This window comes from Haliotis rufescens, unplaced genomic scaffold, assembly GCF_023055435.1.
Source record: "Haliotis rufescens isolate VD_foot unplaced genomic scaffold, xgHalRufe1.0.p SCAF_3, whole genome shotgun sequence".
Classification (NCBI taxonomy): domain Eukaryota; kingdom Metazoa; phylum Mollusca; class Gastropoda; order Lepetellida; family Haliotidae; genus Haliotis; species Haliotis rufescens.
This window is the reverse complement of record NW_025964001.1, coordinates 29,011,691-29,083,779: the sequence shown is the minus strand read 5'-3', so window position 1 is coordinate 29,083,779 and position 72,089 is coordinate 29,011,691. Positions and strand designations below refer to the sequence as shown.

Below are 72,089 nucleotides of genomic sequence, written 5' to 3'. Positions count from 1 at the left end.
ACGAGGGACTTATTTGTTCAACTGGAAATGTCAAATATAAAGTTACAAGAAACTATATTTCTTGTTATAAACAATATGTAACATGTTCAGAGTAACAGAGGCATGAGCATATTGGTTTGAATAAAGTGGGTGAAAAATCTTCATTCCGAACTTAAAGAACAGATAACATAACTATTAACATGTCTCTGATCCAAGATGATTTTGTTAAACATATAGTGTTCTTCCTTCAACACCATCCAAAGAAAATCAACCTGCTCATGTCGAAATGTTAAAAGGATCGTTCACAGAGAACATTTAAAATTAACAGTTTAGACTGACATGTATTTAGGGTTACCTATCTCAAACATGCACCAAAATGTGATGCCACACAAAAGACTTACCAGCGGTACACTTAATGCTGTTTGATTGGCATTCTAGTTCTAGCGTGATCTACATACAACCGTCGCTATATGCAATAAACCAGAAGATGTTATCCATAAAGTTGTACGTTTCCTTATTCACTTAATACAAGTACAATAAGTTCACTTTGTGCAGATTGTTTTCCTTACGAGCACACACCGAAGAACACACGAAACACGCGTAACATTTAACGAAAACCCGTCATAAACAAATACGAACTGTTGTGAGCATTGATATAAAACGATTGGCATTAAGCTGTATTGTCGGACCACAATTACAATATGGAATACACATCCCTTTGCAAATTCCCCTCCACATTGCTGAGAAATTTTGTATCCCTGTGTGCGCTGGTTCGTATTTGTATTAAATATGTTACTGAGTCGGTTTTATTCACCCTCTCTCTCTCTCTCTCTCTCTCTCTCTCTCTCTCTCTCTCTCTCTCTCTCTCTCTCTCTCTCTCTCTCTCTCACACACACACACACACACACATTTATGTGATATAAAGAAATATATGTACCATATTCACCAGGATAAAGGGCGGTTCCTCTTCATTACGTGTAAATAGTATTTGTCATGGGGGAGTGAGTCCTGGACTTCCTCATTGATACCATCTATATGAAAGGGATGAGACATTTAGACCAGAGATAGGCATCCCCAGGGCACCAATTGTGCTTCACTTTTTGTTGATGATGATGTTGGAGATTTAACGAGCGCTTCCGGAAGACCCGTACTCTTGCTGATCTATTTCTACTTATGAATAAGAATTTCTGCTAGGATGGGCAAAATAAAAAAAATTAATTTGGCCAAGAAGTTTAACTTTAAGCTTCAGCTATATCCATAATCCTATATCGTTCATAAATGGTCCAATAGCCAATTGCCTTCTACTGATTTACCCACCTGAGCTCGAAATAAAAGAGGCCAGTGATACCGCCTCATCTTCCTCATATACAGATCTGTGCATTTAGATTCAGAGTGACAAACATTTCTCCACACGGCTGTAAGACAAGGGGGTTGACTTCAAGTTTCCAATAACCCTATCCCTTTATGTCGATCATATTCCAGCAGATCAAGCCTTTGGTGTCTACATCTCACATTTTGTTAGGTTCAATTGAGAATGTTTTTTTACGAAGATTTGAAAGAGCGTCATATCGTGGGGCCACTCTCACACAAAAGTTGTTTGATCACGGATACAACGTTCAAGCCATCAAAGCAGTTTTATGGTAGATACGTATGGGCATTTCATAATTTGAAGCATGACTGACAAAAGTTTTGTCCAATGCAATACTCCGAGATTTCAAACATTCAAGGCCTCAGTAAAGCTGTCAAAGAGTTTTATGGCAGACATATGGAGGACGTTTCCAAATTTGACGCGTCAGTGATAAAAATTATGGCCGATGCAATTCCTTGTTTTGACATGTGGTACATGTGTCCCATGGTACAATTGACTTGTCTTCGCATGTGTTTGTGACGGGAGCACTCGGTGAGGCAGGAAATGCTCACCTTTTCACGAACACCTGGTATCATTAAAATTTGATTGTGATTCATTTACACCTGTTCATGATATAATGGAAATGCGGACAATGATTTCTTATGATTTTGGAAACGGTCCCTTTTTGTCTAACAATAACATGAAGGAAGACGACAGCAATAGGCTTCACACATAGTCTTCGGTGACAGGAGTGTCAGTTTTGATATCAAGACTTCCCCGTCGCCTCTTGGGATTGTCAGGATGATTTGACTTACATTTGTTCCTTCTTGAGAGGCATTTAGAAGTTGAGTACTTAGTATGGGATAAGATATATGTTTGAACAACTTGTTTATAACAATTAGAGGGCGATGTCTCGGTGTAGGTTACTTGCTTGATAACTGTGTTAGAACCTTCATCGAAACGTTGTTCCTAATTGCAGTAAAAACGTTGTTCATCCCTACATCTTATCCTTACTTAAAGGGCAAGTTCACACGGAAATGAACCAATTTTTCTTGTACTTTTTCCACATTAAAAGTGTTAACATAGAAGTGTCATAGACAAAAATATAAAAACATCATATTTAATTAACATATTTTTTGCAATAAAACGATTTATATTTTTCACATTTACCAAGTGTTCTATTTCCATCACAAAAACACCATGGCTTATGCCCCTTGCAATATGACGTCATTGGTGCCAATTGATAAACATTATGACGTCATCATGCTTTGTTAGAGCCGCTTCACGTGGTGTAGGTACAGTTTTGTGATTCTAGCATCTCAGATGCCAGCCAGAATTGTGTTATGCTGAGTCACTACTGCGCCGGAGTGTGTCGTAGACCATGTTGTTTTACCGCAAACTGGTCCTTGATATCTTTTGCGTTGAGAATAGACAGGGACCCAGTTGAATTGGCACCAATTACGTCATAATCAAAGGGGGATAACTCAGGCCTGTTTCGCTCGTAAAACGAAGGCCTCATAACGGCATATCATTTTAACACTATTGTGAGCTTCCTACTTTCACTGTGAAAAAAAATGAGTGTATATTTTCAAACACAGATACTAATTCATTCTAAAATTGCGTTTTGTTTAGAAAAAGAAAGAAAGTGATTTTTGCGTGTACACTTCCCCTTTAAGATGAACTGAGATTTATTAAATTTTGCTTCCTATACGCGGTAAAGATTCACACCCTCAAGTATTTTTCTGGTGTTGTTAAGATGCATGGAATGCAGCTGAGGTTTGAAACATGGGCTGGACACCATGTATATGCGTTCAATTGGTCGAAGTTTGCAGGCTTCTTACAAGAAGTGAGTGAGTGTCGTTTTATGCCGCTTTTACAAATATTCCAGCATTATGAAGGCGGTGATACCAGAAATGGGCCTCACGCATTGTACCGATGTGTGGAATCGAACCCGGGTCTTCGGCGTGACGAGTTCGCGCTTCAAGCACAAGACTCCCTCATCGACCCTTTCCTACAAGAGGTAGCAGTACGACAGAAAAGTATGACAATCCAATGCTAAATATCTGCATGCGAGAGGGTATCAAATCAAAAACTAGTGGTTGATCCTTTTCAGTTTGTCTTCCCTTCATCAACACGCTAAGCGCACTGAAAAAAATATTTTTATTTATTGTATTTTAAAATGATCATGATAATGTAACATATGATGTGTGACACAAAAAAATGTTCTTCTTCTGTATATATTTTCGACAAAACAATGACATACAATGACAACAATGACAATGATGTATATATTTAATGTCACATCCTTAAACATATGATCCATCATGCAGTGCTACATCATAAACTCATAAATTAATTTGTTTTATGTATGGCGGGCAGATGTTTGTTGGTATGTTTTGCAATTGTGATTAGTAAAATATATTACAGTGGCAACATTCTACGTTTAATATTGGAATATATTTATACAAATGAAAGGACACTTACAATGTAAATTCTATCAAATACATTATAGAACAAATACATATATACCACCTTTTTAAGTCTAAATGAAGTGATGATAGCAACAGCGTTGTCAAATGATTCACATTTCACTAACTTCCAGTGCTCGTATCCAGTTTGCTTTGACAACGATCAGAATATTACAATAGATAAATCTCATTTGAATTTCACTCGACCTAAACCGTCTGTATTATCTATATCACTTTTTCATAATTCCCACATAAACATAACTACAATAATATTTATTTTTTTCGATGTACTCCAGTGGACACATGCATTGGACAATGTAATTTTCTATTGATATCTTCTTATATATTTGTGCGAATTTATTACATGAAAGTCCATGGTAGCATGAAAAAGAATTGTGTGTAGACATGTGACAGTAGTTATCGAAGTATAACGGGCCGTGGTGATACAAAATAGTTTATGGAGTTTTGCCCGTTACCTTCCATCGTGTCAGTTCTTGTTCTAGTGGCTCACTGAACTAACGTTTCTAAGAATCAATACGAAACATGTGCTAGTGTATTATAGTCAGCAGTAAATCAATAATGTTGAGTATTGGGAAAGCGGGAAATCGTTTAAGCTTGGCTCCGTCTCGACATTTCACAAGTTGTCGGAGCGTTCATCAAACTGGGATCCAGCGTCCGAGTTTAAGTTTGGGTCTTCCATAATACCATTATAGAAAAGAGTTTGAGACGAAAAGATCGAATATTCCTTTATGCGTTGATAAAACTGCACGTCTTCATTCATACATATTCAAAACAATCTACATCTAAATGTACTGCCTCATATATATTAAACGATTTAGTGCTGCACTTCACATTATCCTATCGAGATGAAAGTACACTTGATGCATTTGGTATGAATAATAAATACATAATATCATGTTAAGAATACATTATTGGGATAATTTACAAGCGTACATTGTTCAGACAAGAAGGGAATATTGCTCAAAATAACAACACGGATCCATTTATTGCCCCTTGAAGTAGTATACACCACCCATTAAATTACATCACGGATTACAGTTCTTGCCCATCGAACAAAAACATTTGCATAATGTCCCTTAGTGTGCCGCGGGAGGAGTTGTGTAGACATGGCGATTAAACTGATGAGGGTTAAGTGCAGGTGAATGAAGGGGGCTTGTCCACCGCTGTCTATCTACACTCAATCCACCCGTGACTAATCCCCGCCACATGTTACAATTCAGCCGTAAATAGCAGCATTAGCGTGCACCTAACTGACGTAATTTGTTATCATAACTCACTCCAGCCCGCTACTCAATGAGACATCTGTTCTGATTGGCTTAGCCCTGATGGTGAAGGTACAGGCGTGTAACTTGATTGGTCCAGCGAAGATGATGTACAGCTGAAACATGTTATGATATCATTGTCCATTCCACATCCACAAGCATGAGGAGATATACTGAAATGGAGGTTGGTGTTCCTGTGCCCCTGCGACTGCAACAGCCTCTGTTCATCGAAACCGACATCACCTACAATCTGGATATGACAAAGTTTCCAGGTCTGGATGACCCACAACAAATGTACGAGCCGGCTCTTCTAATTGTATCCCAAGAGAACCCATGGAGTTGTCCAGACTACAGTGGAACCCTACCGGCGGCAAGCAACACCAGATATAGTTCCCAGCCTTGCAGAAACCACCCTCTAACACAAACCCAATGCAGATTTGTGCCTATGAATAATGTTCCAAGCATCCTGAACAATACCTCAAGCGACAAGATGTTTCATGCGGCAGAAGAATCTTCACCACAAAATCTCCTAGAAGACGTACTTGACATGATAGGTAACCTATTTTAAACTAACTTTAACTCTTTTATAGAAATATATCGGTAAAAAGCGTCCTTTGTTGAAGTAGTGACCATTGAATCTGTGACATGTGTTCAATTTTTATTATTTAACATAATATACACCTTATATCCGCTCATAGGAATTCATTCTATAGGGCTCCGCTGCAGTAGACTCTTCATAGAATATATTTAGTTAATACTAATTCTCAGTTAAAGCAAAAAACTGTATCCATATTCATACGAAATCTTTAAGAGCAGTTTCCATTGTAGGCTTTCGACTAAATGAGCTAGTGTTTAAACCATTGTAAAAAAAACCTGCTTATGAAAGCGACTGAAGGTGTGGTGTGAATTTTTTTAAAAATTGTAATATATTCAAATAGTTATATTATTTCTTTTAATGAAATTGTTTATATTACAGATTCCTGTCCTAACGGATTACTTGACAAGCTTGTGGACACTAATATGAGTTCAACCAGTTCTTGTGACTACACAGCCAGCCGGATACCTCATTGTCCCTCTTATCTGGCAAACGGACCGTGTCGGCCACCAACGTACCTGGACAATGCACAACCCTTGCACATGCACAATGGCGTGGATGGCACCAGGCATTGGGAGTACAATACTCGCGTGTTTCCTTCAAGAGACGGATTAACTCACATCCCGGATTATGTTCGTAATCTCTCTGCTTTGTCATGTGTTAAGACCAACGCTTGTTCCAAACGAAAACGGAGCAATGATGAAATTGAATCTGATTCTGTGAAGCGACGCTGTAAAGCTCCTCAATCTATGGGTGCAATGTATCACTATGGTTACAGTGTACCTTACTCAGGACAATATCAATCATTTCATGAGACAATGTTCGGTAGAAGCGTCATGACATGATGACGTATTGAACTCTATTTATTGATGAACGGTGCTATGAACATTCCTCCCCAAGTGTTTGCTGCAATCACCCACCCCGCCACATGTTACCGCCATGAGGTGCTGGTTTACTTTAATGGCAGTACTTCCAAATAAAAGTTTACAACATATTTGGTGTTCCGAGAGTCTTGATTTATAAGTCGAGCATGTCTGTTTCACAATGCTAACAATAGTACTAATGGCTTTCGGACTTTGGTGTCTGTTTTCTCATGTCTTAGTGTGCGATAACGAAACCTGAGGAATATAACAGATTTGTATCCTCTAGTTCTCAATCAAGTTGATAATTTTTGTTAATAATCTGATTATCTGACCAATATTGGGACTGTAATATATAGAGATTACTTATTTTAAAGCCGTTAAAATTTGGTGTCAGAAAGTCATCACGAAAGATGGAGTGGATGTGACGCAGCTTTTACCAGTACAGTAAACTACGGTTATAACGAACTCAAAGGGACCACTATTTTTAGTTCGTTATAACCGTAGTTCGTTATAAGCATATATACAGCATATACACAACAAATGGCCGGGACTAAAACTAAGTTCGTTATATCGATCAGTTCGTTATAAGCGTGTTCGTTATAAACGTAGTTTACTGTATGTTAGTTACAACAAGACGTGTCAGCTCAATGTTCAAAGCTATACAAACAGACAGATTTTCTCACTATAAGTACAGTTAATACATTTCAAACACAGGTAATATCGACAAGCCGTGGAACTACGGGGGACTTTGTATATACATCAAAACATCAAAAATTTACTTGCACAGGCATTAAGTATATTACAATGCCCGCCGTCGAGTTACATGATAAAGGATTCTGTCCCTGTTGGAAATAAACAAAGCCAGAACTTTTGTACATCAGACAGAACACCATATTTGTCCTTAAAATATATTGCTAAAAAGTCTAAGTTCAAAAGTAGTTCTTATACATAGGACAGTTGAGTAAAACGTGAAGCTCATCTTTAATACAATTATTGCAGCACAATTATCTTTTCAACTGGTAGGTTCTCATAGCGCCCTGTTTCTGGTTGTGGCAACTTCACTTTTGATCTTGTCCAGAGGGCTTCAATAACCCATGTCGTTGACTGCACTCCTTGAGTACCATGTGAATGAGATGACAGACCAAGAGGATAATGGGTCATTTTGATATTAGTCACGTACTTCCATCCTGGAAACTAAGGGACACAGCTATCTATAATGAATTATTTCCCCTAAAAAAATGGCTCAAAACGGCTGGCCATTCAGGGCCGGTGTTACCACGGACGTACATATGGACGTCTTTGGTGATACCGATGCGTATGAAATACCCTAATGCTTGAAATGAGTGTGACGGATTTGAAATTAAGCAGCATACGAATGTTGGCATTGTAGAATACATTTTGTAGTGATAACTGAAGACATATCCTGCTGTTTGGTGAGGGTCAACTTTATATTTTATGTCACGGGTATGATGGATTTGGCTCGGATTGGCAAAGTCAAAACAAGGCAATTTGGCCAAGAAGTTTAGATTAAGCTTCAGGTATATTGATGATCTGATATCTTTCAAAAACCATCAAATAGCCAATTCCCTTCACCGATTTAACAACCTGATCTAGAAATAAGGGAGACCAGTGAGATCGCTTCATCTGTTTTATATACATTAAGATTCAGATTGACAACATACTCTCCACCAGACTGTATGATAAGAGGGATGACATCTACTTTCCAATGGTCAACTTTCCCTTTATGTCGAGCAATATTCCAGCAGCTCCAACCTTTGGTGTCTACATTTCACTACTTTTGTTGTAAAATCGAGCTCTTTCTACGAATATTTCAAGGGTGTCTTATGACTCTTACTCAGGAGTTGTTTGATCAAGGCTACAACATTTTGTATGGTAAACATATTGAGGCCATTTTAACTGACGCGTCAGTGATAAAAATAATGTCCGATGCGATTCCTACCTTGACTTGTACCATATGTTCCCGTGTCTGAGCAATTGATATGTCTTGCGTGTGTTTGTGATGGGTGCCATTGGTGGGACAGGATACGCTCACCTCTTCGCGAACACCTTATATCATTACTATTTGATAGTAGACCGCCTCCGTGGTCTAGTGGGAGAGTGGAAGGTCCGGGATTCGAACCCCGGCCGCGTCATACCAAAAGACGTTAAAAGATGGTACTTGTTGTTACCCTGTCTGGCGCTCGGCATTAAGGGGCTAAAACAAGGACTGGTCGGCTCGGAGTCAGTATACTGTGTCTGAGTGAGGTATTCATGTTAAACTGCGGCATGGTATTTCATTGAGCTAGTACTATAAATCGGCATCAATCCGGACTAGTACAAGCAGCCACACAAACACACACACACACAGAGATTGGGCAGAGATTATCTATGAATATGGAGAGTTATTTAAAAAGGCGTTGGTTCTCAGGAAGATTTCATGTTTGTTGTGGTGACAAGTGTATTCGAAAATCGAAGTAAATTTCCGTTTCCGGGTCTCCCAGATCATCGTAAACCTATGCAGTCTTTATTTATGATATATGTATCATATTTAGCGCCCGTTATTATCGATTCAACAGGTATGGTTTGTACCACTGTCTTTGACACGTCGTCCTCTACGAATAGTATTCACCATAGTCTGTCTTACACACCCTGATACAAATATATATCAAATACAGCCCATGCAAGTCTATAATATAATGTTTGGCAAGTCTAGATCACTGCAGTATCAGTATCTGAAAATGAAGAGAGTCACTGGGCTCCTTTGTATTATATTTTTATTAAGATAACTGAACAACTGTTTTTTTTTATGAAAGATGTGTTCATTTCAGAGACTAGATGTTAATCTATAGTCAACACTCAATCACCGGTAAGGTGACCCTGCTATTTTATAAATTGGGATTTGTCGAACTCTGGTTGTGCGAGAGAGCACACCTCTATCCAGGGAGTCTATATAGTCTTTGTATAGTCTCCCTGCTCTAACTAAGCTACCCAACAATCCATCATTTACAACAAAGAAACTCTTTCAACATCCCTTTGATCTGTAGACCTACATGTTGATGAAGCGTGAATGATAATACTGATATACGACTGACGTTTATGATAATTGCTCTTATTTTCACCTTGGTCCAAACCGAATTATGCAATAGTTTGTGACGTAACGTAGGGAAACGTTGCTGTCCATCATCTAATCATGCTGTTAGCAAGTGGCCAATTACCAAGTCACGTCAAATCAGATATGCCAAAACCTGCCAAACCGTGACAGTGAGATGTACCACAACCCCTGGCTGTTAATTTCAATAGACAGAGTATCAATTAGAACCGAGAAAAGAGTCAAACTGATATACAAGCAGCTCATTCCCTTATCAACCAGACAACACAAGGCCTAATCTTACCATACTCCCTAGGGGTAGTGCGTGAAACAAATTGCATAATATATTTACTGATTGAAAATATTGAGATGACACATTTTCTTGAAAAGGACATCCGGTTAACAGGTGGAAATGGGAACACACAGGATGTTTTTTGTTTTTAAAAAAATGCTTGACTTTTGCACGTTGCTTTATTTCTGTTCATAAGTATACTAAAATGAATGTACGTTCAGAGTTCAAACTCTGGGTTTCAATACTCACTATACGCAATTAAACACAAGGTATAGTTCCCTCAAGCGATTTGTATGTGGTGTATTAGGGCCAAAACGTGACAGATGGATATTTAATGTCCCATTTGTTTTTGAATAGAATAATACAACTCTTATTAATCATTCTAATATATGCTGTATCATACATATTAGGTTACATGTTGCAAATGCAATCGTTTGGAATATGCATATCGAATGGATTTGAAGTTGATCATATTTCATGTCTGGTTTCAGTTTTCAGAGTCTATTGTTTTCATTATAGCTTGACGGTTTTTATAATGATTATTATAACTTTAACAATACAATGTCGCTTGGTTTGCAGGATATATTGACCAACGTGGTAATGTAAATATCTTAAGGATACAGTTTGGCATAACTCCATCGTGAATTATTTAGTTTGTTTGTTTGTTGTTTAACGCCGCACTCAGCAATATTCCAGCTATATGACGACAGTCTGTAAATCACCGAGTCTAGACAAGACAAACCAGTGATTGATATCATGAGCATCCATCCACGCAATTGGGATCGATGACATGTATCAACCAAGCCTGACCACTCGACCCCGTTAGTCGCCTCTTACGACAAGCATAGTCACCTTTAACGGCAAGCATGGGTTGCTGAAGACCTATTCTAACCCGGATCTTCACGGGTCGAATTATTTAGTAACCATATGATATAATGGGGTAGAGGAGGAGGGGATATATATTTTTTTAAATCTGATTCCTAATATGGTTGACAAAGACAATTTCCAGATCAAACCTGATCTCTTGACATACTGGATGGCCTGAAATAATGTGATAAAAATATGTTTGGTTCTCCTTCATGGAGAATAATATTGTTTTGAGGCATTAACTGAAAGAAAACTTACTGTCTCAAACAAACATTCCCACCCAGAGTGGTCAATGGTCGATCCGTCAGCATAAGTGACGGATGTTAACCCGTAACGCAGGACGTGCTTACATTTCTTTCACGCGCACACACACGCACATGCGAGCACGTCGCAATATATGTGCAAAGATCTAGGTGAATTCACCCTACTTACGCTGTAACGTTAGGTCATGTATTTTAAATGCACGTCGATATCACAGCTAATACAAATGTTAATTCAGAATGACATATATATGAAACCCAAGATAAACGAATATTAAATATTTGTTATCTACATACATCATTGTGTCTACAGCTGTGCGCGCGCTTATCTATTGTAATATACATTTGACAAAGGTTTTTGTTGGAATTTGTCTTTCATGCATGTAAAATGTATTTCTATGGTGATCGTGTCAATGAGTAGAAAAATGTAATTACTATTAGTTGACTATTATTTTGCAATAAATTATAATATCTCACCGTGCGTAACTCAAACCGTCACAACATTTTAGCGCTATTTCTTCAGCCTTTTATAATGCTCTAATGGTCAGGTCCATATATATAATTAAATGACTATGGGATATGGCTGATCCACATCCACACAACAAGAGGAGATTTTGAAAGATGTTTACAACGTACAAGTGTAATTTGTTGTAAAATTTGTTTTACATTAATATATAGTCGGCCAGACGAAGAGATATCAAGAACAAAATTCATAAATATAAATATAAATCACGAAGCTTCGCACATACACACAGAAGACATATTTTCAGTTGCGTTTAAACTGCATATTTTACATAGTCTCTCGCTCCTATGGCCAATAACGTATCGCCTTTTTCACAACAGAGTGGACCCGTGAAGATCCGGGTTAGAATAGGTCTTCAACAACCCATGCTTGCCGTAAAAGTGGACAATGCCTGTCGTATGAGGCGGCTAACGGGATCGGGTGGTCAGGCTTGCTGACTTGGTTGATGCATGTCATCGATCCCAATTGCGTAGGTCGATGCTCAAGATCACTGGAATGTCTGGTTCAGACTCGATTATTAATAGACCGCCGTCATATAGATGGCATATTGCTGAGTGCGCCGTTAAAAAAAACAACAATTCAGTGTACAATGGTTTGAATAAAGGTTTCAGATTCGTGAACACCACATACCAGTGTTTTCGTATGTTTTGTCACCCTAATGATGGATACATCTTAATACTTCATTCTTATTTGGTATCATTAATACTGTAGACACAATACAAGGAACAACTTTCCCTTTCACTTGATGCTAAGTATGATACGGAATAAAGAATATTTGTTGTTCACTGGACTGTACAGTCATACAGTACATATGTATTTGGGGCGGTCGGGTAGCCTAGTGGTTAAAGCGTTCGCTCGTCATGCTGAAGACCCGGGTTCGAATCCCGACATGGGTACAATGTGTGAAGCCAATTTCTGGTGTCCCCCGCCGTGATATTGCTGGAATATTGCTAAAAGCGGCGTAAAACCATACTCACTCACTCACTCACTCACTCACTCACTCTTCATGTATTCCTGAAGTGAGTGAATAATTTCATAGGCGCACCAGCAATGGCTCAGCGATACGCGGTACAAACTATCATTTCCCGAGAATATCGTAGAAGTACACAAGTAGAAATGTGTGTAGGTTTACGATGATTCACATGCAGATCTGTCTCCACCAAAACAGCCAATTTACTAAATACGTCTGCTTCTTAAAGATCCTATTTAACATGTATTTTACCCATTTATGCACTGTCAGAAGTATATTTGTCAATGGATATCGATCCCAGGATTATTGTCCGGTCCAGGCTCCATGTTCCACAGACCGCCGTCATATAGCTGGAATATTGCTGAGTGCAGCGTTAAAAAACAAAGAAACAATACAAACAATACAGAGTGCCATGGTTTGAATTAATGTTTCCGGTTCGTGAACACTATATTCCAGGGGGTATTTTCATGTTTTGGCACCCATATGTTGAATACATCTTATTTGATATTGACTAATTAATATATTCTCTTCCTTATTAATACTGTAGACACAATACAATGCAATACATAGGTTCAACTTCCCCTTCACTTCATTTATATAAATTTCGTTATATTATCAATAAAGGTATTCGCAATGCTAAATTATGGCGATGTCAGTAGTAAAATGACTAACAAAGACTTGCAACTAACAAAACACCAAACTGGACTTAAAATTGTTTACAATGACAGAGAAAATAATAAATCCTGTTTCCATCAAATATTAACAAAGACAAGCATCCCACCGCCTGATCCTTAGCCAAAGACGCTCTACCAGAAGGAACGGCGAGAAAGATAGTTGGGCGCAGAGATTACATCAGTTCGCCCTCAGACTCATGCTGCAATTTACCACTATGCTGTCAGCATGTGGGGAGTATTAGTCACAGATGAGCCGCAGAGAGTGGAAGATAGACAGCTATTGACAAGAACACACCCCCACCCCACCCCGAGGTTGGAGACCACTCGTCCGTTAGTGTCTAATCACCTTATGTATACAAGCCTACCCTCAGGTTATCGTGTAAGACGCCATTACAGGCTTCAGAAAGGACGATGACGTAATGAGATGACCGCATGATGAGCCCCACTGCATGTTTATCATCACGGCTTTGTGATGACATTGTTATCTGGTGTTGTGTTGTTGTGACTGGTAGCACTGTGGGTGTATCATTGTGTCTTTGTCTCCGTAAGAGACACATTGGATTTATGACATCATTGCCCTTGGTCTGCTGATACATATCCATTTGTGTAATGTAAATGACGAAATAACATTGACGTGGGTGATCACATAGCTGGAAACTGAATGTTTAAACGGGTAGGATTCAATTCTGTGTCAAATGGGTAGCGTTGGGGAAGTGCATCTTACAATCCGATATGCGATGATTTAAAACCAATGACTTAATTGCTGATAAGAGTATGAAAGAAAAAGAATACACAGGGGTTTATGTGGATACGATCTAGAAGTCAATGGTCACCGCTGAGGCACTCTCTGTTTGCCTCTTGGTGCTTTGGCTGAGGGGCGCCATAGAGTCACAATAATGACATTATGACAAATACAATCTTCTGTTGTTCTTTAGACTCATTTACAGACCTCTACAATACATGCATTTACTTAATATATACTATAATGTACACATATGCGCTGGTTATAACTTAGGGTTCTATATTTCCATGAATCTTGAACACATTATGCACAATTTTAGCAAGCATTGATATTATTTTCTTATTATTTTATAAACAAATGGATCTTTTATCATGACAATTCATAATATTTGAGGAAAAAAACACGACGAGCGTATATAATTGCATAGGGGGCAGTGCAAGGGTACATGTTCCTTATCTTCTAAATCTGAAATTTAATACAAAGAATATCCTTATCGTGTACGGGACATAAGCCTTTCCTAAGTTTGGGAATACCTAATGCATTATACCCACTTCGAAATTTAAGCAGGACCTGCTTATGATTGATTACTTCTATGCAATATATATTTTATTCTCTTTTCAAATCACTTTCAAAGTACAATAGAATGCTAAAGATGTACTATGAGCTTGTAATGCCGGCTTTGTGTATAACAACCAATCAATCCATCTTTGTTTGAAGACAAGAAATAGAGACATGTTACCGACATCTTCAGCAATCCATACCTCGCCAAAACCACACAGATAAAGCGGATTTCTAATATGTGGAGTCAAATTTGGGAATGTTCTGTTACAGGATTGTTGGAGCATATCTTAGCATTGCAATGGATAGCTGTCATGTGACATTGAAATCAGACGGAGCCAATATCGGATGCAATTCACTTAAAGGTGATATCTATAAAGGGACGCCCACAATCACTTAAGGTTTTTCTTGAGATGAGAGCTTTGCTGACCTGTGATGTACGAGTTTGCCTCTGTCCAAACCATTTTTGGGTGTTATCCTTAATCCCAAATATTTACATGCGTTATCTTTAATCTCCCTCCGTTTTATAACCACTTCTCATATTTTGATAAATAGCCCCCATTCCTAAATACCATTTTATGTGTTTTATCATCATTGATTTCCTTTCGCCACTCAATACACTGTTGGTGCTAACTGTCTAGTCTTCTCTGTAATCTTTATGTAGGATCTGCTATAAGTATCAGGTCATCGGCAAATAGTTGAGCAATAACGTTACACACTTCCTCAGATACACATCAGGCCCTATTATTGAGAAGAATTCACAATGTATAGTTACCGTTATAAGGAGAGAATAAAACAACTTTCTTCTGTCAACCATATCGAACGCTTTTTTTAAACCAACAAAGGCACAGTAAAACCTCCCCTGTCTTCTGGTCGTATGTTTTTGTACCAGAGCTTTGAATATAAAAACTATCAATTGTTAAGTGGTCCTTTCTGAAACACCTTTGATTTCCCAATAACTTGGTTTTTTTCCACAAAGGTGTCTAGTCTTTTATTTAGGATGTATAAAAAAATCCTCCTCGTTGTTTTCAATATTGAGACCACCCTGTAATTATTGCGATCCTCTACATCACCTTTCTTTCATATGTCCATGCCTGGTAATAACCTTTTGTGTAGAATTTCATTGCATAATATCTTTTAATATGTTGTTATAAAGTCATTTATATTTGGAAATATTCTAAAAGCAATCCATCATCTCCAGGATATTTATTACTTTTAGAATTCACGAGCTTCTTTAATGTCATCATAACCATTAATGTTCGACACCGAATCACATGAATCTGGGTTATGATCATGCAGAAACTCGTCAATATGCATTGAAAATGTATTATCCTTTTCATCCTCTCTTGTATGATTAAGGGGATGGTAATAGTACGCCTGCCATTCCATAGCAGTAATATTATTTGTAACGGATCTTTTACTGCAATGTTGTTTAATCAAATTCCAAAAACCTTCATAAGATATCTCTCCAAAAGAAGAGTCAACTCTACGATGCCGACTATATTGTGAACATGTGTTTATGAATCACTATCCAATAGTAATGATACCAGGTGTTCGCGAAGATGTGAGCGTATCCTGTCCCTCCGGTGGCACATGCAAAGGCAAGTCAAATGTTCGCCTGAAAAAAAACCCATGGGAACCTATGGTACAAGTCAAAAGGGTGAATATCAATTTTGTCACTACTGCGTCATATTTGGAAATGGCCTCCACATATCTACCATAAAACCGTGAATGTCGTAACCTTGATCAAACATCTTTTGACCAAGAGTCGTATGACGCCCTTTGAAGTCTTCGAAGACAGCATGCTCGGAAGTACTTCAAAAGCTGTTGGTTGGTTGGTTGTTTTGTTGTTTAACGCCACACTCAGCAATATTCTAGCTATATGACGGCGGTCTGTAAATTATCGAATCTGGACCAGGCAATCCCGTGATTGATATCATGAGCATCGATCCACGCAATTGGGATTGATGACATGCATCAACCAAGTCAGCGAGCCTGACCACCCGATCCCGTTAGTCGCCTCTTACGACAAGAATGGGTTGCTGGAGACCTATTATACCCCGGATTTTCACGGGTCTCAAAAGTTGTGAAATGTAGATACCAAGGGCTGGAGCGGTTGGAATATTGCTCGTCATGAAGGGAAAGGGCAATTTGAAAGATGAAGTGTGATTGTCGGGTACTACATGCTTGCCCTTTTCAGTGACCCATTCATATAATTCTCATCACTGCACTGCAATTTGCGTCTTTTGGAATCTGTTTCGCTGGATATTCGGGATTGATTATTCTCTTGCGTAGACGTTCTGAATATACGCCCGCTTGTAATAGTTCATATTCAATAAGTTATGTCACGTTTCATTTGTCAATTTGAAGCTAATGCAACTAGAGCAGACACAATTTATGATAACAACCAGCTCTAATGTGTTATTACGCGGTCGTCTGGAAGGAATGGCGCATGCGGATGGTGGTTGTACAATTACCTTTAATGATTCGCATTTGTTCCAGATATAGATTATCAGTTGTGCTTGCCGTGCGGTATTCTCGACATAATACAAGTCAGATGTTGAGATGAATGTACTGCTGTATTTCCAAGCAATGTTAGCCGCGAATAGCTGGAATATTGCTGATGCGGCTTAAAGCACCACTTACTCACTCACTCACTCACTCCAAGCAATGTACGATTCCTCTGAAACGTTGATTCCTTCCAGTTTGATCAATATATTGCATCGATTATTATCTTCCCAATAATACTAAAGTCAAGCCCAGACAACAGTAATGTCTCAAATGCTGAGCAAGAAACACCCACAGAGCTCACAAAAGAGATAATTATTACATAGGATGCTGATACAGTTTGGGACATAATTATCATGGACTAGAAAACTGTAGGAAAATGTCACAAAATATCTTTCTTGACAAACAAGATTACCAGGATATATCGCAAACAGAAGGAACCAACATTTTCCAGAAACCCAAGCGATTTTTAAAACAGATTCGATTATGAAGTAACACACTAAAAATAATTTTGTGACTGATTTATCCGCAAAGAAAGTATTTTGTATGGATTGCCAAATGTTCCAAACAATTAACATAACAATGAACCGCGTGGAATAGCCAGAGTTAAATAAAAACTCAACACCCAGACAATCTAAAACTCCGACCTTTCACATGTGGCCCAGGCGGTATGACACACTGGTTATCCGACTATGTATACACGCTAATGGAACCCTTTAGAACTAAAGTACATAACTATACAAGAGATACTATGCCTTTTACAAATTATTTAGTGGTAGTAAGTTTATTTCTGTTTTGTTGGCCATCAGCCCATGTACACTGTTGATACAACAATATCATACATATATGGCAATCAAATTATTTACCAGTCAACAAAGGAAATTACCAAATATATATATAAATATAAGTGGAAAGTGTTCATGGCAGGTTAACAGTGTCACATATATTCAGAAAAGTATACATATTTGCTGTTCGTTTATATGCTTGTTTGTTTGTTTGTTTGTTTGTTTGTTTGTTGTTTACCGCCCCGCTCAGCAATATCCCATATATATGACGGCGGTCTGTAAATGTGATTGTCATTATGAGCATCGATCCACGCAATGCATCAACCAAGTCAGCGAGCCTGACCACCAAATCCCGTTAGTCGCCTCTTACGACAAGCATAGTCGCCTTTTACGGCATGCATGGGTTGCTGAAGACCTATTCTACCCCGGATCTTCACGGGTCTCGTTTATATGCAACAAGACACCCACAAATGAATTAAAAATATTTTAGTTTTATGAATGTTTTTTGTTTGTTGTTGTTGTTTAACGCCGCTCTCAGCAACATTCCAGCTATATGACGGCGATCTGTGAGTCTGGACCAGACAATCCAGTGATTGACATTATGAACATAGATCTACGCAATTGAGATCGATGACATGTATTAACCAAGTCAGCGAGCCTGACCACCCGATCCCGTCAGTCGCCTATTACGACAAGCATAGTCGCCTTTTACGGCAAGCATAGGTTGCTGAAGACCTATTCTACCCCGGATCTTCACGGGTCAGTTTTGTGAATGAAGCACATGAAGCACCAAATATATCAGGAGCGTCAATCATTTACCTTTCCTGATACTTCACAGGGCGGTGGTGGGATCCTAGCGGTTAAAGCGTTCGCTCGTCACGCCGTATACCTGGTTAATATAGCAACTCCGAGGCATGTTAGGCCACTAACGGTACCACAATGCTGACGGGAATGGGTGAGGTTGAAGACGATTAATGCTTGATGCAGTGATTGTCTTGTGGAAATTGTATGTCCGCTTCAGTTAACACTGAAATGATAGATTAAAAAGTGGCGTTTTCGTTCGTTATACCAATACTCTGCTCGATATAACGATAGACGCACATTGATATTATGTAGACATTCTTGCATTTGCACCAACATGGTGTAACTTACAATTACATTTACAAGCTGTGTGACTGTAATCCAACTGACAGTGTTAACAAAGTGTAAAAGCACGCTCGTGTGGGTTTCATTTAACGCCGCTTTGAACAGTATTTCAGTTATATCACTGCGTGTCAGACAGATGCGGGTGTTGAGCCCGAAGTGATGCGGATCTAAGAAGTTTACCTTGATGGTGATACCCACGAAACGGTACCGTGTGATGGATTGATAAAGTATACGTCGATATGATTAGTCGTGTAGGGATAACGTACATGGTGTATATGATTAGTCGTGTGGGATAAAGTATATGGTGTATATGATTACTCGTGTCAGGATAAAATACATGATGTATATGATTACTCGTGTTAGGATAGCATACATGATGCATATGATTACACGTGTAGGGATAAAGTACATGGTGTATATGATTACCCGTGTTAGGATAGAATACATGATGCATATGATTACTCGAGAAGGGATAAAGTACATGGTGTATATGGTTACTCGTGTAAGGATAACATACATGATGCATATGATTACTCGTGAAGGGATAAAGTACATGGTGTATATGGTTACTCGTGTAAGGATAGCATACATGATGCATATGATTACTCGTGTAGGGATAAAGTACATGGTGTATATGGTTACTCGTGTTAGGATAACATACATGATGTATATGATTACACGTGTAGGGATAAAGTACATGGTGTATATGGTTACTCGTGTTAGGATAACATACATGATGTATATGATTACTCGTGTAGGGATAAAGTACATGGTGTATATGGTTACTCGTGTTAGGATAACATACATGATGCATATGATTACTCGTGTAGGGATAACGTACATGGTGTATATGATTAGTCGTGTAGGGATAAAGTACATGGTGTATATGATTACTCGTGTCAGGATAAAATACATGATGTATATGATTACTCGTGTTAGGATAGCATACATGATGCATATGATTACTCGTGTAGGGATAAAGTACATGGTGTATATTGTTACTCGTGTTAGGATAACATACATGATGTATATGATTAGTCGTGTAGGGATAAAGTACATGGTGTATAGTGTTACTCGTGTTAGGATAACATACATGATGTATATGATTAGTCGTGAAGGGATAAAGTACATGGTGTATATGGATACTTATGTTAGGATAAAGTACACAATGCATATGTTTACTGTGTAAGGATTAAATACATGATCTATATCATTACTCGTGTAGGGATAATGTAATGGTATATATGATTACTCGTGCTAGGATAAAATACATGGTGTACTAGTATATAATGACTCGTGTAAGGATAATGTACATTGTGTATATGGTTACTCATGTTAGGATAAAGTACGTTATGCACATGGCTACTGTTGTAAGGATTGACTACCTGAATACTCGTGGAGGGATAAAGAATAAGATGTATATCATTACTCGTGTAGGATAAAATACAGGATGTATGTGGTTACCCATGTAGGATAAAGAACATGATGTACTAGTAGATGATTACTCATGTAGGATAAAGAACATGATGTACTGGTATTGGTTACTCATGTAGGATAAAGAACATGATGTACTAGTATATGGTTACTTATGTAGGATAATGAACATGATGTACTAGTATATGGTTACTCATGTAGGATAATGAACATGATGTACTAGTATATGGTTACTCATGTAGGATAAAGAACATGATGTACTAGTATATGGTTACTTATGTAGGATAAAGAACATGATGTACTGGTATATGGTTACTCATGTAGGATAATGAACATGATGTACTAGTATATGGTTACTCATGTAGGATAAAGAACATGATGTACTAGTAGATGATTACTCATGTAGGATAAAGAACATGATGTACTGGTATATGGTTACTCATGTAGGATAAAGAACATGATGTACTAGTATATGGTTACTTATGTAGGATAATGAACATGATGTACTCGTATATGGTTACTCATGTAGGATAAAGAACATGATGTACTAGTATATGGTTACTTATGTAGGATAATGAACATGATGTACTAGTATATTGTTACTCATGTAGGATAAAGAACATGATGTACTAGTATATGGTTACTTATGTAGGATAATGAACATGATGTACTAGTATATGGGGGGCGGTCGGGTAGCCTAGTGGTTAAAGCGTTCGCTCGTCACGCCGAAGACCCGGGTTCGATTCCCGACATGGGTACAATGTGTGAAGCCCATTTCTGGTGTCCCCCGCCGTGATATTGCTGGAATATTGCTAAAAGCGGCGTAAAACCATACTCACTCACTCACTCACTACTAGTATATGGTTACTCATGTAGGATAAAGAACATGATGTACCAGTATATGGTTACTCATGTAGGATAATGAACATGATGTACTAATATATGGTTACTCATGTAGGATAAAGAACATGATGTACTAGTATATGGTTACTCATGTGGGATAATGAACATGATGTACTAGTATATGGTTACTCATGTGGGATAATGAACATGATATACTAGTATATGGTTACTCATGTGGGATAATGAACATGATGTACTAGTATATGGTTACTCATGTGGGATAATGAAAACGATGTACTCGTATATGGTTTCTAATGTAGGATAATGAACATGATGTACCAGTATATGGTTACTCATGTAGGATAATGAACATGATGTACCAGTATATAGTTACTCATATAGGATAATGAACATGATGTACTAGTAAATGGTTACTCATGTAGGATAATGAACATGATGTACTGGTATATGGTTACTCATGTAGGATAATGAACATGATGTACTCGTATATGGTTACTCATGCAGTATAATGAACATGATGTACTAGTATATGGTTACTCATGTAGGATAATGAACATGATGTACTGGTATATGGTTACTCATGTGGGATAATGAACATGATGTACTAGTATATGGTTACTCATGTAGGATAATGAACATAATGTACTAGTATATGGTTACTCGGGTAGGATAAAGAACTTGATGTACTGGTATATGGTTACTCATGTAGGATAATGAACATGATGTACTAGTATATGGTTACTCATGTAGGATAAAGAACATGATGTACTGGTATATGGTTACTCATGTAGGATAAAATACATGGTGTACCTGATTACTCATGTAATCACCCGTGTTAGTACAAAGTACATGCTGGACATGATTAATCGCGTAGGGATACATGATCACGGCGTCTGTGTTTACTGGAAGGGATCACCCACGTCCATTGGAAGTGTATGATTACTAGTTTTTAATAAGAATAACCTAACAACGAGAAACACAATCGTGTGGTTCATTGGCATGAATCAGGCCGACAGTACAGTTACGTCATAAAGATGACAGAAATGCACACATCTGGGCCCACTTGCACAAAGCGATCTTAGCGCTACGACCACTGTACGCCTATGTTAAAGTATGGGAGTTACGATCATCTTAGTGCTAAGATCGCTTTGTACAAGTGGGCCCTGGTGACAATAGCATATAGGAGCGGCTTAAGACGAATCTTAAATATTACTTCTCTTTTGTTGGGAGTGGGTAAGTATATTAGCTATAATCCCAAATAACTGAATGCAAGGAAGTATCACCGACTCCAAGTATTCCTGATTTGTCTCGCCATAAGCTCTAACTCTTTAATATCCCTTTAACAATTAACGAACTGTTTCTCGCAACTGCAGTGCAGTCAGTACATTTAGCTCAGGGAAGATTAGGCTTGGTCAATTCGTGAGTAATCTCCACTCGGTTCAGCTTGGGATGGCGCAACTTTACGACTGAATCAATCAAACTATTGAAGAGAATAATGAACAATGGGATTTCTGTGTTTTGAATTGGAGTAAATGAGAAACACAGTTTTAAGTTCTAAATTGTAAGATTTACAAGTCCTTTATATTACACTAAACCCATTGACACTACACCTTTCCTGGTATTGACATGGGGGACATATAGACACTGTAACCTTCAACTCCTCAACACACAGAAATAGAAATACAGACAAAGCCACACATCAAATTACAGCACATTATCTGTGCATTATGTTATATAATATGTGACAATACTATTTCGTCTTCACATTTTTAGAACAAAAGAAAGATGGGTCCATTGTTTGATAGGCATTACTTAGAAGTTGACGGATGACAAGGTAGACACAATTTTATGGATAACAACTTCTTTAATATTGTGAAAAGCGACGTTTCGGTATAGATCCCTATACCGTTGTCAAGCAAGACTGACAACGGTATAAGGACCTATACCGAAACGTCGCTTTTCACAGTATTAAAGAAGTTGTTATCCATAAAATTGTGTCTACCTTGTCAAAGATGGGTCCAACGAACTGAAATTTAATGAATTTACACATTAACTGCTATCTATGTTTGTTAGGGCGGAGGTGAGGCTATTTATCGTAAACAATACTTAATCGATAGAAAGGATGCGATAACACACACAGTATGCTCTACCACATTTCAAACATAACCACGTTAATGCGTCGGATTTGGGAAGACGTGTTTCAATTTAGCTTTCGGAAATCAGACACTTCTTTACGCGATAAAGGGGATTAATGTGGAACTGGTAGAGTGGAGAATCATCAGATATCAGCTAAAACACTTTAACATGGTAATTAATGAAGATTATTGGCTAAAATGAACAGAAAAACGGAAACTATCCAATTTCTTCAATACTTTGAAAATGATTGTGAAAATACGTAATGGCGCATGAAAATATTCACACAACGACGGTAAGTGGAAGGTAGACATTTATGAAATCACCCGTGAGTACCAAAAGGCCATTATTTCCATTCGTTAGTCCAAGGGAAATCTATCCCAGTGTCTATCAATGATATTGTCAGCGGGTCAATGGATGAAAAGGCAGAAAGGCATATACGGCTTATCATGACTGTGATTCTTAAGATAAATTATTTGGAAATCGGTAACAGGGAAATAATGGAAATTAACTTTATAAGTAAATATAAAACCTCCACAGCAGTCTAATTAAAATCAGACCTTTGTGCTCGCTAACGCCACACAAACGATCTGAGGACATCCCATTACAGGTCAGGTCAGAACGACCTTTCGCGAATTATAACCGAACAATGAAATGATTAACAGGAAGTCGACATTAGCCAATCACAAAGCAGCTTTGTCGAGCTTTAGAGCACAAGTTTCAAAATGGCGTCTTCCAGTCCAGACTACGCTTGAAAAATATTTTAAAGAAGTCCTTCATTCAAAATTTGAAACTGAACAGAAGGAAATTCTGGAATGCCTAATGGATTGAATCGCAGTATTTCCCACGGGCTATGGAGGGTCTTCGGTTTTAAATATTTATCCCATTGACACGAGAGATAGACGATGTCTTCTATTCGAAATCAGTCGTGTGTTGAAGTTATCGAGGTTGCATAATTAGAAAGCACTTAAATGCGGACTTTCACTTTCGCGATCTCGTAAACTAATCTCTGATTGGTCGGATGAAAGGTTGTTCTAATGGTGAGGTGAGGTGAAATGGGGTTTAACGTCGCGTCGCGTTTAAAAAACGCGCGTGTGTTACTGCTTGTACTAGTCCGGACTGATGCCGATTTATAGTGCTTGCTCACTGAGATACCATGCCGCAGTTTAACATGAATAACCCACTCAGACACAGTATACTGACTCCGAGCCGAACAGTCCTTGTTTTAGCCCCTAATGCCGAGCGCCAGACAGGGTAACAAGAAGTACCATCTTTTAACGTCTTTGGTATGACGCGGCCCGGGATCGAACCCCGGACCTAACGCTCTCCGGGCGGAAGCTCCACCACTACACCACGGAGGCTGTCCCTGACCACTTACGAAAAGCATGGGTTGCTAAAGACCAATTCTAACCCAAATCTTCCAGGGGTAGTGGAAGGTGAAGACAATGCAAGACCGAAAACTATCTGGGATTGTACTGGAAGATGGCACAGTGTGTACAGATCGGTAGAGAATGTTGGTGGAAATCACGCTATGACGGCATGCTCAATGTTCTTTCTTTGTTTGTAATACTCATTTACGGAGGTCCGTGAAAATTGAGTCGACATTTGGTTTTCAAATAAGAGGGTGGGGGATGAGAGATGGGGTCCCCCTCTGGAGCCGCCAATGATGAGCATCGATCTACGCAATGGGGATCAACCAAGTCACCGAACCTGGCCATCCGATCCCGTTAGTCGCCTCTCAGTACAATCAGGGCGCCTGAGACAACTGGCCTCCCGTACCCCTGCAATATCGAAGTAACAGGTTTGTTAAGATTCAATAAAGGAAGTGAGCTATTCTAGTTTTGTTTGTTTGTTTGACGTTTAACGCCGCACTCAGCAATATTCAAGCTATATGACGGCGGTCTGTAAATAATCGAGTCAGGAGACGACAATCCAGTGATTGACAACATGAGCATCGATCCACGCAATTGGGACACGATGACATGCATCAACCAAGTCAGCGAGCCTGAGAATCCGACTCCGTTAGCCGCCTCTTAGATAAGCTTAGTCGCCTATTACGGCAAGCATGGGTTGCTGAAAACATATTCTACCCCGGATCTCCATGGGTCACTATTCTTGTGTATGTGGAAACAAATTACAGTAGGCTTGGACCAATTTGCAATCCTTTCAAGATTGTTTGTCGCCTGAACCTTCTGTACATATCAATCCGGCATACTACTGTTCGTGACCGCCTCCGTACTTTTGGGGAGCGTCTGCCCGGATAGTGGAAGGTACGGTGTTCGATTCCCGCCCGCGTTATACCAAAAGACTTTAAGACCCGTGAAGATTCCGGGGTAGAATAGGCCTTCAGCAACCCATGCTTGCCGTAAAAGGCGACTATGCTTGTCGTAAAAGGCGACTAACGGGATCGGGTGGTCAGGCTCGCTGACTTGGTTGATGCATGTCATCGATCCCAATTGCGTGGATCGATGCTCATGATATCAATCACTGGATTGTCTGGTCCAGACTCGATTATTTACAGACTGCCGTCATATAGCTGGAATATTGCTGAGTGCGGCGTTAAACAACAAACCAACCAACCAACCAAAAGACTTTAAAATAAGGTACTTCTCCTTGCCTGTCGCCCAGCATTAAGTTGATAAAACAAGGACTGGTCGTCTCTGAGTCACAATACTATTACTGGGGTATCCATGATAAACACCGGCACGGTATCGCAGTGGGCTAGCACTATGACACGGAAATTGGTAAACTACGCACTAAAGATTGTTTTTATAATATCTATATCCATATTTTTTGTGTGTTTGTTGTTTAACACCGCTCTGAGCAATATTCAAGCTATTTGACGGCGGTCTGTAAATAATCGAGTCTGGACCAGACAATCCAGTGATTGACATGACATGCATCAATCAAGTCTGCGAGCCTGACCACCCGATCCCGTTAGTCGCCTCTTGACAATCGGGACAATGTGACAATCGGGGTGGTTTGGTAGCCTGGTGGTTAAAGCGTTCGCTCGTCACACCGAAGACCCGGGTTCGAATCCCGACATGGGTACAATGCGTGAAGCCCATTTCTGGTGTCCCCCGCCGTGATATTGCTGGAATATTGCTATAGGCTGCCTAAAACCAATCTCACTCACTCATATATGACAATCAAGAACTATCACTTTCTAGACATGCTTGGCTCATTAAATGTTCAAAAGCGTCTCTAAATTGAAATGTCTGTAAAACACTTTTCCTCACACGTTACATATCTTGAATAAACCTTTCCCCATTGTCCAAACTTGTCATCACTAAAGACTCCAGCTGCTCAAGGCTGCTGGAGAATGAGTGAGTGAGTGAGTGAGTGAGTGAGTTGGGTTCAACGCCGCTTTTAACATTATTCCAGTTATATCACGGCGTGTCAGCTTAATGTGGGAGGAAAGCCCGAAGTGATGCAGGTCTTAGACGTTTACCACTTCGGTGAAACCCACGAGCACGGGTATGGTCCTGACAAACCTAGAAACATAACCGGGGTGAACCGGGATTCGAACCCACAATCATAGGTTTCTGGCGTGTCCAGGGGACGCAACTCTGCACAGCGAACCGCGGTGCCTTAGACGACTGGGCCACCCATGCCCCCCTGGAGAATGAGAGTTCGAGAGCATTCATGTCACTCGAGTATGGCACTGTACAAGCCTTTCATCACATCACATGGCTTGTATTAATTGCATGATAAACCCGTGGGTTCACAAGGCTTAGGTTTGTCATGAGCGAGCCTAATGACAGTATTATCCATGAAACACGTGACAGAATGTCCAACGCTCTCTTTTGACAACTGTAGCATGCTTTTCGCTATTGTTCTGGCACAGCTTTCACCAAATAACAATGTAACCGTAGACGATTGTTCTTGTTGTACGAACGAAACACATCCTTGGTGCATTAAGTCCCTGCTGAATAATTTTATACAACTAAATTGGAGTTAAAGAAAACCAGATGTTTTCATAGGACTATAGTTAATCTGTCATGGCCGTTTTTCATGGGACTGTAGTTAATCTGCCATGACCTTTTTTCATAGCTCTAAAGTTAATCCGTCATGAGATTAACTAGAGTCCTATAAAAAAATCGGTTGTTGTATTACTTCTTTTTAATAGTATTTATATGGGATAGTGCGCTACTGTTTAGTAACGCTACCAATATTTGTCGTATCAGGGCAGCAAGTAAATAATCAAGTTTGGGCCAGGTGAATGAGAAGCTGGTGATCAGAGTGCCGTTGTACAAAGCGATCTTAGCGCTAAGGTGATCGTAACTCCCATACCTTAACATAGACTTACGACAGTCGTAGCGCCAAGTTATTTCGCACGGAACCCTGGTCGACAGCACAATCAACGCCGGAGTCGTAGGTACACGACTATAACCATCTACTAATGTTTGGACTCAATGAGTCACTTGCTCCTTCTTGTGAAGATTAAATGTCTAACATTAAAATAAATATGAAGGCAGCTTTCATAGCATGCATCGGCGAAACGCCCAGTCATGTACTAATTTTGCGCGAAATAGATTTGTTAGGCTCCTCAAGAGGACTCTGATTGTCAATTTCAGTTACGTCATTAAGACGAAATGGAAACACGCCAACCGGATGATCATCTAAAACAACTAAGATCGGCTTCACAAAACTTGATAACAGGAGTCTGGAATATCACCACTCTCTTGTTGGCAGAGGAAAGTAAATAAGTTATAATCCCTCATTACTAATGCAAGGTGACCGCAGTAATGCCGGGTTAGAATAGGTCCCCAGTAACCTCTGCTTGTCTAAAGAGGCGACCAAATGGATCGGACGGTCTGGCTCGGTGACGCTACACGGCGTGTCATCGTGGCAAGACGTATGCCAGAAGGCATGTTGGTATTAACAACCAATGTTTCTTTGTTTCTTTGTTGTTTAACGTCGCACTCAGCGTTATTCCAGCTATATGACTGCGGTATTCAAATAATCAAGTCTGGACCAGACAATCCAGTGATTGACGTCATGAGCATCGATCCACGCAATTGGGATACAATAACATGCATCATCAACCAAGTCAGCGAGCCTGACCACCCGTTCCCGTTAGTCGCCTCTTACGACAAGAATAGTCGTCTTTTACGGCATAACCAATGGCCTTGCGGGTATATGTTCTTGTATATACTGGTGGAATTTCTGGAGGGTCAGTTCTTTTCACCACTAGCTGACCCTTCGCTGGTCAGCAGATTTGTTTTTATCTGAGCCAGTGTGTGGACTGTATGTTTTTTAACCTTCAAAATTTTGAATATGTACCGTTGGCATTGTCTTTGCCCAAAAAACCTCATAGCCTGCAGAGTTATCAGGACAGCCCAGATATCAAAACGTTGGCTCATTCCTTCAAAATCCTTGAATCTTTTCTGCAAATGTGTAATAAATGTGTCTCCTGTCAGGATAATGATACACTATTGCTGAAATCAGTGTATGACCACTTGATTCCGTCCCGGTTCGAATCGATCCCACGGAACCTATGCTGGCCATAGGCGACAGGTTCGGCGGTATGGTTAATGGCACAATAACATTATCAGAAACACATTGAACTGTATTTTAGTCAATATCACATGACAATAGTTTTCCAAAACAAAACTCTTAATTTCCAATTCTCACAATATCCTGTGACTAACACAGATACATGATTATACACATACAACTGTAGAAATAATAAATGAATGACGCATAAAGTGGCAATGGTTCTCCATGATCATTGTATGAGGAAGAATTCTCCATGAATGGCAATACGTTTCTATCCGTCACTCTCGTGTTGCACGTGCATCGGCTGACTTGATCGATAAAACACCCTGCACGTACATCACGAATAAAACTTTGACCTTGTCAATTTATAAGATTATCCCAATTTTGATTTTATAAACCTTCTGCAGTTTTAATGTACTATTTTGTGTACAACTATACCACATTAATTATAACCAGTAATACCAATAATATTGTGGAATTAAAAATACATTAAACTATTTTCTCTCGGTAACAGCCCAATCTTCAAACGTTATTTTTAATATTCGTGATATTGATAGCAAGTTTAGACAGGCCCCCTTCCGAACAGTTTCGAATGATCAGTTAGAGACATAATGTGATTTATTCGTCATTTCTGTTAAACCAGTCAAACACACATATTCATTTATTGCAAAGGTGCACCTAAGTAATTGTATATTCTGTGGAAGTTTTATCTTCAAAGGAACTGGTGATTATAAGAAATATCAATTTATCAGCCTAACAATTCACATAAATATTAATTTCCTCAAATTTGCATTTTTACGCTTCAAACTGAGTTAATACAATAATGGAATTAAATGTTATTTTAAGCCATATAAAAATAAACTAATTCATCATCTGGAATAAACATGTATACATTTTGTTGTTTCTCATCACATGCAGACAACGCTTTGGTGGTCTCCAGATTAACGCCCAATGGCAAACACATACCCGAACATTGGTGTGATTGGCTACTGGTTATCCACGAAGTGACTGACAGGCCTCGTGAGCTGAAATCGACACACAAGCTGAGTGGCGGGGTAAAATGCGCGTGAAGTTGTGAAGCAATAGTCACAATGTCACTCACCATGCAAGACGTTCCTTCCTGCTTTCTTCAACCGCTGTTTATCGACACCAACATCACCTACGAGCTGGATATGTCCAAGTTCCCAGGTCTGGATGACCCACAACATATGTACCAGCCTGCTCTGTTGATAGCCACTGACTGGAGCGACTACGTCTACGGTCTTTTTGACGCAAAGCGCGTCACGGGTGATGCTGTCATCAACCTGAACGAATCTACACGTTTCCAACAAAATGGACCCTCCCCAACGGGTAATAACATATAATTAACATATATCCTGATTATAATCACATTAAGTTATTCATGTAATTCTAAAATATATGACCTTTTTTCTTGATAAAAGGGGCGGTCGGGTAGCCTAGTGGTTAAAGCGTTCGCTCGTCACGCAGAAGACCCGGGTTCGATTCCCGACATGGGTACAATGTGTGAAGCCCATTTCTGGTGTCCCCCGCCGTGATATTGCTGGAATATTGCTAAAAGCGGCGTAAAACCATACTCACTCACTCACTCACTCACTCACTCTTAATAAAAGAGGGACACAATTAGCTTGCAGAGTTGCCTCCCTTAGGTGTGACAGCAAGATATGACCTTGAGTTCGAATCCCAGATTCGACTTAATTACGATTCTTGGTTTGTTGGCACCATATCAGTGCTCGTTGGTTTTACCAAAGTTGTTGTTTGTTTGTTTGTTTGTTGTTTAACGCCGCACTCAGCAATATTCCAGCTATATGACGTCGGTCTGTAAGTAATCATGTCTGTACCAGACAATCCAGTGATTGACAACATGAGCATCGATCCACGCAATTGGGATCGATGACATGCATCAGCCAAGTCAGCGATCCTGACCATCCGATCCCGTTTGTCGCCTCTCACGACAAGCATGGGTTGGTGAAGACACATTCTACCCCGGATCTTCACGGGCCACCAAAGTTGTAAACATCTTAGACATGTTGGGGTACAATGTGTGAAGCCCATTTCTGGTGTCCCCCGCCGTGATATTGCTGGAATATTGCTAAAAGCGGCGTCAAACCATACTCACTCACTCACTTAGACATGTTGACGCCATGCTGACAACTGTTTAAAGCGACGTAAACCGAACTCAAGTCAAGTCAAGAGATGTGACAGGAGTGGTTGAGTTAAATAATTTCCATATTTCGGCCGGGGGCACGGGTGGCCAAGTCGTCTAAGGCGCCGCGATTCGCTGTGCAGAGTTGCGTCCCTTGGGCACGCCAGAAACCTATGATTGTGGGTTCGAATCCCGGTTCGCCCCGATTATGTTTCTAGGTTTGTCAGCACCATACCCGTGCTCGTGGGTTTCACCGAAGTGGTAAACGTCTGAGACCTGCATCACTTCGGGCTTTACTCCCACATTAAGCTGACACGCCGTGATATAACTGGAATAATGTTAAAAGCGGCGTTAAACCCAACTCACTCAACTCACTCACATATCGTGATAGGGTTCATATTTGTATCGATGTTAATATTGTCATGCAACACTTTAATGACTGTCTATTATTTCTTCAGAGTCTCCATTTCGTCTTCTGTCCGGCCCTGGCTGCTGCGGACCATTAGATTCGGACACTTACAAGGTCATGCTTGATGACGTCATCAAAGACGCAGCACTCTCAAGTCACGTGTTTGACTTCGTTGATACGGACCCGGATGCTTGCAAATCTGATTTAACAGACATTACAGGTGTATTGACAGAAGGGATATTTGGAGAGGCTGACGTTTCTGGGGACAATGAGAAATACGCAAATGATCGGAAACGAAACCGGCCATGTGATAGCGAGTTTGGTATCAGCGCACAAAAAAAATCCAAAATGGCGGACAGGTCTCTCGACCGTCTTCCGAGCCGTTTATCGGTATGTCTCACTTCAAGATCTTTGGAATCAAACCGAGGATCATGAAGACAATGAGAGCTGTGAACGAAAGAACAGCTACATTCCTGTTACTGTATTTACCATTATACAGTTACCGGACTCTACTGTTGATAAGTGCCACAATATTTATGTTTTACACAAAACTGTTACTGAGTTGTTTGTTATTATATTGTTTTATTCAATAAACCTACAGAGAACGTTCGATGAATTTGTATTGTCTATGCACGTTACAGCATCCTGTCTTCGTACATTACTGCTCAAATGAAGTTAAGGACCACCTGATTATATTCTTTATGTGTGTGTGTGTGTGTTTGTGTGTATGTGGAAGAACTGAACTGAATCACTGCTCAAACACAGTAAATAATCAAGTCTGGACCAGACAATTCAGTGGTTAATATCATGAGCATCGATCCACGCAATTGGGATACGATGACATGCATCATGCAATTCGTGTTATTCCGGGTCTTCTTGCAGGTTACAGAAAGGGGCGAGTGGCCACTCGATCCCGTCAGTCGCCTCTTACGACAAGCACAGTCGCCTTTTACAGAAAGCATTGGTTGCTGAAGACCTATTCTTCCCTGGATCTTCACAAACCAGTGGTTGATAGCATGAGCATCGGACGACACCGTCGCGACATGATGACATCAGACTCATATGTGGACCGCATCACCTGGTCATGGCGACATATACAATGGTGTAAATATATTGTGCTCCTCAATGCCATGGATTTCGGAAGCACGGGACATCAAATCCTGGTCAGTCTATCTCTATGGTAAGTTTGGTAATGATAGTTAACGCCGATTCTAACAATATTTCAACTACATTACTTTGGCTTCATGTTTTGTTCCCATTATGTTCTCGGATCCGTGTTTTGGGCATGAAGTTGGTTTGTTGCTTAACGCCGCACTCAGCCATGTTCCATCCTTATGACGGGGGTCTGTAAATAATCGAGTCTGGACCAGACAATCCAGTGATTAATATCAAGAGCATCGATCCACGCAATTGGGACCGATAACAGGTATCAACCAAGTCAGCGAGCCCGACCACCCGATCCCGTTAGTCCCCTCTTACGACCAGCATAGTCGCCTTTTACGGCAAGTATGGGTTGCTGGAGACCTATTCTACCCCGGATCTTCACGGGTCTTGGGCGTGAAGCTTTCGCCGCTTTCACAACGACGTGGTTCATTATATGTTTAAACCATTGTGATGAAGTCATGCTGTTGTTGCCGCTGATTTTGAGCAGTTCTGAATGTGCATTTTAAACAAGTAAAAGTGCGCAACGTTTGGCCATTATGCAAATTATATATCAAACATAACATGGTTTAGGTTAGAGAAATCACGAGAATTTGTTGGCTCGTGGATTCTACTTCGGGAATGACAGATACTCAAGATTTCTCGATTACATATTTAAATCCGTGAAACGTTAGAATTGTTTTCCAGCAACCCATGCTTTTGTTGCAAGAGGCGACTGACGGGATCGGGTGGTCAGGCTCGCTGACTTGGTTGATGCATGTCATCGTACCCCAGTTGCGTTGATCGATGCTCATGATGTCTATCACTGGATTGCTGAGTGTGGCGTTCAACACACCAAACAAACAACTTTTGCTATTGTTATTGACACCAAGATTACTATGAATCATATTTAGTTGATATTGATATCTCATATAAAAAAAGACGTTGAAAAAAGAGCATATTTGAACAACACAAGTACAGTAAACTACGGTTATAACGAACTCAAAGGGACTACTAATTTTAGTTCGTTATAACCGTAGCTCGTTGTAAGTACATATACAGCATAACTACAGCAAGTAGTCGGGACCAAAAAGTAAGTTCGTTATATCCGTCAGTTCGTTATAAGCGTGTTCGTTATAACCGTAGTTTACTGTACTTATTTGATATATATAATTCACAAAATTCTCGAACTGTCTGGCATCTAGAAAGAGAAACTTCATATGTTATAGCTGGTGAGTGCGGCGTTAAACAACAAACAAACAAAAAATATGTTGACGATGACGTCTTCGTCAGCATCTGTCCAACAGCTTACGTTCACTCGGTGAATTCGATAAGCTCAACATGGTGTCTCTCCCAAAGATGACCAACGTAAAAAGGTACTACTGGACACATACATGAAGTGTCCGACTAACTTGTGCTTTATTTAAACAAAAGTAAGTTATAATTTTTACCCTTGACAGAGCTTGGTATTTCATTAACACAAACCAATCAGACAAAGAGAGAGATGTATGATGTGATGTGACTTCCATCTGGTCAAAGCGCTTAGCCATATTACACAACTTCAAGTCCACATTCATCTGATCAGGTATGGCCACATGTTATCAAGTCAGTGTGTCGACACATATCAAGAGTGAGTGAGTGAGTATGGTTTTACGCCGTTTTTAGCAATATTCCAGCAATATCACGGCGGGGGACACCAGAAATGGGCTTCACACATTGTACCCATGTCGGGAATCGAACCCGGGTCTTCGGCGTGACGAGCGAACGCTTTAACCACTAGGCTACCCGACCGCCCCTCATGTATCAAGACAACGTGTACACATATATCAAGTTAACGTTTCCGCATATATCAAGTCAACGTTGTCATGTTTATCAAGTCAGTGTGTCTACATATCAGTGAGTGAGTGAGTTGGATTTAACGCCGCTTTTAACAGTATTCCAGTTATATCGCGGCGTGTCAGCTAAATGTGGGAGGAAAGCCCACAGTGATGCAGGTCTCAGGCGTTTACCACTTCGGTGAAACCAACGAGCACGGGTATGGTGCAGACAAACCTAGAAACATAATCGGGGCGAACCGGGATTCGAACTCACAATCATAGGTTTCTGGCGTGCCCAAGGGACGCAACTCTGCACTGCGAATCCAGTGGTTGACAGCATGAGCATCGATCCACGCATTTGGGATACGAAGACATGCATCAACCAAGTCAGCGAGTCTGACCACCCGATCCTGTTCGTTGCCACTTACGACAAGCATAGTCGCCTTTTACAGCAAGCATGGGTTGGCGAAGACCTATTCTAACCCGGATCTTCACGTGTCCAATGATAATTATGAAGACACACAATACGTAAATCCGTTTCTAGAGCATCTCGTCCGTGATTATGGGAGACTATTATTGTTTTCGTTCACACCTTGAAAAGACATATTCACCAGATGTGCCAACTAAAGAGATTCACTCTTTTGTTCAGGAAATGTCACCACTGCGTCATGCAAGAACCGACTATTGAGAATTGGATGGTTACAATGTGTGTCTGATTGTGGGTCATCGTGACCCGACTGCGAGGATCAGTGCTCATGCTATCAATCACTCATTTCTTTCGCCGTGATTAAAAACTGTCGGGCAAAAGAAAATTTGATTTGACCAAAAAACGTACAAATGTCACCAAAACGTTACTTGGCTGGAAACAGTCGCCAAAACTCGACAAACAAATACATCACCATCGAATAACCATTTCGTGTTTGTTTTATCTAAGATCATCTTCCCGAGGTAAGGGAGTTAGATGACCGTAAAAGTCCAGTTTCCACCCTTGCCGAACAAGGTTTGAATTTCTGGGCTCGGTCGACCGCCTCCGTGGTCCTGTGGTAGAGCGTCCGCCCGGAGAGCGGAAGGTCCGGGGTTCGATCCCGGGCCGCGTCATACCAAAAGACGTTAAAAGATGGTACTTGTTGTTACCCTGTCTGGCGCTCGGCATTAAGGGGCTAAAACAAGGACTGTTCGGCTCGGAGTCAGTATACTGTGTCTGAGTGGGGTATTCATGTTAAACTGCGGCATGGTATCTCAGTGAGCTAGCACTATAAATCGGCATCAGTTCGGACTAGTACAAGCAGCCACACAAACACATACTCGTACATGCACGTCGCTATATAAGTGCAATAATCTTGGACGCGACGTTAAACCCAATTTCACCTCACCTCACCTCTGGGCTCGGTCGTAGCGCCACCAGTGGCTATGACGAGTTATGTGCCTCGCTCCCACTGACCAATCAGATTCCAACTTTCATATCACTTGCATTTGCTTCAAACAAATGGGGGCGCCCAGACAAGACGTTCAGATCTATGATAAAGATCTGTATTGAAATAAAACGAGCCTTACTTCGCGAAGTGCATCAAATCCCTCGGGCATCTTGATTAGAAACATGAAAGGCTTTGGATATTTGTTGACGCCGAGTTGGCGGTACACATGCTTTACAAATCCTGCAATCGACGTAATCTGCACAACAGTTGACGAGCCGGATGTCGATTTTGATGGGACTATGCATGGACTCGTAAGTCAGCCAAATACAACTCCATAATTTCAGCCTAGTTCGGCAAGGATGGAAACTAGACTTTTATAGACTGTTAACTCCCTTACTTTGGGAAGATGTCGAACCTGGGTGTATACTTTCTTTTGTCCGATAGTGTACACGTAGATGTAATGGTGACTACAAAATAAAACCCCTTTCAGTTACTCGCACCTTGTAACCAACTAATCGTCATTTTATCCGGGTTCGTGAGAGTTCACGTCACGTTGAAGATTCACCCTTCTTATAGGGATTTCTTTTTACAAAGAAAATAAATGAAAAAAAGACATAAATCAAAATATTTATTCAACATATTTAACATAAAAATAACAATAAAACGGTATATATGTTTACACAGCAATTCAAAATCGCTGGAGCAAAACCGCTCGATATATAAACTGCATATAAAACTGCACAGCATTCCAAAATCGCAGGAGCAAAACAGATCGTTGTATCCCCACAAACGACAGACATTCAGTGAGGTTCGGCCCTACGACTCTCTCCGACTTCGCGTTCCGCATTCATCTGATGACATTCTTGGGGTCACGTTTGTCATTTCATCATCAAGACGTAGGTGATGAAGACAAGTTCCAAGGTAAGCAGCATACATGCTGCAAGACTGACACACACCTTCTGTGGCACAGGGTTCCCGGAACAACGCTGCAACGTCGTCACAAGAGGATTCTGTGTGTCGCCACTGTTTCCCACGGTGATCGTTGCTAAGATAGTAATTGTCTTGGTGGTACACACTGTCGAAACATCCTGTCCTATTCAGCATATGGACATCCGTATTGGGAGAATCATATACCATCTCCAGTAGGTCCAGTTCGTCATCAGAGGGCAGGGCAAGTATGACGTCATTCGGGGGACTTTTTGTGACGCCGCTTGGAGGTGACAAATTGCAGGAATCTGAAAAATTGAACATACGAGGTTTTACGCACATGTATTCAAAAGGTCCATATCCTTCCCTGCATTCGGGGAATGAAATTTTCATCGAAGTTTCATTTTTGTTATTTCAATCTGAATTCCTGTCTCGTCACAAGTTATCAATAAACCTATTTTAATTTTAATTTTATTTTAAAATAAATCTCCAGTTTGTCGCAAGAGGCCACTAACGGGATCGGGTGGTCAGGCTCGCAGACTTGGTTGATGCATGTCATCGTATCCCAAATGCGTAGTGCAATGCTCATGACGTCAATCACTGGATTGTCTGGTCCAGACTCGAGTATTAACCAACTGCCGTCATATTGCTTGAATATTGAGTGCGGCGTTAAAGAACAAATAATCAAACAAACAATTTCACTAAAATGTGGATCGGGTAGTATAATGTATGGTCTGGTTTTGTGTGTGTGATCGCACCCGAGTGTGTCCACCAATAATATGCCACTGGTTTTCTTGGTCCAAACTGTATTATTACAGGTGATGTGAGGTGGGGTGAAATTTCGTGTCTCTTTATTCTGACTCCCAGCCAACGGTGGTTCGATCATCGGGCGTATCATACCAAAAGACGGTACGGGTTGTTGCCCCGCCAAGCGCTCGGCGACGGCCTCCGTGGTCTAGTGGTAGAGCGGAAGGTCCGGGGTCGATCCCCGTCATACCAAAAGGTTAAAAGGTGGTACTTGTTGTTACCCTGTCTGGTACTCGGCTTTAAGGAGCTAAACAATGACTGGTCGACTCGGAGTCAGTATACTTTGTCTGAGTAGGGTGTCATGCTAAACTGCGAATATCAGTGGGCTGACATTACAAAATTGGTAACGTCCGGACTACTACAAACAGCCACACACGTGCATACACGTCGATACAAAAAGCGCAATAACTCCATGACGTCAAACCCCTTTCAACCTCACCGGGCCTTGGCTTTTTTGCCTTAATGGGATGAGGTGAAATTGGGGTAAACGTCACTTTCAGGAGTATTGCATGTGTGTGTATGTCTGTGTGGCTGCTTGTACTGGTCCGGACTAATGCCGAGTTTATGGTGCTAGCCCACTGAGATACCATGCCGCAGTTTAACATGAATACCCCACTCAGACACAGTATACTGACTCCAAGCCGACCATTTCTTGGTTCAGCCCCTTATTGCGAAACGCCAGGCAGGGTAACAATGAATATATTTTGATATGACGCAGCCGGGGATCGAACCACCGACCTTCCGCTCTCCGATCAGACGCTCTATCCACTAGACCACGGAGGCGTTAGATTATTCCCAGCCCCGTGATTAGCTTGCATACTGCCGACAGCGGAGCAAACCAACAATCACTTTACTGCTGTTGGTAGGTCCGTCCGGATATGCTGAATAAAGTCTGAATTTGACAAGAGTTATATTTTTGTCTCATAGCATTAGGGCTAAGGAAACACTAAAATAGGTTCAATTCCTTACATAGTACCAGTATTTCATGTACTTACCGATCAATGTGTACAAATCCTCTTCGATGCTGTGGCTGTGTCCGGAATATGTGTAGCCAATATCGTCGTCGACATCCGACGTTGCCCAGGCGTCTTCTGCAACGTCGCCATGCTCAGACAACACGGAGATCCACGAGACGCGGGACTCTGGCGATTCGATCAACAGAGCAGGCTGGTACATATGTTGTGGGTCATCCAGACCTGGGAACTTGGACATATCCAGTTCGTAGGTGATGTTGATGTCGACGAAGAGGGGTTGAAGTAGCGGCGACGACATCATCACAACGAAGGCGATAATAACTATCTAGCTATCTTTCTAACTAAATATCCCCATGGCCGTCATTCAACACGCTGTATGTCAATCACCCGAGAAACCATCTTTTTATTACGCAATGAAAACTATGCTTATCTCGCTGAAACTCTGCCAGCTGAACTTGTGAATTTCAGCTATCACGATTAACAAAGCCAGCAAAATGTCCGTTACATGCTAATGCTAAATTAAACGACAAAAGATCTCGCCGAACAATCAAGCGACTATCATTGATGCTCTTGTCAATTATAGCGTGGGAGAGCAAGCGTTGCTATTTGTCTTTGTCATAAATTATTGCATAGTTTCAATTCAACCCGAAAACATCAAAGGGTCTGGATACTGCATTGAATTCTATTGACATAACTTTAACATCATATGATGTTTAATAACTGATAGTATGTTTTAAATTTTTTTGGATAAAAATTGAAAATATCCATATATCATTGATGCCAGAAGAAAAAGTTTACTCATGTTATTTGGTTCGTGTTTAGTGACACCGTAACACAAATCAGGATCCTTATCAGTTGTCCCTTTTCAGTTGGACCCCGAGGGCAAGTCGGGTGTGACTCGCCCCGAGTGTCCCTGCCTCACAAAAGTCAATTAAAATAAAGTTTGTGTTGTTATCAGAGCCGAATCTCGTTACACTCAGATCGCTATCAGCGGTATAAGGGGTGCATCGATTCCATAAATATATATGATACATGTCACTATAGTTCATCAACCAAGTCCAGTTAAAGAACACCCGACTATTTTATATTACTATAGTAAAGCTGCAAGGCACAGTTAAAGAACTCCAGATTCTTTTATGTTACTATATTACTCATGCAATGACCGATTAACTAGTAATATGATTTGTTTGTTGGTTTGTTGTTTAACGCCGCACTCAGCAGTATTCCAGCTATATGACGGCGGTCTGTAAATAATCGAGTCTGGACCAGACAATCCAGTGATTGACATCATGAACATCGATCCACGCAATGGGGATCGATGACATGCATCAACCAAGTCAGCGAGTCTGACCACCCGATCCAGTTAGTCGCGTCTTTACGACAAGCATAGTCGCCTTTAACGGCAAGCATGGGTTCCTGAAGACCTATTTCTCCCCGGATCTTCACGGGTCTAGTAATATGAAAGAATTGGGTGTTCTTAACTTCTATTGAGTTGTGTTTACAGATCTAAATCAAACTTTAAGATGATTAAAAACAAATCAGTACATAAATCAATCTATAAAATAAACCCGAAAAAGTAAAAAGTATATAAAAATATGATCCGCAGGGGAGACGTTATTGTAACGAAAATATAATGTTTATTTCAATAAATAGCATGATTTTCAAACAAATATCAAGATGATAATAAATATGTTCTCTGTATAATACATGTAATTGATACTCATAAATAAAAACGTATAACAAATATGTGAAAATGACAATACATGTATATAGATGAATGCAGAACTCAAAAAGGATTTTGATCACTGCACGGTGTTTCCTTGGAATATCACAATGAATATATTTATTTATATATTCGTAAGTAAGAAATCTAGTACGTCTTGGTGTGAGCGTGTGGATGTTGTTTTACGCTACAGGCACTGACATTTCATGGCGGCCAATGAATAATCGAACCTGGTCCAGACAAACCAGTTGTTGACACAGATGTTGGGGCGGTGGGGTACGATGTCATTCATTCGGCCAAGCCATTCGGAGTTTCAATCCTGACCTCAATATGTCGACTCGTACAACATGCTTGGTGTTCTGGGGAATGTTTCTACCCCGGAATCCACAAAGAAGAGTGCATCTTGGGAGAGGATAAGGGTATCTGTGCGCACCCATGATTCGTGTGAGGCAGTTCTTCACGTGAATAAGAATAATTTGCGTCCCCTTTATTCTCGATCACAAATAGTGACTATCCTGTTCCCCATTATGATCCTCTGGGAAATATTGTGGCGTTTTTACAGTTCTTGTGACTAATTGATGTATTAGACGTGTCTATTGTCATCAAACCCTCATCGGATGCAAGAAAGTATCTAAATTCATCGTCACTGCCCGACTGGTCCATGGAGTTATCTCCCTTCCGTGATCTAACATGGCCGCTTGGGGAGAGAAAGGGAGATAACTCGTCCACTAAGTCAATGAAGAGAGGAAGCTGTTCCGTTATGCATGTGTCCATATATTGAGACTGATGTGACGAATTTGAATCCGACACATACTGACAGGGAGTAAGCTGTGTGTAGGAAGTGTTTTGTAAGTCGGTAATAACACACTCAGCTGGCTCATGTTCTGAGGGTTGGATACAATTGTCTTGGTTAGAGTTATTCAACCAATATGTCTTTTCTTCAGTTGTACACTCGAATTCCTGTCCTTGACCTTCGTGTCCTAGATGTATTGAGTCTGTTGGATGTTCACCTTCCATGATCTCCACAGTCTCATATTCAATCAAATGGGAATCTGTAAAGGACAAAGATGATTTAAATACCAGATATCCCCAGTCTCGATTATCCCCCGAAACAGATTCAATTAGGCGTAATAGGTACGACAGCGGTGAAAATTACTAGTATATGACTGGATCGCCGAAAATCAGGGTATGCATATCCAACCTACCGATAGCACCCGCCACTGACCTAATGTATTCACATATAACGAGTCATCATTCTTTTGGACCCGTGAAGATTCCGGTGTATATAGAATAGGTCTTCAGCAACCCATGCTTGCCGTAAAAGGCGACTATGCTTGTCGTAAAAGGCGACTAACGGGATTGGGTGGTCAGGCTCGCTGACTTGGTTGATGCAGGTCATCGATCCCAATTGAGTGGATCGATGCTCATGATATTAATCCCTCGATCGTGTGGTCCAGACTCGATTATTTCCAGACCGCCGTCATATAGCTGGAATATTGCTGAGTGCGGTGTTAAACAACAAACCAACCAACCATCATTCTTTTGATCAATTAGTGACAGACTGTCATCATAATAAACTGGTCTGAAACTTATATGAGCAAATCAAAACGACATTATTTTATTTTGATCTTCAGAAATAAACATATGTATTCCATTTTAACACCCACCACTATTGACTATAAAATAACGTTACAATTTGAAGAAAATATTAAGTCAGCACAATCTACATCAGATACCATTCGAACTAAACTGAAGGGGTAAAGAAAGTATACACCTGGATTGGACTTCACCAAATAATTACAAACATTATCAGAACGTTACTAAGCTGAAAACAGTCACCGAAACAATGCAAACTTAAGGTCCAAAACAGAAATATGACACCCGTATCAAATACATCACCATCGTAAAAACATTTCTTGTTTGTTTAATTTTTAGCCACCATCAAACCTGGTGTATGGTTTCTTGACCTGCAGTTTACATCATGGCGCATGCAAAGTGTCGTCCTTCCGCATCAACATATAGCTACTTTTCTGGGGTGGGGTGCTTTTGTATTGTGCTGCATTCAATGCATAGACATTTTGATTTAAATTAATGAATGTTTCCTGTCAGTGTTGCACTTAACCATAAATCCTACTTTTAGTTTTTAAAACACAAAATAAAGGCAAATCTTACCGTTGAAAAAGTACAACATACGCGGCGAATTGTGCGTTGAGTAACATGGCTTTGTTGTAATAGGATCGCTGTCATTGTCTTCGCCAGACACCAGAGCGTCACAGAAAACGCATCCATCGTCGCCAGGTTCGGTGTCACTGTCGTCAACGTCGCACTCCTCTTCGTCAGACTCGGGGTCATCATATTGTGTAATCGCATCAAACCAGGCTTCGTTCATCTTCTGAGACGGTAACAGTAGCGTAGGCTCCTGAACACAATCAGGGTCGTCAACACCCGGGAACTTGGTCATATCCAAATCATAATGAATATCGATGTCCACAGTTAAAACGCCAAGCGTTTCAGTCACTCCTTCCTTCATTTTCACACACAGTAACCTGTTCTCCAAATCCCTTTACAGTTAGAAATCGGTTCCACTTGGTACCAACAGTAAATGTATTATCTATCGACGTAATGATATTAACCCGGTAGTTATATTTTACTTATATAGCCCTTCGTCACGTGATTTAACGGGCTGTTGACCACGAATAAAATGGCTATCGAAAATCCTAGATCAAGAATCCCTCTTGAATAACGTCCTTTTTAAAGCGATTATCTTTAATTACAAGCATTGTTTTCTTGTAATCATATAATGCATGTAGTTATGCGATATTAAGTACGTTTGGATTTAGTCTCGATAAACTGTTTGGATCTAAGAAGCTCAGCGACACGTCATCAGGGCTTGACTTGGTTCGGGGGTAATGCGGATAATTACATTGTGATATAATAGGGTTTGAATGAGCACGTAATTAGCTTCGAGGGACAATCAAGCGTCGCCGAAGACGTGATTTATGGGAAGATAATGGACAAGACGTGCAATTAACAATCTGGCGATTGTAGTTTACGGATAGATTACTGTGCGAGGATACGGGCGGGTTTATGTTACTCAATTAACAAATAAGACAAAAATGTATAGGTTTTGTTCGGAAATATCCCCATGGACAGAAACAAGGAAACACTGAAGATATTACGAATGCGTTCAGTAGGTAGGATTCATATCAACAAAATCAACCACTAAGCGTAATGTCTTTATATGCTGTATCAAATAAATAGAAGCGAAAAAAACATTATATACTAAGAAATCTATATCATGAGCATGTGTTTAATCAATAGCAAAAAGTCATGATGCAGGGTGTTCGTCAAAAGGTAAAAAAAACACAACTTTGATACCGGTAACAAATACCTCACCTTGGAAAAAACATTTCTTGCTTGTTTAGCTTTTAGCCACCAACAAACATGGATGTATGTTTTCTTTTACCGGGCAGTTTAGTGTGGAAATGGAATTTTTGACTGAATTCCGTCGCTATGAGTTCGACAGTTTTTTTTATCTTTTGATATTTCTATTTTATGTTTATGCTTGTATCATGTTGTATCAACACGAAAATTAATACCGGATTATTTATCTGACAAAACCAAACATTATTCATCACCCTGTAAATAAATCGTTAAAACAGCAGTAATTACTGACTCGAATGGGTCCTCCCATTTGTCAGACACTCAGTTGTCAGACGGTGGAATATTTTTTTAACTGCCACGCACCCCTTCACTCATAATGTTATGACCCAGACATTGCCAAACGGCTTGGTTAAACTGTAATTATGTTTGTTTTCACTTCATCTTTTAATTTTTCACAGGTTGTTGTTTCATCCTAGTTATTCTTACTGAAATTAGTAGATATTTTATATAAGACACGTGATTAGATGATGGAATAAACACTGATTTGTATAAATTTTGTTTTATTTTGCACCAGTTTTCAGACAGTTGTTGACGACAGTACTAGTCTATTCGGATTTAAGGGATTATATCACACACCTGATGTGCCCTCAACCATAAAGGTTGTTGTTTTAAGCTGTCTGACAAATGGGGAGTCTGACAAATGGGGAGTCTGACAAGTGGGAGATGACCGACCCGAACGATGGGGGGAATTTATTAGACATCTAACCCAGCCTTATGTCACGTATGAGCAAAAACTTCTGATCCCGACCTCAGACTATTATCCCAACTGTCTCTGTGTTTTTTTTTTAAATAAATGAAAAATGATAAAGCACAAATCAAAGTTTGTATTTATTAAATTAACAAAGTCATACTTGAGCATGTTTTTGCTTGTATTTACTTATTTCAGGTTTTACTTAAAGGGAAATAAACCACAAATCAATAAGATTTTTAATTATGATTCTTCCTGTATTTCTGCATTCGATAAAGAAAATTTGTCTGTCCAGATTAAACATTTGCAAGTTATATTTTGAAAAGGCAATTAACTTCAAATTAACCCGACACGTTGAATTTTATGTTTAGTGATTTTTCCTCCTTGTTTAGTTTTCATTTGACAAAGACAATTATTCGGACAAGAACAACATTTTGTTGTAACAGGCCGGCTTGGCGAAGAGAATAAGGTATGACGACAACAGTAGTTGACGAAAACGCCCTTAAAATGACCATCGCAGGTCTGTGTTCACGCGGTGTCCGGTCTTCGCAAAGAACTAAAATCACACAACCTTCAGAGTCGTAATATGCAAAATTAAACAATGCATACGTATAGGTAAATAGAAGCTTATGCATACACCTGTTCTCAGCCACATATATGTATTTATACACATGCATCTTAAAAGTATACGTAACTCGACGCACTTGAATAAGCAAGCAGAACAAAATTTTCATTGTGAAATTTGTTGATGAAATTATATTGGTGGGAAACAGTTGGGGCCGCAACCCCTTACCTACCCCCTCCTCTAATGGGACTGAACCTTTTTTTAAAGGTTGTGCAGTGTTAAGATGAATCAACTGATGAATTCGGTTACGTTACTCCCATGGTGATATATTCTGCTTTCGTCCCATCGTATCTCGGCGTAACGGTAGACGAACGGAGTGGAATGACGTTGTTCTGATAAATCTTAACAGACTTGCCTTTCCTATAGATGTTCCAAAACCAAATTGGTAGAAAAGAAATATTTTTCCTAAAGACGTCAGCCCTCTGATTTATAGCAGGCTTACTAAAATAGGCTCTATTAGAAACAGCAAAGGGTCACTGAATACCTATTCTACCCCGGATCTTCACGGGCCTGTACGCAAAGTTGGATCCAGGCGATATGCTACCAGTTCGAAGAATGTACTACTCCCTAGTATGTCTTCACGTCAACATGGTAGTTAAAACATTGACAGATGTCATCATGGTAACTCTAATTAATTTGTCATGTTTGTTCTCACTGAGATCATGCTGATTGTTTCATACCACATTTTGTGTTTCCTTTCGCGATGAGAGGTGCTTGCAATTTGCACACATAACGACATAATTTATTGAATAATTTGTTATTGCACATTCAGGCTTTATTCCTTTAGCATCACTTTGTGATGAGAGGTGCTTGCCATTTGCACAAAAAAAACCAAAATAATTTACTGAACACCTTGTTTATGTAAATTCGGTCTTTAATAATGAGGTGGATGAAAATTGCCCAAATAACACACGTTAAATACTTTACTGTATTAAAGGCGACGTTTCGGTTTCTTTCGGAAACGTCGCCTTTACAGTAAATAAAGAAGTTATCCATAAATTGTGTCTACTTTGTCATCCGTCAGCTTCTAAGTTATGCCTATCAAACACATAATTGGTTAAATACCTTATGACACAAAGAAAGGGCTTCTGTATCAATGAACTTCTACACGAACATCCCAAGAGACGGGACCAGAAGAGCAGGGCAGGACACTCACATATTTATTTACGGTTAAATGTTATCAAACAGGTTTATGTGTTTCTCAAATGGGAGCACTTTGAAGTTGGAACAGAAACGTGTTTGTGTGTATCTACTATGAAGTAAAACTAAAACATGGTTAAGATTTTAGGATAAGAAAAATACATTAAGAAAAAAATCCACTGAGTAGAAGGGGCTAAGGGTTAGCTGTGTACTGGACCATTTTGTTGTTTTAAGCCGTAATTTTGGCAGACCGACAGTTTATTTAAGTCTAACCCCGGGTATTGCTTTATCATAAACAGATAATGATATAGCAATTGATATAGGGTTTTGGTAACGTTCACACACGGTTCATGTGCAGTGCCGTACCCAGCCGGGGGAGGGGACAGCACCCCCCCCCCCCCCCCCCCCCCCTCTCCCAAATTCGATTCCCCCTCCTCTGAAGACACCCATCGTACCTGACACATCTCAGCTCACTTCGAGCGACCGTCAACCTCGGGAAGCACTTCAGTTGTGTTTTCACAGATTCGCGCTGTCCCGTGTCAAGTCCCATCGCAAATAGTTCGCAATAACAGGGTAATTTTCATAACATTTTAGTTTAGGGTTAAGACAAAAAATGTAACTTGGACTTGAAAATAAAACAAGTTGGAACACTGAGCATCTACAACAGCCTAACTTGAGTATTGTGTCACGTGACAGTCACATGAGGGAAAATCGTTTCCATTCGTCTCCTCCCAGTCGTGACCGAGGTGAAGCGAGTCGGTGCGAGTGCTAATATATAAGGTAGTTATGCAAGGCCATAGCAGGAAGTCCTTTTGCACACGGGCCTAGTGGTTAACTGCGTAATACGCAGTTGCTTAGCAACTGTAACGCCAACGTAAGTATCAATGAAAGAATTTATTTGCTTCGGATTATGTGAGGTGGTTATAGCTATGGGATTTCTTCATAGTCCATTATCTGTAATACGAAGTCGTCGTTTATGAGTTATTGTGATTGCATATTGGCCGATCGTGTTATTTCCGCCCACACAAGCCACTTGGGTGATATCTTTTCTTAATCTCTTAACATACCGATTCAATGGATAGGAGCAACAGACGACAATCATGAAATAAAAAAAATAATAGTTTAAATGTTTAAGATAAAATATGAAACGAAAATCTAACCTATCACATGTTTACTACTATTTTAAAGAACATTGCCACATTTTAAAAATGATCTAACAGAGGAAACACTACCTAATATGAGACCCGCGAAGATCCGGGGTAGAATAGGTCTTCAGCAACCCATGGGTACCGTAAAAGGTGACTATGCTTGTCGTAGGAGACGACTAACGGGATCGGGGGGTCAGGATCGCTGATGAAGGTCATTGATCCCAATTGCGTAGATCGATGCTCATTATATCAATCACTGGATTGTCTGGTCCAGACTCGATTATTTACAGACTGCCGTCATATAGCTGGAATATTGCCGAGTACGGCGTAAAACAACCAACCAACCAACTTATTAATAATATGAAAAAGAAAACTTGCGTAAAAGTCTTCTCACATACGATTTATTTACTTGAGGATATGGGGCGATATTTTTTTCAAAATGTCATCACGTGATCAGATATCCGAGGACACGAGGTTACAATAGTTTCAATATGATATACTTTGAGGCATCTCAACACAAATGGCAGACGTTGGTTATTTGTTATGGAGTCCCCCAGGGTTCTGTATTGGGACCTCTGTTGTTTCTGATTTATATTTCTCAGTTAGGCAAAGTTACAGACACTTTTGACACTAGTCGTCATGGTTATGCTGATGATAATCAGCTCATGAAAGTCTTCACACCTGGTGACTCAGCACAGGTGATAGCAGAATTGCGAATGTGCACATCTGCGATCCAGACATGGATGACACAGAATCGTCTGAAGCTCAACCCTGATAAGACCGAGGTCATACTCACTGGGAGTGGCCGATCTGTTGCAGGGAGTTGATATCCCCTTTTCATTGACTGTCAAAGACCTCGGAGTCATCCTTGACCAAAACCTGACCATGGATTGTCAAGTAAACAATATCTGCAAAAGTTGCTACTACTACTAATTCGAAATATCAGTCAGATAAGAACTATGTTGACATACTATGCGGCACATCAGCTCGTGAGAATACTTATCCTATCCAGGTTGGACTATGCTAACAGTCTGCTTATTTATATCAAACAGGATCTATGTAGCAAATTGCAACGTGTGCAGAATGCTGCTGCCAGATTGATATGTAAACGAAATAAGCGTGCACATGTCACTCCTTTATTAAATCATTACACTGGCTTCCAATAAGATCTAGGATTGAATACAAAGTCGTGTGCATTGCCTACCAGTGCTACTATAGTACAGCACCTTCCTATCTGAGTGAACTTCTTACCCTACACCAGCCAGCACGAGATCTCAGATCAGCACATGAACTCCAGTTTAGTGCCCCTCCCACTCAAAGCATTCGGCAACAGAACTTTTGGTCACACTGCATCTGTGTTCTGGATTTCCCTTCCAATGGAAATTAGGCAATCTCCAACTCTGGACACTTTCAAGACAAAACTAAAGACTTATCTGTCTTATGTGTGAGGCGCTATGAGCGACTACGTAGACGGAAATGGCGTTGAAGAAATGGACTTTATTATTGTTATTATTTAGATAAAAACACATGTAGTTTATGTGGGCGGTCGGGTAGCCTAGTGGTTAAAGCGTTCGCTCGTCACGCCGAAGACCCGGGTTCGATTCCCCACATGGATACACTGTGTGACGCTCATTTCTGGTGTCCCCCGTCGTGATCGCGTAAACCTATAATCACTCACTCAATCACTCACTTCTAAGCAACATGTTTGACATCAGAAAAAAATGTAGAAAAATTACCATTTGGACATAACTTTAGGGTGTACGTTTATAAGGAATGCAGGCAGAAAAACTACACTCAATAGAATTAAAAACTACTAAATAATGAAAAAAACTAGTATCCGATTATAGTTAAGAATTTTGCTTTATGCCCCTTGTACATATTATTTTGTTATGTCTGTACTCAAGATATTTCTTTTAAAAAGTTGTCACTTAAAAGAAAACATATGCGCTCATTTTTAACTCTGTACCAGTGTTTCCCTGTCGGCCAGTTGAACTACTGGGCGATCATTAGTGTGCCACGCGATAACAGGGGAAGCAACTCCGCGAAGATTGTTCGGGGAGACTTGAAACAAGCAATAAACGGTCGGTCGGTATTCGATGGTGACGGGTGTCGTAGTGCTTTAGACCTTACATTTGAAGTGCGTCGCTGACTGTTTTCAGCCAAGTAACGTTTTGATAGGGTTGTATTTTTTGTGTCAAATCCAATTTTCAAGTGTATACTTTTTTTGTCCGGCAATTTATGTCAAGACGTTTGTAAGTCAAAACTTATCTGTGTTATTTTTAGATACGATAAAGTCACGAACATGCATCCGTTTGGTATGAAATGAATCCTGGTTATATTTAGTGGGAATAATAATCACAACACGAAGGCTGAGGGCGCTGATGACCTTTCAGTGTCACTCCTACACGAGTTACAATGTGCTATAAAAAAAAGCAACGGGCGAAGGATAATAAACTAATAATAGGCGACGAAAAATGAGTAAATGTTGTTTTACACCACCGTGAGCGATATTACAGCTCTATCATAGCAATATGTAAACAAATCTGAAACAGAACCAGTGGTTGATAGCATGAGCAGCGGCCCACGCATTCGAGGTACGAGTTTCGTCGTCAATCTGGTGGCACGTACATTGTAGAGAAGAAGGCTGTTTTATTAAAGTTTCACGTATTATACACGCAATATATATCGAGGACTAGGCAATGGCGTATAACATCCGACCTATGGCCTATGAGACACTTAATAATCATAAAATCACATGAAACGATGGGATAAGACGAGCGGCTATATCTAGCAGCCTGAGCGAGTTACGGACGTTACGACAATGAAGTGAAAGAAAAACACCACAACTGCTACCACTACTACAACTACTACTACCACCACTGCTACCACCGCTACTACTACCACTACCAAGCGACTAACGGGATCGGGTGGCCAAGCTCGCTGAGTTAGTTGATGCATTTTATCGTATCCCAGTTATCCGTGTATTTACAGACCGCTGTCATGTAGCTGGAATATTGCAGGTTGATTAGTAACTTTATTCAAATAATAACACGTTTGCCGTGAAAAGAAATGGTGACTGGTCGTTTCGCATAATTGAAAAACTGAATCGTGAAAACGATAAGTACAAAAATACATTGACTAATGAACTACACGCACGGACAGTGGGAGAATCCCCACGGAACCACCTGCCTCCGCTGAACCACCTGCTGTCGTCCGTTTTCATAAATAGCGTTCGTCTGCTGGCGTCATCGGTCGTAGCAAACGTGGTATCCTTGCAAACTGTGGTCGAGTTGCAGCCAAACACTTCCTCATCGTGTGAACATCCACCCTTTTTATTCACAGTAGCCATGGTGATTACCCGCACCTGGTTTAGTCATTGAGGGCAGCAGTATTTAGAGTGAGTGAGTGAGTGAGTTGGGTTTAACATCGCTTTGAACAGTATTCCAGTTATATCACGACGTTTCAGCTTGATGTGGGAGGAAAGCCCGAAGTGATGCAAGTCTCAGACGTTTATTACTTCGGCGAAACCAACGAGCACAGGCATGGTGCCGACAAACCTAGAAACATAATCAGGGCGAACCGGGATTGGAACCAACGATCATAGGTTCCTGGCGTGCCCAAGGGACGCAACTCTGCACAGCCAATTGCGGCACCTAAGACGACTGGACCACCTCTGCTCCCAACAGTACTGAGAGTTGTGCACTCAAAAACCAGCAAGAAGTTTATTGTGTCACCTGCAAATATATTCTGAACACAAAAGATCATGCTGAGAGTTCTACATACAGTGAACTTCGTTTATAACGAACACGCTTATAAAGAACAGACGGATATAACGAACTATTTTTTTATTCCAGCCATTTTCTTATATATGCTCAACGAATTACGGTTATAACGAACTAAATTTAGTGGTCCCTTTGAGTTCGTTATAAACGTAGTTTACTGTATTTCGTATCATAATAAATTTAGGTGCTTTGATGATATGCATCAGTTCCCTCTTTGTTTTTTAAAATATTTACACCTCGTGAAAAATATTAAAAGATTATAACCTACTCCACGATAACCGTAACGATAGGGCACCATAATATTTTCTAATTAAATATGGGCCGTGATCGACCGACCAACATTTACATGCAATATCCCTGCAAACTGGTTTCGGCGGTGTGAGTGAGTGAGTGAGTTGGGTTTAACGCCGCTTTTAACAGTATTCCAGTTATATCACGGTGTGTCACCTCAATGTGGGAGGAAAACCCGAAGTGATGCAGGTCTCAGACGTTTACCACTTCGATGAAACCCACGAGCACGGGTAATGTGCTGACAAACCTAGAAACATAATCGGGGCGAACCGGGATTCGAACCCACATTCATAGGTTTCTTGCGTGCTCAAGGGACGCAACTCTGCAGTGCGAATCTCGGCGGTGTGAATTACAGTGCTTTGTTTTTGTTGTTCATGTTGGTGGTCGTTGTTGTTATTTTACATATTCAACGTGAACCAGACCACGACATGTTTAGATGCAACCCGAAAACAGATGGAATGTTTAGCTATAACTTGATATGTTTCAACTGATCATCGCAGATTCTGTCCCTCAGATGACCCTGAACATGTGACGGTACGTGTTGACACAGTATTTATACGACTATAATGAAACACGCACACATAACAACATCATCAGTTTTGATATATTGTTTGTCCTGAATGTTACACTCTCAACGCACCACCTACACACGGAGTTGGACGCCTCCATGATAAAGTGCAATGTGCGTGAGTGAATGTACCTTGGCCGCAGTCAACAATCTTCCAGCTGTCTCACTGCGACCTGTACATCATCGAGTCTGACCCTGTCTGGTACGATGACACACAATCAACCAAGGCTCCCTTCCACAAAGCGAGGGACGGTGAGGTAGCCTAGTGGTTAAAGCGTTCGCTCGTCACGTCGAAGACCCGGGTTCGATTCCCCGCCGTGATATTGCTGGAATATTGCTAAAAGCGGCGTAAAATCATACTCACTCACTCATTCACTCACTCACTCACTCACGCAAGCACGCACGCACGCACGCACGCACTCACTCACTCACTCACTCACTCACTCACTCAACAAAGCGATCTTAGCACTTCAGCTATCAAAAGCCTATGTTCAAGTAAGGAGTTACAATCAGCTGTGATTATGGGGGCCTTGGTACACAGAGAGCACTCCATCTTCAGAGCGTCCGGATGACCCTGTGATCAAAGACAGCGTTCTCTATCTTCATTAATTTTGTTTTCTCTTTCAAGTGGCGAGGACTAAAAATCATCACCAGTTACCTGATGTTCTTTTCTTCCTGAGACCTGTGAAAATTCGGGGTAGAATAGGTCTTCGGCAACCCATGCTAACCGTAAAAGACGACTATGCTTGTCGTAAGAGGCGACTAACGGGATCGGGTGGTCAGGCTCACTGACTTGGTTGCATGTCATCGTATCCCAACTGCGAAGATCGATGCTCATGATGTTAATCACTGGATTGTCCGGTTCAGACTCGATTATGTACAGACCGCCGTCATATATCTGTAATATTGCTGAGTGCGGCGTCAAACAACAAACAAACAAACATTCATTCCAGTCGGCTTGAACAATAACAACGAGGATGGGGTGATGTTGACCTTGTGTGAGCCGGAATGCCAAAACTGTCTTTCCGCTTCAAATGTTACCACATCTGTGATGGCGGAAAACGTGCGGGACTGGCAGTGAAGTATCTACTCTTGGGAGGAAGCGTATCGTATAAGCACAGGATGAGTGGTTTATCAGATAATATCACCAACATCCTTGTTGTGACTGCTTGTTGTGAGTGCAGCGCCAGATAAAGCGAGTAGAAAGCTATCGGGACACCCACTGTTGGCGATGTGTAGTCTGATAAATTGTCAGCAATACCACACCAATATCACAGCAATCTCACGTCGGCACGTGTGTGGTGGCGTGGACCAAATCGACAAACGTCGTTCTGGATCCGACATGTATGTGAGTGAGTGAGTGAGTGAGTGAGTGAGTGAGTGAGTAGGTGAGTGAGTGAGTGAGTGAGTGAGTGAGTGAGTGAGTGAGGTTTTACGCCGCTTTTAGTAATATTCCAGCAATATCACGACGGGGGACACCAGAAATGGGCTTCACACGTAGTACCCATGTCGGGAATCGAACCCGGGTCTTCGGCGTGAGGAACGAACGCTTTAACCACTAGGCTACCCGACCGCCCCGATATGTTGTTGGGCAGTGTTCTTTCGAATCAGGAAAATTGCCACCATGCAAGTTCCCATCGCTACAATCCCACCCCGTAATTTCCTACCCAGACTATTCAACTTTCACCTGTATAAATCCCACCGGAAAAAGAGCTTCACTGACAGGTCCCTTAAGGATAAGTGTGACCTTGAAGTTCTCACGCAGACAAATGCACCCGTGAAGATCCGGGTTAGGTCTTCAGCAACCAATGCTTGCTGTAAAAGGCTTGTACTATGCTTGTCGTAAGAAGCGTCCCACGGGATCGGGTGGTCAGGCTCGCCGACTTGGTTGATGACCTGTGGGTGAGTGAGTGAATGGACGCCACAGTCACTATCACGACGACCTGTGGGTGAGTGAGTGAATGAACGCCACAGTCACATGTCACGACGACCTGTGGGTGAGTGAGTAAATGAACGCCACAGTCACTATCACGACGACCTGTGGGTGAGTGAGTGAATAAACGCCACAGTCACCTATTACGTCACACATATCTCACTGTGGTTTGTTGGTTGGTTGTTTAACTCCACACTCAAATGGCTGTTCCAAAACCAGATTTTCATTGCAGGCATTCACCACATGCTTGTATCGGACGAAGTCGGAACTGCATTGTTATAAAACGTCTCCCTTATACCAATGCGGGTTGTCTCGCATACATTCCCTGAAACAAAAATATCTGAAGTTCCCAAGCAAGTCTGCTTACTTTGGCAAGTCTAGATTTCTCCACGCATGAACTGTGTTAGTGCCGTGTCGTTTTGACGTCCTCTCTTTCAATTGTTCCAGCCTGCTGTCTCTGATAGTTATGTATTTTTGTTATTTTTAAGCGCAGTTTTCGGAAAAGGACGGTCGCATTTTGTACATTTGGATGAATGCTAACAGTCCGCGAAGCAATTTGCGTTTTGTAGACATGTTTACTTTGGTGAAAACATATTATCAAATGAGGTGAAATTGAGTTTAACGCAGCGTTCAAAATTATTGTACTTTATGTAGCGACGTGCATGCACATGTGTGTGTACTGAATGCTTGTACTAGTCCGGACGGTTTTGTATCGCTAGCCCACTGAGATACCATGCCGATGGATACCACACTCAGACACAGTATCCTGACTCCGAGCCGACCAGTCCTTGTTTTATCCTTTTAATGCCGAGAGCCAGGCAGCGTAACAACAATTAAGTAACAACTTTTAACGTCTTTTGGTATGACGCGGCCGGGGATCGAACCACCGATTTTCTGGTGTCCGGGAAGACGCTCTTTTCTCCAAACCACAGAGGAGATCTCATCCAGTCCAAAGCATAGACTGCACCGGTCGACCCAGCTAGCCAATATATTAAAATAAGAGTCCAACTTAAGTCTAGAATGATTTGACAATTCTAGATTGAAATATTGCATTGTTCTGGACGTTTGACCTTTGGCATGACGTTATTTGATTATTAGTTCCGGTTATAAGGGTGCAATGCACCCTGGGGCGGACGGGTAGCCTCATGGTTAAAGCATTCGCTCGTCATGCTGAAGACCCGGGTTCAATTCCCGACATTGGTACAATGTGTGAAGCCCATTTCTGATGTCCCCTGCCCCCATTTCATGTGCCATCCGCTGTGATATTGCTTGAATGTTCCTAAAAGCAGCGTAAAACCATCCTCACTCACTCATTGCATCCTATACATGTATATCCATCTAGTTGATACTTTTGAACAATAGATGAAGGCTTTCTTCTTATTTTTCCAACAGTTGCATTAGCATGAAACGAAGAAACATAATGTTTGTATACTTTGCAACACCAAATAATCCGTCTGGTACAGACAAACCTCATTATGGGACGGGACCAGATCCCATCATCTGGATTCAAACGGACAGCCCAGCGAAACCCACTCATTCCTACATCCGACCCTGTCGCTCTATTAATCAAATAAATTATATGTCGCGTTTGAAAATGCTAGCCCGGATGAGCGAGTGCACTTTATTGCAACATGTCAAAAGATTGCAGCAATGCTAGGCTGGGAATGATTATCAATAATCGCTGTCTATTTTTACGATCTTTGTATGATATGACAAAGAAATAATCCGAGCCCATTTACTCCGGCTTGACAATGAGTTATTCAAGACAATCCTTATTTCTGTGGGACGATTCCTAATCAATAACCCTGCGCGACGAAGACAAGTGTGATGCATCTTCCATGACACCGTGACGTGGGTAGTATCGTATATCCTGAAGTTGGATTGGGATATTTTTTATCCTCTACATCTTATCACAAGCCACCCTTCCATCGGTAATTTTAGCTTCAATGTATCAATATGTGATGTGTGAGGATGTGTGTGTAGGATTCGGTTCGAATACATTTATGTATTTGGGGACCCAACTGCAGCAGTGTCTGTGAGGGTGTGCTATGGCGTCGATGTGCCGTGGGAGTATAACCACTCAGATGGGATCGCCAAACAGCTATATCGAGTATATGATAATATTTCCCTTCTGAAGTCGTGTCATTTCGAAGCAATGCTACCGGTGATCGAATGAAAACAATGACACGTCATCAGTTTCCATCCTATTCCCGAAAACTTAACTTATATAGCGACGTGCATGCACGTGTATGTGTGTGTGTGGCTGCTTGTACTAGTCCGGACTGATGCCGATGTATAGTGCTAGCTCACTGAGATACCATGCCACAGTTTAACATGAACGCCCCACTCAGACACAGTATCCTAACTCCGAGCCGACCAGTCGTTGTTTTAGCTCCTTAATGCCGAGCGCAAGACAGGGTAACAACAAGTACCATCTTTTAACGTATTTTGGTATGACGCGGCCGGGGATCGAACCCCGAACCTTCCGCTCTCCGTGCGGACGCTCTACCTCTAGACCATGGAGGCGATCCGAAAACTTAAGAGATTCGTATGACAGTTTGCTTGTGGCATGGTACAATGATAATTTCTGATGCGGGGGTCTTCACGGGGATACGGTGAGAGATTGTTGGGCAGTATGGTCACATGGTTGACTCGTGTTGACGGAGCTTGGGGTTAGAGAGACGATTTTACAAGGTGTTCTATCCACGAAATATGGCCGAGGACGAAAACCAGTGGTCGACAGCATGAGCATCGACACAAGTTAGCCAGACAACACATTGTAACCCCGTCCTTGCTAGTCGGCATTCGAGACGAGAACAGGATACTTGTGATCGACTCAGAATCCCAACATAGCAAAAATGCTTGGAAGACCATTTCACTCTTTTGTATACCTGTGAGGATCCGGGTTAGAATAGGTCTTCAGCAACCCATGTTTGCCGTAAAAGGCGACTATGCTTGTCGTAAGAGGCGACTAACGGGATTGGGTGGTCAGGCTCGCTGACTTGGTTGATGCATGTCATCAATCCCATTGCGCGGATCGATGCTCATGATGTCAATCACTGGACTGTCTGGTCCAGACTCTATTATCTACAGACCGCCGTCATATAGCTGGAATATTGCCGAGTGTGGCGTCAAACCAACCAACCAACCAACCAATCACTTGTTTGTAACTAGTAAAACGTTCGTCGTTGTGCACCGGCACTGGTTTGGTTGATCCTGGCCCCAGATATTAGAAGGCAGTAATTGCAGAGTTATAATTAATGACCCCGAACGAATGACCCATTTCACAAGCAATGATGTATTGATTAGCCTATCAATATCATCACTGATGTAGCCTTTAGACTGAAGACCCTGGTACAAGATACGAAGCCCGGTGCTGATGTCCCCGCACTGATAATGCTGGTATATTGCTTGATGTGGCGTGGACCGCGCTCACCAACATTCGCACACAAGAGCGGGGAGTGTATGTGTATGACGTACAGCTGACATTGAATGGAGGCCAATGTCATACAAACGTCTCTATGCTGGCAAGAGTGAGTGAGTGAGTGAGTGAGTGAGTGAGTGAGTGAGTGAGTGAGTGAGTGAGTGAGTGAGTGAGTGAGTGAGTGAGTGAGTGAGTGAGTGAGTGAGTGAGTGAGTGAGTGAGTGAGTGAGTGAGTGAGTGAGTGAGTGAGTGAGTGAGTGAGTGAGTGAGTGAGTGAGTGAGTGAGTGAGTGAGTGAGTGAGTGAGTGAGTGAGTGAGTGAGTGAGTGAGTGAGTGAGTGAGTGAGTGAGTGAGTGAGTGAGTGAGTGAGTGAGTGAGTGAGTGAGTGAGTGAGTGAGTGAGTGAGTGAGTGAGTGAGTGAGTGAGTGAGTGAGTGAGTGAGTGAGTGAGTGAGTGAGTGAGTGAGTGAGTGAGTGAGTGAGTGAGTGAGTGAGTGAGTGAGTGAGTGAGTGAGTGAGTGAGTGAGTGAGTGAGTGAGTGAGTGAGTGAGTGAGTGAGTGAGTGAGTGAGTGAGTGAGTGAGTGAGTGAGTGAGTGAGTGAGGTTTTACGCCGCTTTTAGCAATATTCCAGCAATATCACGGCGGGGGACACCAGAAATGGGCTTCACACATTGTACCCATGTCGGGAATCGAACCCGGGTCTTCGGCGTGACGAGCGAACGCTTTAACCACTAGACTACCCGACCGCCCCTATGCGGGCAATATTTCACTTGATATTTGATTTTATAAATTATTAGCGGAGAATACAATTTTAAACATTGCTTGAGACTTATTGCATCCTCGTTAACCAGTACGTTATAAGTCATCCTCACTTGAAAATTATAGTCAAGGCTTTTCACTATAAACGTGGTACGTACAACACACCGAGGTTCGACTCCCGTATTTAACCCATGTGATGTAGCGCTTTGAAAGTTATGATACGCGCTCTTTTCCCTGGAATATTCCATTACTACGTACGTATACCCAGTAGAAAAACAACAAGACATAGTATTCATGTTGACAGATAACTTTATAAAAGGCGGCATCCGTCGTTTATGTGTAACATATGTAAACAACACAAAACAAACAACAGTTGGCACTTTCTTGCAGTTCCATAAAAAAAATCACAACAGTCAGACTTTCGATGAACACTTTTGATGAGAATGAATGGAGCAACAACGTCTATGAAATGCAACCACGTGCATTATAGTGATAAAACAATGCTATGATCCCCTCGCGCAAATATTATCACGTGTTAAAATGCCAGTATCTGCTTTGCCTTTCGAATTGTTGAACACACCACGCGCATCCTCCGAACGTAGTCTTTTGCGAGGTTCAATCTCGTGAAATTCAAAGTCCCGTTCTCGCTTCTTCGACCGAACACACCCACTCGTCGCATTTGAGATCAATACAGAGTCAACGTTTTCTAAAAAGACAGGCAATTTTTCAAGCAGTTCCTGATCTGCAGGTGAGAGCGTGTTCCACGTGTCGTACACACCACTGATGCATGTGGATGATTCAGTCCGTGCGCAGGTTAATTGGTTGCCGCGCCTGTCTTTTTCCGATGCGCAGGTGTAAACACAGGCTGTGCCCGTCACTGATGAACTATTGTGTTTCACGGGAATGTCGCCACTGGTAAAACCACAAATATTATCCAGAAAGTCAAACTCGTCACCTGAGGGCGCGGCGTCTATGACGTCATCAATAACAGACTGGAATGCGTTCGTGTCGCCACTGTTGAAATTCTCAACTGGGGCTTCCAGATTAAAGGAATCTGCAATAAAAGACGATACATAATCAATGATGCGTCCGCGTGTTGAACAGTGATTATATATACGAATCTTATATGTAAATCTCCCAAGTAGATTAACAGGAGGCGTAGTTCAACAGATATGGGGCTGATGCACTTATCAGTCGAGCCCTAACTGTGTGTATATTATCTCTATTTGCTACAGTCATAATCTATGTTCATGATTTTCCATCAAATGGATATATATATATATATATGTATTCAAAGCGGCGTTAAACCAAATCACTCGCTCACCTTTAAAGAACCTTTGTGTTCTTTAAACAAGCGAAACTACTTAATTGTGCATACTATTGTTTACAGCATATTATTTGGCTTCTTGTTCATTATATCAAAAGGCCATTTTACTGTCGTCTTTCGAATAACCAATCAGCTACATGAAATGAGACAAAACAAAACCATACACGAAACACGTTCCCTGAATGACGACATGGCATTTCTGAAAGTCTATAAATCTTCAATCCAAATACAGCAGAATAAAATAGCGCATTGCCATAGCAACATTAACAATGAATGTTGACATGACAGCTGGTATCCGATCAGGATGCTTACTTATGTTCCGGAGACAATTTTTTACTACATGTGGACTTATAGTGTGTTGCATATGAGTGAGTGAGTGAGTGAGTATGGTTTCACTCCGCCTTAGAAATACTCCAGCAATATCATGACAATAGCCTTAACGCATTGTGCTCTAGGCTAATATGTAGTCCAAGAAATAAAGTCATTTTATTAAAATATATTTATCACCAATGTGAGTGAGTATGGTTTAACGCCGCTCTTCGGCGTGACGAGCGAACGCTTTAACCACTAGGCTACCCGACCGCCCCATTTATCACCAAATAACAAAATAAAATCCAAAATGAACCCCCTGAAAATTCCTTAATTTCAGACCTGACAAATCATTCTAGACTTGAGTTGGACTCCTTTTTTCATTTATTCGAGAGGAACAAATTGTACCCTTGTGCGGATTCGAACCCAGCAATCGGCGTGACGAGCCAACGCTTTAACCACTTGAGTAACCCCACCGCATCATGTTGCATTATGATGGTTACACACACAATAGATAAAGTATGCAGAGGAAATAACAAAAGAACTCACTCTTGTCAATTCATGATTCATTTTCATATGTGAATATGATATATGCATTCGTGCATATACAAAGGCAATCGAATGATGACAGACCATATGGCCAGTGGGTGTGGTTGCCAGTACATAATTACTTAATCACACGAAACTATAGCCAACACGTTAGTGAATATATACATACCGATCAGTGAGAAAAGGTCCTGAGACAGTTCCTGACCCGAAAGTGGTGAAGTGTTTTCTCCTTTCGAGATATTGTCCATATTTGCACGTTGTAGCTTTGCAGCAGACGACAGCTTCTGTAAAGACGATTGGGCGTGGAATCCCATTTCATCAATACTCTCAATATCACTCGTGTCCATTTCACAATCTAGTATTTGATCGACATTCGAAGGGTTAAACGCCCTTTCAGATGTGTCCAACATCTTCTCCCGTTATCGCTATATCAGCTTTTCAGCTCGGTGTTTAGAGACGAAATGTGTAGTCGGCCGTCTGCTATTTATACTCGTTGCTCCACGTCATTGTAAACACCGAGTCACGTGATCTACTAACAAGCACGTGATTTCTGCGCTCGACGTGGCCGCACTTGCTTGTCATTCAGCGTATTCCTGCTCGACGAGCCAACACCTTGACGAATAAGAGCGTTTTGGAGGGAGGGGCTTTTGTTTCTGTCTCGTATTTCAGATATCGACTTAGGTTTTCTCAATGGAATAGCCGTTTATTCTACAAGCTTCTTATACAGATTTATCCTTACGAAACTCTAACCACAAACGGATATGAAATAGGAGGGTTTTACCAACTAGTTTCGTTAATCGGGTTTGTGTGTATTGCGTATTTCTAGTCCAACTGGTTATACCGTGGATCAACCGTGCTATAACCTATACAAATTAATCACCGGTGTGATTATGTTATTGATTCCGCACGCTAAAACGATCAACGCCCAAATGACTTCTTTTGAAGGTTAAATTTAACCTTCTTTTCAAGGTTTATTTCATGCAGTTGTATATGACGCCATAATGCATAACATAGCATACGTGGGGAAGAAATAAATTCTTTACTTATCAGTTGAGGAAAATTAAGTACTGCTGTGAACGTTAATAGAACCAGGTGTGACAGTAGTGCATTAGTCGAGGCGGGTGTGGCATCGCTCCATTTCGAATTTAAACTGGCCGTTACGAAAATATACCAGCTAACTTTCAGTATTGTTTCTGCTGTTATGGAGGATGACGAACACGTATTGCTGTGCTGTCCATTATACTCAAGCATTTTAAGAGGTCTCACCGAGGAGCGCTTTAAATGGTGCAAAATTCTATTTCACTGTTAGATTGTGGAGAAATGTGTTTAATGCTATCTTCATCTGACATATTACCTATTACGTTGTTCGTACCTTTAACGTCGCTTTTAACAGTATTCCAGTTATATCATGGCGTACCAGCTTAATGTGGGAGGAAAGCCCGAAGTGATGCAGGTCTGAGACGTTTACCACTTCGGTGAAACCCACGAGCACGGTGCTGACAAACATAGAAACATAATCGGGGCGAACCCGGATTCGAACCCACATTCATAGGTTTCTGGCGTGCCCAAGGGACGAAACTCTGCACCACCAAACCCAACAAACCCACCACCCACCCACCCCAACACACCCCACCCCACCCCACCCCACACACCCCCTCCCTCCTCCTTGATGGGGCTTATGAATAAACTATCACAGCTTTCAGTCTGCACACCTATGACCTCATCCTTTAGCACTGGTATTAACAAGTCTTGTGTGGTCGAAACGCAGCTTAGTAGTAGTTTGTGTATATGTTGCTGTGGTTACGTTAACAAAGGAGTGAACGTTTTCCTATATTGCGACATAGACACCTGAACAACTGCTTCTCAGCTGCATTCACAACGAGCCCTCAATAGGTTTATTGAAAGACTGAATGAGTACGGCTTAACGCTGCTTTGAACAGTATTCCAGTTATACCACTGCCTATCTTGCAAACGTGGGAGGAAAACCCCGAAGCAGTGTTTGAAATAAATACGTCCCAGGCTTCCATCAGGACCCACAGACTATAGAAGCTGCAGGCCCTTTCTAAAACTTTTCAGGACCTCATTTTAAAAACTGCAGTTTATTGTGAGAAATACATCGACATGTAATGCAGGCCATATAAGGACCCATACAAATTTGAAACCATGGGCGACCCGTGAAGATCCGTAGAATAGGTATTCAGCAACACCTGCTTGCTGTAAAAGGCGACTATGCTTGTCGTAAGAGGCGACTAACGGGATCGGATGGTCAGGCTAGCTGACTTGGTTGATGCATGTCATCGTATCCCAATTGCGTGGATTGATGCTCATGATGTCAATCACTGGATTGTCTGGTCCAGACTCGATTATTTACAGAACCCCGTCGTATTGCTGGAATATTGCTGAGTGCGGCGTCAAACAACAAATAAACAAACAAACAAACAAATGAAACCATGGGTCTGACACGAGATCTCATTACCACGGACATGTGGGCAGGCGCTTAGCCCCGAAGTAATGCAGGTCTTAGACGCTTACCATTTTGGTGCCGACAAAACTAGAAACACACACATGACTACTTAAAGACTAAATAACTGTCATTGATAAAGGTACATATGAATGTAAATGTGTTGATAACAGGACATTAATTATTAGTATAATTTTGTTAAATATTTGACTTACAATATGATTAATCTTTAACAATGTACACAGCAAACCACTTGTCAAACCACTTGATTGCGTAAAATATGCTTTCCCTTTGAAACAGCTCCACACCACTGGTGTTGATTCAAAGTATGAAAATAATTCAACATAACTCATGTAAACAATACACGAATGCTAGGCAGAATCTGAATTACTTACGATTTTATACTTGTTTAAATTAAACTTTTAAGAAAGTCAATGAGGTCCGTCTCCTGACAAATTAAATAATCATAGCGTCTTCAAGTCAGCGGAGAGGAATATATTGTTTTAAAAAATCATAAAGGGATAAAATTGAAATATTGACGTTTTGCCTCAGTAGGAGTCTAGAGAAATCTGTGTGTTTTCAGAAGTCATCATAAAATTATTTTTTATTGAGAAGATGAACTTTAACTTATAGACCGTTCGATGTGACGCCCGATGTATGGATACATATAGCTCCGCTGTGTTATGAAGATTATTGTAACAGCCAACTATTGACCAAATATGGTTAACACGAGTATAATACCGATTCAACATCTCATCATGAACTCATCCAGGATGAGTTTTGACCATATTTTTATCCTGTCTTTATTTGCATCTCCGTGGGAAATTATCTAAGGTCCAAGAGCTGCTCTTGTACTAATATTAGATAATCGCTTTCTGAAAACCGTTGTAATCAGCCTTTTGATTCAGTTTAACAAACCTCTACATTTTGTGTTGTTATAAGTTCAAGATGTTCAAATTTTGAAAAAAAACAAAGTGTTATTCACATTAATATGAATCACATAACATTGTAATAAATTCTAAAAGGTTTTAAGATCTGTAACAACAAAGGTTTGATAGATAATAATCGTTAATAATCCTCATCATATATACCGGCCCTGCCCTATTGAAACAATAATAGTGAAACTTAAAATCATGTTATGGGCTTTATTAGAAGTTTTAACATGGTTGATATCTATCACTTAATTATTGGGGATAAGTGGCATGGCATCTCAGTAGCCACACCCATCCACGTGCAGGTGAAATAATTTTGAATAAGACGTTAACCCTATTTCGCCTGGCCGCGCTACATGAAAATAACACAGCTTTATAAACATACCTACTGTTAAAATGTGTTGCAGCGAGCAACCGTTTGGTATTCTGCCAGTTCGATCAAATACTGTGCCAGAATTGCTCCTGAATTTTACAAAATTTACATTCTCCACATTTTTTACACATTCTTGTTACATGTCTGTGCTTGAAAAGGGCTAGTTGTCAACGGAAATACCTGTTCAAAATTGTCCTGCAACGTTGAAATTGGACAAATCGACATTACATATATTAAAATTTGATATTTTTACATACATTATTATTATCAATGTAGTCCACTTTTTATCAATGACAGAATCATATCTCGGCCGATTTCCAGATGTTGACCAAGTTTATCCAAGTGTCCACCCCCTGTCATTCACATCCCCCTGCACGTGCCCGTTGATATAAACAACAACATGGCCATCAATCATACATACAGTAGGTGTGTTTACATGGACAACCTCATCGCTGGAGGAAACGAGGCAAAATGTGACGACGTATTCACCTAGAAGCGCCCTGGGGGCTCTGAATCACTTCAGTGTAGGGAAAAACTCATTTGTTTGTCTGGAAAAACCTGTTCACTTGACATTTTATCTCCATATCAAGGAAATAGCATATCAATATATAAAGGCGAGGTGAAAAGAGGTTTGCGTCGCGTTCAAGATCACTGCAATTATATAGCGACACGTGTCATAGTGCAAACCAACTAAGATAATATGCATCAGTCTAACAGGGATACCCCACACAGACTATATACTGACTCCAAACCGACCAGGTCCTATTTTATCCCCAGGCAGGGAAACAACAAGTACCATATTTTTAACGTCTTTTGGTATGACGCGGCCGAGGATCGAACCATCGAAATGCCAGCAGACGCTCTATCCAAAAACGATATATCAAGGTATATGATATATCTAAGACAAAATTATCAACGATATATATGCAGATAGTAATCCCAAAGAGTTTTTGTTCTAAATTCCAGTTTATTCAATTATTGGAAACTTGATTCTAAGGAATTTAAGTTTAGATTTTTAATTTAGAACATATACGTAACTCTCGGTTCGGGGTTGATTATCATTTTAACAACCTTTGTGATGGACCGACTGTTGTTCTCCAACTTAAAATATTCCCTACTTCAAGAATTTAACAAAACCTTATTTGTGAAATACATGTGTGTCAATTTCATTTATCAATTACTTTCACACTTTTAACATACCGAAGGGGATTTTATCAAATATTTAGCTCTCAACAAGGATATAAATATATACCAAAGATAAGGACAACCCGATTCTTTCATATGGCTGTAGTTAATATGTCATGCCGTCAGCTGATACATACACATATACTGCTCAATAAAAGCTAAGGACCATCCGAGTCTTTATATTACTTTAGTTCATCTGTCATGTCATGAGCCAATGTCCTACACATATACTGCTCAATAAAAGCTAAGGACCATCCGAGTCTTTATATTACTTTAGTTCATCTGTCATGTCATGAGCCAATGTCCTACACATATACTGCTCAATAAAAGCTAAGGACCATCCGAGTCTTTATATTACTTTAGTTCATCTGTCATGTCATGAGCCAATGTCCTACACATATACTGCTCAATAAAAGTTAAGGACCATCCGAGTCTTTATATTACTTAAGTTCATCTGTCATGTCATGAGCCAATGTCCTACACATATACTGCTCAATAAAAGCTAAGGACCATCCGAGTCTTTATATTACTTTAGTTCATCTGTCATGTCATGAGCCAATGTCCTACACATATACTGCTCAATAAAAGCTAAGGACCATCCGAGTCCTTATATTACTTTAGTTCATCTGTCATGTCATGAGCCAATGTCCTACACATATACTGCTCAATAAAAGCTAAGGACCATCCGATTCTATATATTACTATAGTTCATCCGTCATGCCATGAGCCAATGTCCTACACATATACTACTCAATAAAAGTTAAGGACCATCCGATTCTATATATTACTTTAGTTCATCTGTCATGCCATGAGCCAATGTCCTACACATATACTACTCAATAAAATCTAAGGACCATCCGATTCTATATATTACTTTAGTTCATCTGTCATGCCATGAGCCAATGTCCTACACATATACTACTCAATAAAAGCTAAGGACCATCCGATTCTATATATTACTATAGCTCATCCGTCATGCCATGAGCCAATGTCCTACACATATACTACTCAATAAAAGCTAAGGACCATCCGATTCTATATATTACTATAGCTCATCCGTCATGCCATGAGCCAATGTCCTACACATATTCTACTAAATAAAAGCTAAGGACCATCCGATTCTATATATTACTATAGCTCATCCGTCATGCCATGAGCCAATGTCCTACACATATACTACTCAATAAAAGCTAAGGACCATCCGATTCTATATATTACTATAGTTCATCCGTCATGCCATGAGCCAATGTCCTACACATATACTACTCAATCAAAGTTATGGGCCATCCGATTCTTCATATTGCTATAGTAACATTGTCATGACGTGACAGATATATTAACTACTAATATGAAAGAATCGGGTTGTCCTCAACGTTTATTGTGTAGTATATGTATATGTTTTTAGCTCGATTTCAATTAACTAAATGGGGCATAACAAGGTACGTGAATGACATCTACCTGTGAAGATGTTTTAATATTTTAACTGCATTCAATACACAATGTCACTTTAATACATTCAAAACGTTTCAAATGAACCTAATCGTGTAAATTCGTAATGGAGTACCCTTTTAAGGCCTATTCACACAGTGCCGATTATGGCTCCCGTTTGAGATCAGACAGCGCTACGACACGAAAAGTGAAAAAGTCGGATTACTATCCTCAACGATCTGGAATGTCCTGTCATTGTCTGAACACAGTCGTATACGTTCGTATCAGAGTCGGCCAAGCTCTCCTGACAGTATGGCGCGTCCCGTAACATTAGGGAAACTCAGTCGATTTAGTCTAATCGTATTACAGTCGTGACTGTGTCGTGACAGGTTCTGCTGTATCGGATCAAAACGTGACAATGTCCTGTGTTGTCTGGACGGTGTCCTGTTGATGAGGAACGCTGTCGTGATGAACGGGCATGAATTGTTCATTACCGTTTCTTGTCGATTGAGTCCAGATCTTTTCGAATGCGAACCGTCTTTGTCGTTTCACTGTCCGGTCACTGTCTCATCTCTGTCGGATCGCATTCGGGAGAATCGGCAGTAAACATCATGAATGTGTGACTGAACCCTTACTGACGCGGGACACCTGCTGGGACGCATGATTTCTTATGCAGCATCGATTTCTAACAGCACAATACGAAAGAGGGGCCTTTGCACTACACACCGACTTTGCAGTTTTATAGTGTTTTTCTCAGGGGAATATCCAAAGCTCTATGTGTTTCTCAATATCACAAACAAAGCCTTCTATGGCGACGGTTCCACCTGAAATACGTCTTTGTGTGCCACCCCGTTTGTCAGTCACTCAGGATAATCGTGACAGCAAATAACCTTGAGATGTTCTCCGCACCAAGGCTTGCATGCGTGTTTACTGAAGTACGTCCGATATGTACTTTTGAATATACAGTGTCTCTATTCGTGGCCTCACTCTTAGCGCACGTTGAATGCCGTCTCATGTAAATAGGGCCGTCAGCTCTCCTGTTGACGGAATTATTTCACGAATACAATTCTCCCCTAGCTTTATGATGTGTTTACGCGCTGTCCGAAAAATAACCTTGTCGTCGGAACACACTGGACTGGAACGAGATCTAAGCATTCTTCGTGTTAAGGAGTCGTATTAAGAACGCTAGTATACATGTATACCTAGTCTGGGTTTGATTCCCTGTACATGGGTACAATCTGTGAGTCCTATTTCTGGTTTATCCCCCCCCCCCACCCCCCCCCCCCCCCCCCCCACCCCAGCCACCCCACACATACACACACCTATGTTTGAATAAAGAATAGTGCTAAAATTAAGAAGTAGAATAATGCTGATCGATGGAGACCTGTGAAGATCCGGGATAGAACAGGTCTTCAGCAACGGAATCGGGTGGTCAGACTCGCTATCTTGGTTGATGCATGTCATCGTATCCCAATTGCATGGATCAATGCTCATACTCATACTGTCTGGCCCATACTCGATTATGTACAGGCGATATTCATATAGCTAGGATATTACTCAGTGCGGCGTTAAGCAACAAACAAACATATATATCTTCCGAGTTTGTTTCTTACTTTTTATTTCGTGTGAATAGCATATGCGACATCCATCCTATCTGTTCTGTGTGTGTGTGTGTCTTTTTGTAACGACCTTTGCATAAGTGAATGTTGGACGTCTTACTTAAAGTTGATTTTGTATAAAGCTGAACCACATTGTAATATTATCCTTGGCAATACAGGAATTGGTGTTGAAAACATAAACAGCATATATGCTTTACGTTCAAGCGTTACATGTATAGAGGATTTTGAGACATCAGACGCCTATGCGGGCATCAGGAGGCTATGGGGACATCAGGAGGCTATGCGGACATCAGTAGGCTATGAGGACATCAGGAGGCTATGAGGACATCAGTAGGCTATGAGGACATCAGGAGGCTATGAGGACATCAGTAGGCTATGAGGACATCAGGAGGCTATGAGGACATCAGTAGGCTATGAGGACATCAGGAGGCTATGAGGACATCAGTAGGCTATGAGGACATCAGTAGGCTATGAGGACATCAGGAGGCTATGATGACATCAGTTGGCTATGCGGAGATCTGTAGGCTATGAGGACATCAGGAGGCTATGCGGACATCAGGAGGCTATGAGGACATCAGTAGGCTATGAGGACATCAGTAGGCTATGAGGACATCAGTAGGCTATGAGGACATCAGTAGGCTATGAGGACATCAGTAGGCTATGAGGACATCAGGAGGCTATGATGACATCAGTTGGCTATGCGGACATCAGTAGGCTATGCGGACATCAGGAGGCTATGCGGACATCAGGAGGCTATGAGGACATCAGTAGGCTATGAGGACATCAGTAGGCTATGAGGACATCAGGAGGCTATAAAGTGACCAATGTAACGTGTACATTGTATGATGCCCTTCGAATTCTCTCATATCCATGCTCAACGGTTTTAGTTTCACCCATATCCCTCTCGTACATAAGCTGTACACTATGGTGTAAAACATTTTCTCCCCTGATCAGCTAGAATGACTTCAGAACTGAGGAGAGTTTCCGAAAGATCTACTTAACAATGTCAACACTGAAAAAGGAACCCGTTCTCATCCCGAACTGATTACATAGTAAACCTTTCCCATGACCCATAAATTCAACGAAACCAGAAACGACAATCAACACAGGAGCCAGACTATAATAACTGCTGGGAAAGAAAAGCACCCCGGCTACTCCCATCGTTATCAATAGAAGAGGGTGTGCGGGGCTCGGGACAAGCCAGGTGAGACGGCTGGAGGGGTGGGAGGGGGTTAGACGGCTGGAGGGGGTGGGAGTGGGGGGAGTGGTGGGAGTGGTGGGAGGGGGTAGGTGGAAAAACTATCGGACTGGGACGAGATATGGGATAAGAGTAGTGATTATATTGAAATGCAAACACAATAACATACCGACCACGGGTGATGGGCACAGTTTATGGAGGGCTGCAATCGCGTCCCCTCACAACACGACGCTGCGAGAGTGGCATGAGTAAGCACAATTCACAATTAAAGCTATATTAAAACAGGATACCGAAAACGAACTCCTCCATAATTAATTCCTAACATTTCTAATGTTAGAACTATAATACACTGAGATAGATACACTACAAGGATCAACGACCATGGAAATACAGTGTGAGTGAATGTTGTTTTATGCCACGGCGAGCAGTGTTCCAGCTATATCAAGGCGGTCTGTAACCAGTGGTTGACAGTAGGGCAGTGTTCCAGCTGTATCATGGCGGTCTGTAACCAGTGGTTGACAGTAGGGCAGTGTTCCAGCTATATCAAGGCGGTCTGAGACCAGTGGTTGACAGTAGGGCAGTGTTCCAGCTATATCAAGGCGGTCTGTAACCAGTGGTTGACAGTAGGGCAGTGTTCCAGCTATATCAAGGCGGTCTGTGACCAGTGGTTGACAGTAGGGCAGTGTTCCAGCTGTATCAAGGCGGTCTGTGACCAGTGGTTGACAGTAGGGCAGTGTTCCAGCTGTATCAAGGCGGTCTGTGACCAGTGGTTGACAGTAGGGCAGTGTTCCAGCTGTATCAAGACGGTCTGTGACCAGTGGTTGACAGTAGGGCAATGTTCCAGCTGTATCAAGGCGGTCTGTGACCAGTGGTTGACAGTAGGGCAGTGTTCCAGCTGTATCTGTGACCAGTGGTTGACAGTAGGGCAGTGTTCCAGCTGTATCTGTGACCAGTGGTTGACGGTAGGGCAGTGTTCCAGCTGTATCTTTGACCAGTGGTTGACAGTAGGGCAGTGTTCCAGCTGTATCTGTGACCAGTGGTTGACAGTAGGGCAGTGTTCCAGCTGTATCTGTGACCAGTGGTTGACGGTAGGGCAGTGTTCCAGCTGTATCTGTGACCAGTGGTTGACGGTAGGGCAGTGTTCCAGCTGTATCAAGACGGTCTGTGACCAGTGGTTGACAGTAGGGCAGTGTTCCAGCTGTATCAAAGCGGTCTGTGACCAGTGGTTGACAGTAGGGCAGTGTTCCAGCTGTATCTGGTTGACGGTAGGGCAGTGTTCCAGCTGTATCATGGCGGTCTGTGACCAGTGGTTGACAGTAGGGCAGTGTTCCAGCTGTATCAAGGCGGTCTGTGACCAGTGGTTGACAGTAGGGCAGTGTTCCAGCTGTATCAAGGCGGTCTGTGACCAGTGGTTGACAGTAGGGCAGTGTTCCAGCTGTATCTGTGGCCAGTCGTTGACAGTAGGGCAGTGTTCAAGCTGTATCTGTGACCAGTGGTTGACAGTAGGGCAGTGTTCCAGCTGTATCAAGACGGTCTGTGACCAGTGGTTGATAGTAGGGCAGTGTTCCAGCTGTATCTGTGGCCAGTGGTTGACGGTAGGGCAGTGTTCCAGCTGTATCTGTGACCAGTGGTTGACAGTAGGGCAGTGTTCCAGCTGTATCAAGGCGGTCTGTGACCAGTGGTTGACAGTAGGGCAGTGTTCTAGCTGTATCTGTGGCCAGTCGTTGACAGTAGGGCAGTGTTCCAGCTGTATCTGTGGCCAGTGGTTGACGGTAGGGCAGTGTTCCAGCTGTATCTGTGACCAGTGGTTGACAGTAGGGCAGTGTTCCAGCTGTATCAAGGCGGTCTGTGACCAGTGGTTGACAGTAGGGCAGTGTTCCAGCTGTATCAGTGGCCAGTCGTTGAGAGTAGGGCAGTGTTCCAGCTGTATCTGTGGCCAGTGGTTGACGGTAGGGCAGTGTTCCAGCTGTATCTGTGACCAGTGGTTGACAGTAGGGCAGTGTTCCAGCTGTATCAAGGCGGTCTTTGACCAGTGGTTGACAGTTTGGCAGTGTTCCAGCTGTATCTGTGACCAGTGGTTGACAGTAGGGCAGTGTTCCAGCTGTATCTGTGGCCAGTCGTTGACAGTAGGGCAGTGTTCCAGCTGTATCTGTGACCAGTGGTTGACGGTAGGGCAGTGTTCCAGCTGTATCAAGACGGTCTGTGACCAGTGGTTGACAGTAGGGCAGTGTTCCAGCTGTATCTGTGGCCAGTGGTTGACGGTAGGGCAGTGTTCCAGCTGTATCTGTGACCAGTGGTTGACAGTAGGGCAGTGTTCCAGCTGTATCAAGGCGGTCTGTGACCAGTGGTTGACAGTAGGGCAGTGTTCCAGCTGTATCTGTGACCAGTGGTTGACAGTAGGGCAGTGTTCCAGCTGTATCATGGCGGTCTGTGACCAGTGGTTGACAGTAGGGCAGTGTTCCAGCTGTATCATGGCGTTCTGTCACCAGTGGTTGACAGTAGGGCAGTGTTCCAGCTGTATCAAGGCGGTCTGTGACCAGTGGTTGACAGTAGGGCAGTGTTCCAGCTGTATCAAGGCGGTCTTTGACCAGTGGTTGACAGTTTGGCAGTGTTCCAGCTGTATCTGTGACCAGTGGTTGACAGTAGGG

General features: G+C 41.3%; 5 protein-coding genes across 5 annotated transcripts; 2 read left to right on the top strand and 3 right to left on the bottom strand.

Moving 5' to 3' along the window:
* Positions 1–5,120: 5,120 nt before the first annotated feature.
* On the top strand, positions 5,121–6,667 carry LOC124146619. The gene is made up of 2 exons (XM_046516981.2): positions 5,121–5,632; positions 6,055–6,667. The coding sequence occupies exons 1-2, from the start codon at positions 5,239–5,241 to the stop codon at positions 6,516–6,518; spliced, it is 858 nt and encodes a 285-aa protein (XP_046372937.2). The 5' UTR covers positions 5,121–5,238; the 3' UTR covers positions 6,519–6,667.
* Positions 6,668–29,938: 23,271 nt separating this feature from the next.
* Positions 29,939–32,045, top strand: LOC124146610. The gene is made up of 2 exons (XM_046516970.2): positions 29,939–30,232; positions 31,505–32,045. The coding sequence occupies exons 1-2, from the start codon at positions 29,974–29,976 to the stop codon at positions 31,888–31,890; spliced, it is 645 nt and encodes a 214-aa protein (XP_046372926.2). The 5' UTR covers positions 29,939–29,973; the 3' UTR covers positions 31,891–32,045.
* Positions 32,046–36,438: 4,393 nt separating this feature from the next.
* Positions 36,439–39,554, bottom strand: LOC124146599. The gene is made up of 2 exons (XM_046516959.2): positions 38,557–39,554; positions 36,439–37,062 (listed from the first exon to the last, which is right to left on the bottom strand). The coding sequence occupies exons 1-2, from the start codon at positions 38,834–38,836 to the stop codon at positions 36,644–36,646; spliced, it is 699 nt and encodes a 232-aa protein (XP_046372915.2). The 5' UTR covers positions 38,837–39,554; the 3' UTR covers positions 36,439–36,643.
* A 639-nt stretch (positions 39,555–40,193) lies between these two features.
* LOC124146590 lies at positions 40,194–42,864 on the bottom strand. The gene is made up of 2 exons (XM_046516949.1): positions 42,431–42,864; positions 40,194–41,310 (listed from the first exon to the last, which is right to left on the bottom strand). Exons 1-2 carry the CDS (start codon positions 42,786–42,788, stop codon positions 40,784–40,786), a joined length of 885 nt encoding a protein of 294 aa, XP_046372905.1. The 5' UTR covers positions 42,789–42,864; the 3' UTR covers positions 40,194–40,783.
* A 15,487-nt stretch (positions 42,865–58,351) lies between these two features.
* Positions 58,352–60,719, bottom strand: LOC124145360. The gene is made up of 2 exons (XM_046515113.2): positions 60,415–60,719; positions 58,352–59,114 (listed from the first exon to the last, which is right to left on the bottom strand). Exons 1-2 carry the CDS (start codon positions 60,653–60,655, stop codon positions 58,564–58,566), a joined length of 792 nt encoding a protein of 263 aa, XP_046371069.1. The 5' UTR covers positions 60,656–60,719; the 3' UTR covers positions 58,352–58,563.
* Between the last annotated feature and the right edge of the window lie 11,370 nt (positions 60,720–72,089).

Coding starts and splice junctions, on each gene's coding strand:
- LOC124146619 (XM_046516981.2), top strand. CDS start 5,239: ATGAGGAGATATACTGAAATGGAGGTTGGTGTTCCTGTGCCCCTGCGA. Junction 5,633..6,054: donor AGACGTACTTGACATGATAG/GTAACCTATTTT, acceptor TTTATATTACAG/ATTCCTGTCCTAACGGATTA.
- LOC124146610 (XM_046516970.2), top strand. CDS start 29,974: ATGTCACTCACCATGCAAGACGTTCCTTCCTGCTTTCTTCAACCGCTG. Junction 30,233..31,504: donor AAATGGACCCTCCCCAACGG/GTAATAACATAT, acceptor TTATTTCTTCAG/AGTCTCCATTTCGTCTTCTG.
- LOC124146599 (XM_046516959.2), bottom strand. CDS start 38,836: ATGATGTCGTCGCCGCTACTTCAACCCCTCTTCGTCGACATCAACATC. Junction 37,063..38,556: donor GGATTTGTACACATTGATCG/GTAAGTACATGA, acceptor TCAATTTTTCAG/ATTCCTGCAATTTGTCACCT.
- LOC124146590 (XM_046516949.1), bottom strand. CDS start 42,788: ATGAAGGAAGGAGTGACTGAAACGCTTGGCGTTTTAACTGTGGACATC. Junction 41,311..42,430: donor TATGTTGTACTTTTTCAACG/GTAAGATTTGCC, acceptor TGTCCTTTACAG/ATTCCCATTTGATTGAATAT.
- LOC124145360 (XM_046515113.2), bottom strand. CDS start 60,655: ATGTTGGACACATCTGAAAGGGCGTTTAACCCTTCGAATGTCGATCAA. Junction 59,115..60,414: donor GGACCTTTTCTCACTGATCG/GTATGTATATAT, acceptor CTTTTATTGCAG/ATTCCTTTAATCTGGAAGCC.